General features: G+C 38.0%; 2 protein-coding genes, 1 non-coding gene and 1 pseudogene across 4 annotated transcripts; 2 read left to right on the top strand and 2 right to left on the bottom strand.

Moving 5' to 3' along the window:
* Positions 1 to 25,454: 25,454 nt before the first annotated feature.
* On the bottom strand, positions 25,455 to 27,311 carry LOC122818549 (28S ribosomal protein S5, mitochondrial-like; annotated as a pseudogene).
* Positions 27,312 to 28,115: 804 nt separating this feature from the next.
* LOC108022847 (28S ribosomal protein S5, mitochondrial) lies at positions 28,116 to 29,080 on the top strand. The gene is given in 4 exon segments (XM_044092764.2): positions 28,116 to 28,125; positions 28,183 to 28,232; positions 28,234 to 28,926; positions 28,928 to 29,080. Coding segments are annotated over 4 exon segments (906 nt in total).
* A 9,976-nt stretch (positions 29,081 to 39,056) lies between these two features.
* Positions 39,057 to 52,021, bottom strand: LOC108026744 (28S ribosomal protein S5, mitochondrial). The gene is made up of 2 exons (XM_044092749.2): positions 51,810 to 52,021; positions 39,057 to 40,163 (listed from the first exon to the last, which is right to left on the bottom strand). Exons 1-2 carry the CDS (start codon positions 51,949 to 51,951, stop codon positions 39,082 to 39,084), a joined length of 1,224 nt encoding a protein of 407 aa, XP_043948684.1. The 5' UTR covers positions 51,952 to 52,021; the 3' UTR covers positions 39,057 to 39,081.
* Positions 42,680 to 50,730, top strand: LOC108022798 (uncharacterized). Of its 2 annotated transcripts, none has more exons than XR_007765511.1 (4): positions 42,680 to 42,950; positions 43,010 to 43,069; positions 49,523 to 50,304; positions 50,362 to 50,730. It is a non-coding gene; the product is annotated as an uncharacterized LOC108022798 (transcript). The 2 variants fall into 2 exon arrangements; XR_006368031.2 differs by having other exon boundaries at positions 42,682 to 42,950; positions 49,523 to 50,296; positions 50,362 to 50,721.
* Positions 52,022 to 72,089: the final 20,068 nt, after the last annotated feature.

Here is a 72,089-nt window from a genome sequence, read left to right as displayed (position 1 = left end):
AATATAAAGTTGGCTAAGGCAGATGTAATAATTTTACTTGACAATTATTTTTATTAGCGGAGAGTATCGAATTTACCACCGGTGAGGTGCACACATCAGCAAAACGCTGACCATTCACGACTACAGTTGTACATACGACTATAAGGCTGATACTCGTCGCCAAATAGTTAATAACAGTCTATAAAAGAACTGTTTGGACTGCACGAATATTTATATATGTATGCTTTAAGAAAGGAACCGGGTTCCCACAAACTTATCACCTTTTAAATCCTGTGCGATGAGATCTCGACGCTCCGGATCCTGGGACTTTCAAAATATTATATTTTATATAATATAGAAATAGACGTGCGCTAAACGACTGCTGCTCTTAAGAATATTAATTTACTTAAACACAAAATATATATATGCCTGAGGCATGCGTCGTCCGTAACGCTGGTGGTGAGATTCGTCTTCGCTAATTGTTTATCAGGATCAGCACTATCGATTCACTTGATTAAAATATATTGTAATGCATTCTTGAATGCTTTCAATGTTTTTTATTATCACTTGTGTTTTGGTTGTATTATATGAGGCTATTTGCCTTTCGATATGCATAAATTTACTTTAGCTTTTTTTCGATGTATGCTGTTGGTCGCGGGCACAATGTTGAATGTCGTTCTTGTGGTTAATATTTCCTCCTTCTTTGATTATAATGGCGGCGATGGTCCGACACATGAAACATCTTTTGAGCTATTGGTGTCCTCATCAAGGGCTGCTGGATTATGGGGGCTGATCCTGGAGGAGAGGACTCCGTGGACGAGAGCCCCTGGAAAAGTCGCCTTTCTTCGGAGCCGGCGGCTTCCGTTAGCAAGACAGCAGAATGGATTCTGCCCCCCTTTTCTAATCGTCTAAGGTCTTTTATACCCTAGTAGAACTTATACTTAGCTTCCAGTTTGAAGCGGATAAACTAGGTGTTCCCACCTAGGGTTACTATATCTCGGTATGCGATATCTTTGGAGTCAACGGCCGGCTTTTGCATTTTGCCAGCTACCGGGGTATTGTTACCAGTAGGTCGATCGTGGCCACGAGACACCAGTAACTTGCCGAATTGCAATTTCATTTGACATTATTAGCCTAAGTGTGGTTAGTCAAATGCACCCCTCCGACTTAATATTCGTCGTTGAATCATTCTATATGGAGGGCGTACGTAACACCTGTTCTTCGATTATGCCTTGCACAGCCGTTAGGACTTCTCTCTGGAGATAGTCAATTTCATCGACTATATCCCGCCCTTTTTTCTGCGGAAAATACGTCTTTAGTCTCATGACCGCTATTCCCCCGACTGGGAAATTCACCGGTACTGCAGGAAGTTTGGGCCTTTACCCGCAATATCCTGCTGTTCTGTGATCAGACTGCTATTTTTGCTCAATTATATAATATAAAAAGAATAAAACTTAGTGATAAGGTTTCCTTACATGCTACGGCACGCTCTTATGTGCTTGGCCTGGATTCCAGGGTTGTTCCCAGATGTCGTCCACGGCCTCCTGACCAGCAGCTGATATCCAGGTGCGTGTCCAGCTTCTCCACGCCGGATGGCCGGCTGCACTGTTGATTTTTTGCTAAATATTGAGCAAATAGACGGATCGATTTTAAAACGTGACCGCACTCTCTGCTTTCATCATTCTCTTACCTCACGTGAAGCGGTATGAATCATTGCTTTGGTACATTATCCTTCAATCTCAGTTTTTGTTTATAAAAAATATTTGTAGTTATCGACTCGGCTTATAATCTGGATATATCGCTTTATTGTCTTCATAATGTTGTTAGTTGTGTAAGAAATAATGGCGCGTAATTTTGAGAAAATTGTTTGAGATTTGTTTTAATTTTTAACTTAACTTAATAATATCGCATGTTGAATGTGGGACATATTTTAAGTTGTTTATGCTGAGTGCTTGATTTGTTGAGGTAATACTTTGTATTAGGGTTCTCACCACCGAAATTCGCGAAAAAATTATCCTCGGTGGTCAACCATGGTTCTCTAGTAATTTAATTCTAGAGTTCATAGTTTAGCTATAAAAAACAAGGCAATTTGAAATTACAACAGAACCATGGCTGACCGCCAAGTTATTATTGGACGTAAACTCTTAAGAAATCGCGCTCCATCGAGGACAATTTTTTGAATTTTACTTATAATATTTTTATAGTTTATTACCTCAACAATTAAGTTAAGTTTAAAGATTTAAGCCCTATTAAATATTTAAAGACGAATCTGTATAGGGCAGCTGGACTGTTCCGGTAATGTATCACAGCAGGAATTGTCGCTTAATTCAAATTCTTCATCTTCCGTTAAGCCTATTTCTGCCTGTTCTGTTGATTTTTGATCTTTTGCCAAAGGGGTATTTCAGATTGTCGGTATCGATATATCTAAATTATACTTCTCTTTTACGCCTATTAAATAATGCCAAATCTTATAATTAAAGCCGCCGTGCGTACGCTCACATGAAGATTTTAGTTGCAACTAAATTAAAAGGAGAATACAATTATCATAAATTGTCGTTGCTCCATCTTCGTAGGGGCGAGATGGCACTAAAGTACATGCCAACATTGACAGACTTCTACAAACGCATTTTATTTTCTGGATCAATAACATTGATGATTCTGACCAGTTTTCAAAATGTATTATTCAAGTATCCCCCGGGGGGATTATTATGTACGTTTTTTTATACCCGTTAATCGTAGAGTATATATTATATACTAGATTCGTCTAGTGATACCGACCCCATAAGTAAGTATATATTCTTAATCAGGATCACTGTCGATCTGGCCCGTCTGTCTGTCCGTATGAACGCTGAGATCTCGGAAACTATAAGAGCTAGGGCAGGCAGACTCGCAGCGCAAGTTTGTTTCAGCGGGTTGTAGCGCCTACAGTTATTATGATAGGTTCCAAATTTTAAATGAATTATGTTTATCTCATCAATAAATATCGGCTGGTCAGTGCAGCTCAAATTTCTTCGCGAGGCATTGGTTCTACTTCACTTGCATTGGAAATGCATGCACTTGCAGTTGTACTTCTAGACCAGTGCCAGGGAGATTAGTAAAGCTTCTTTCTCTCTTCTCAATTAGGTGAGTTCTTTTCTTTACCGGACTAGAGCTATCGCTAGCCCCATTTAGGGATAATGTTCCTATATTACCCCTATCTTAGGAGTCACTGGACGTCTGGTGCACTTTGCCACGTGTCGGAATACTTAGGCATTAGTGGCCCCTACCCTTAATTTGAGACAGTAATGAATGGCATGAATCTTTGTATGGGCCCTCCCCATACGTCACAAAATCGAAAAAGATTACATATTTTTTTTATTTATTTTAATTATTTTCAATAGAATAAAAAAATTGAATCGCATTTCTATGAATAATATAACTGAACAATAAAAAAATTTTGTTTACAAAAAAAAATCAGTTATTCACCGTTTTTTCTAGAAAAATTGGTCTTATTGGTCATTTTTTTTCAAAACGGAATCGGTGCATCGACCGTAATTAATGTGATCGAAGTTCACATGGATTTTTTCCCAGTTCTACCACTCGCGATAAAACCATTGTTATTCAGTGTAAATTGAACATTTATCAATATTGAAACAATATACATACGACAAAAAGAACCAATAGTTTACATTACTCAGTTTTAAATGTGCAAGGGTCCAATTTTTGTTTTTGGATTTTCTTGGCTTCATGGGGCTGAATCGGAAAATGTTAAATGCAAAATTGTTTGCAATGAGAATATCTTTCGGTCTACATAGTTTGTAGTTTTGTTTGCAAGCATATCCCACTTCAAAAAATATATTCAAAATCTGTTTAAAAAATGGGGTCCCACAATTTTGTTTTTTTTTTTGCACTCCTAACCGAGGTTGTACCTACATGTACCGAAATGCAAACCTGGTTATTGGGCGTTAATTCAAGCTTCTGATCAGAAATTATCATTAAGCTAAAGCCGTCAGTTTTTGAAAATCGCTTAATAGTGAATGCTCCTCGGATTTTCCCTATTAAAAAAGGGGCAAATGTTAAATTTCACTCTCAGACGTTGTACCAACATGCACGGTAAATTGGCAGATTGGGGATCGCCTTAAGCAATATAGATAGACTCTTTTAAACGAAAACATGAAAATATCCGTTTTTTAAATCAATTTTTGAAAACATAATTTTTCATCAATTAAGCGCAATGGATAATTAACCTTAATGGTAATTGTTTTCAACTTCCGGTAATCAATATGTAACCGTCCGGCTCGTCCGGCTTATTTACATAATCAGAATTGTCTTCCAGTAATTCAATGAACAGTTTTTTTTATATTGTACCCTACTTTGCCACATATATTGTGTTCCGATTCTCCTATTTCTACACAATATATCTCAAACATTTCTGTTTCAAAATTTTCTTCTGAAGATGATTTCCTTTCTAACTATTTCATTGCTATTTTTCTTTCGATTTTTTTCATTGCTTTTTTTTTGCTAACTGTTTTATTGCATTTTCCTTTCTAACTGTTTTCTTATTTTCTTCATTTCTAACTATTTCTTCTTCCTAGCACCTTTATTTATTTTTTCTACTCTTTCCACTGTTCCCATTTTTAAAGCTTTTTAATCAATATTTTAATTACATGAATCCATTATGTGTCGTCCTAACACAACATCAAAGCCCATAGACTTATTATCCACCACACTTAAATAAAAATAAACATTTATTGAGTTATTTTTAAGATACACTAAAGTTTTTCCAAAACAATTTAATAAACTCTTGCTTAAACCACAATACCCCTTGTTCATTGGTTCTAACTTTACTTCATTGTGAACTTCTTTTGATTTAATGAACGAACGACTTCCTGTCTACGCTTTCTGTAATAATGTATTTTACATTCTGAGTTTGAAAATATATTCAAAATAATCTTACATATTTGTTGTTGTCTTCACTTTTCTACATTTCTCCGCACGCGTAGTATGATACTGGTACACGCTTTGGCTTTCAGCAATCCTTGGCCCAATGCCCTTGGCCAAGCACGCATATTTCACTCTACGGTTGGTATAACCGGATCACGTGCCCCTTTTCCAAACAAGCGGTCAGCGACGTAAACGACGTCTTCTCCTTTTCAATTGAAAGCTGCTCATCACTTTCTTTTTTTTTTATACATTGTCACTTGTGCTGGCTTATGCAAGCACGCAAATTTCACTCTACGTTTTGTATAACCGGATCACGTGCCTCTTTTCCAAACAAGCGGTCAGCGACGTAAACGATGAATAAGTCGACAATAATAATGTGTATATACTGGGGGTGCTGCTCTCTGCTCCGCAAGTCTCTCTTCAGTCAAGAACCATCCGATATTTAAGCCCCAAAAGCAAAACAAAACAAGTATCCCTAACCTGGGGGTGTTAGCCGCTTCTGCACAACTGGGTTCCGCTAAGCTAAGCGCAAATGTTCCAAACGGAAACAGGCTGCATATAGACAAGGAATCTGTCCAAAAACCCACTCCCGCTAGTCGTTGGAAATCCGATTGATTGACCGATCATTCTAGGGCTCCACAACCGCCTTCCTATTTCTCTGGACTCGAACCAAGTAAAAGACCTGACAAACTAGCTTAATACCTTGTAGGGCGTCGGGCAGAGAAACTAAAGATCGTCCCCCGCTCATTTATGTTAAGACTGAAAAGACTCGAACCAAGCAAACGACGACTGTCCTGGATTGACAAACGAACAGTAAATCCGCCCCGCAAGTGCTAAATGCGTTACCGTAATGTCCTGCTATTCTGGACTCGAACCTATCAAACGACCTGGCCAATGCCTAAAACGTCATGGTGCGTCGGCCAGAAAGAACATCTAAGTTATATTTACGTTAATTTCAACAAATGGTCTGTCAGCACATACTTGTAAGTGTCGAGTTATTAAAAGATAGCTCATAACTCTTGACTTAAGGAAATTCTGGTAAATTTGGCCATGCACAAACAGGGCATTTTTACAGTTAAAAACTTTTCAAAGTCAGACCTCTACTCTGCGACAAAGTGCTGGTCAAAGGCCTCTTAGTACTGACAGTCACAGAAGTTGGGGGCGTTAAAGGTTTTAAATTAAAAACAAATAGGTCAGATGATTGACCCTGATAAAATTCCTTAAGGAATATGAAAATTCTGTGTTGTGCGCAAATTCTGTTACGTGGGCATATTAGTACCTGAGTCCTGAAAAGGACTCGGGCCGAGGGATAGGCGTCCGATGTTCAGACACCATTTTTGCCGGCATATACTACGTCTTATTCGGGTCGTGGGATCTTGGTAAGCCTCTCTCCTATCCAACGTAACAAGAATAAATATTTAAAGTGCCCGGAAAATAATAATGGTGTGTAAAGTTCGTCAGTCGTCAGTCCACAATGCCCTACAAGCTTAGCTGTCGCTCAATCGCAATACGGTCGGGCTGTGTTTTGGCCTTATTCCCTTCCCTTCACACATTCGTGTGCCAATAGATCGTCGCGGGCCGCGAAATACGATGCCCTATTGGCAAGGTTGTCCGTGGATCTTCATTGTTCTTGACCTACTCCACTTCTCGCATCTCGCTGTATAGATATGTATGCATCGTACTGTAGTTCTTCAGCGGGACACATCAGTTTCAATGCTCGAGCTTGGGCTGGTCAGTGCAGCTCAAATTTCTTCGCGAGGCATTGGTTCTACTTCACTTGCATTGGAAATGCATGCACTTGCAGTTGTACTTCTAGACCAGTGCCAGGGAGATCAGTAAAACTTCTTTCTCTCTTCTCAATTAGGTGAGGTCTTTTTTTACCGGACTAGAGCTATCGCTAGCCCCATTTAGGGATAATGTTCCTATATTACCCCTATCTTAGGAGTCACTGGACGTCTGGTGCACTTTGCCACGTGTCGGAATACTTAGGCATTAGTGGCCCCTACCCTTAACTTGAGACAGTAATGAATGGCATGAATCTTTGTATGAGCCCTCCCCATACGTCACAAAATCTAAAAAGATTACATATTTTTTTTATTTATTCTAATCATTCTCAATAGAATAAAAAAATTGAATCGCATTTCTATGAATAATATAACTGAACAATAATAAATTTTGTTTAAAAAAAAAAATCAGTTATTCACCGTTTTTTTCTAGAAAAATTGGTCTTATTGGTCATTTTTTTTCAAAACAGAATCGGTGCATCGGCCGTAATTAATGTGATCGAAGTTCACATGGATTTTTTCCCAGCTCTACCACTTGCGATACAACCATTGTTATTCAGTGTAAATTGAACATTTACCAATATTGAAACAATATACATACGACAAAAAGAACCAATAGTTTACATTACTCAGTTTTAAATGTGCAAGGGTCCAATTTTTGTTTTTGGATTTTCTTGGCTTCATGGGGCTGAATCGGAAAATGTTAAATGCAAAATTGTTTGCAATGAGAATATCTTTCGGTCTACATAGTTTGTAGTTTTGTTTGCAAGCATATCCCACTTCAAAAAATATATTCAAAATCTGTTTAAAAAATGGGGTCCCACAATTTTGTTTTTTTTTCACCCCTCACCGAGGTTGTACCTACATGTACCGAAATGCAAACCTTGTTATTGGGCGTTAATTCAAGCTTCTGATCAGAAATTATCATTAAGCTAAAGCCCTCAGTTTTTGAGAAAATCGCTTAACAGTGAATGCTCCTCGGATTTTCCCCATTAAAAAAGGGGCAAATATTAAATTTCACAGGGCTCCACTCTCAGACGTTGTACCAACATGCACGGTAAATTGGCAGATTGTAAATCGCCTAAAGCAATATAGATAGACTCTTTTAAACGAAAACATGAAAATATCCGTTTTTTAAATCAAGTTTTGAAAACATAATTTTTCATCAATTAAGCGCAATGGATAATTAACCTTAATGGTAATTTTTTTCAAACTTCCGGTAATCAATATGTAACCGTCCGGCTCGTCCGGCTTATTTACATAATCAGAATTGTCTTCCAGTATTCAATGAACAGTTTTTTTTATATTGTACCCTACTTTGCCACATATATTGTGTTCCGATTCTCCTATTTCTACACAATATATCTCAAACATTTCAAAATTTTCTTCTGAAGATGATTTCCTTTCTAACTATTTCATTGCTATTTTTCTTTCGATTTTTTTAATTGCTTTTTTTTTTTGTTAACTGTTTTATTGTATTTTCCTTTCTAACTGTTTTCTTATTTTCTTCATTTCTAACTTTCTGCTTCTAAATTTCTGCTTCCTAACACCTTTATTTATTTTTTCAACTCTTTCCACTGTTCCCATTATTAAAGCTTTTAAATCAATATTTTAATTACATGAATCCATTATGTGTCGTCCTAACACAACATCAAAGCCCATAGACTTATTATCCACCACACTTAAATAAAAATAAACATTTATTGAGTTATTTTTAAGATACACTAAAGTTTTTCCAAAACAATTTAATAAACTCTTGCTTAAACCACAATACCCCTTGTTCATTGGTTCTAACTTTACTTCATTGTGAACTTCTTTAGATTTAATGAACGAACGACTTCCTGTCTACGCTTTCTGTAATAATGTATTTTACATTCTGAGTTTGAAAATATATTCAAAATAATCTTACATATTTGTTGCTGTCTTCACTTTTCTACATTTCTCCGCACGCGTAGTATGATACTGGTACACGCTTTGGCTTTCAGCAATCCTTGGCCCAATGCCCCTTAGAGTAACAGTTGCGAACTCGCGAATCCTTGAATACCGCAAACGACGTCTTCTCCTCAATTGAACGCTGCTCATCACTTTCTTTTTTTTTATAGATTTTCACTTGTGCTGGCTAATGCAAGCACGCATATTTCACTCTGCGGTTGGTATAACCGGATCACGTGCCTCTTTTCCAAACAAGCGGTCAGCGACTTAAACGATGAATAAGTCGACAATAATAATGTGTATATACTGGGGGTGCTGCTCTCTGCTCCGCAAGTCTCTCTTCAGTCAAGAACCATCCGATATTTAAGCCCCAAAAGCAAAACAAAACAAGTATCCCTAACCTGGGGGTGTTAGCCGCTTCTGCACAACTGGGTTCCGCTAAGCTAAGCGCAAATGTTCCAAACGGAAAAAGGCTGCATATAGACAAGGAATCTGTCCAAAAACCCCCTCCCGCTAGTCGTTGGAAATCCAATTGTTTGACCGATCATTCTAAGGCTCCACAACCGCCTTCCTATTTCTCTGGACTCGAACCAAGCAAAAGACCTGACTAACTAGCCTAATACGTTGTAGGGCGTCGGCCAGAGAAACTAAAGATCGTCCCCCGCTCATTTATGTTAAAAGAAACTGAAAAGACTCGAACCAAGCAAACGACGACTGTCCTGGATTGACAAACGAACAGTAAATCCGCCCCGCAAGTGCTAAATGCGTTACCGTAATGTCCTGCTATTCTGGACTCGAACCAATCAAACGACCTGGCCAATGCCTAAAACGTCATGGTGCGTCGGCCAGAAAGAACATCTAAGTTATATTTACGTTAATTTCAACAAATGGTCTGTCAGCACATACTTGTAAGTGTCGAGTTATTAAAAGATAGCTCATAACTCTTGACTTAAGGAAATTCTGGTAAATTTGGCCATGCACAAACAGGGCATTTTTACAGTTAAAAACTTTTCAAAGTCAGACCTCTACTCTGCGACAAAGTGCTGGTCAAAGGCCTCTTAATACTGACAGTCACAGAAGTTGGGGGCGTTAAAGGTTTTAAATTAAAAACAAATAGGTCAGATGATTGACCCTGATAAAATTCCTTAAGGAATATGAAAATTCTGTGTTGTGCGCAAATTCTGTTACGTGGGCATATTAGTACCTGAGTCCTGAAAAGGACTCGGGCCGAGGGATAGGCGTCCGATGTTCAGACACCATTTTTGCCGGCATATACTACGTCTTATTCGGGTCGTGGGATCTTGGTAAGCCTCTCTCCTATCCAACGTAACAAGAATAAATATTTAAAGTGCCCGGAAAATAATAATGGTGTGTAAAGTTCGTCAGTCGTCAGTCCACAATGCCCTACAAGCTTAGCTGTCGCTCAATCGCAATACGGTCGGGCTGTGTTTTGGCCTTATTCCCTTCCCTTCACACATTCGTGTGCCAATAGATCGTCGCGGGCCGCGAAATACGATGCCCTATTGGCAAGGTTGTCCGTGGATCTTCATTGTTCTTGACCTACTCCACTTCTCGCATCTCGCTGTATAGATATGTATGCATCGTACTGTAGTTCTTCAGCGGGACACATCAGTTTCAATGCTCGAGCTTGGGCTGGTCAGTGCAGCTCAAATTTCTTCGCGAGGCATTGGTTCTACTTCACTTGCATTGGAAATGCATGCACTTGCAGTTGTACTTCTAGACCAGTGCCAGGGAGATCAGTAAAACTTCTTTCTCTCTTCTCAATTAGGTGAGGTCTTTTTTTACCGGACTAGAGCTATCGCTAGCCCCATTTAGGGATAATGTTCCTATATTACCCCTATCTTAGGAGTCACTGGACGTCTGGTGCACTTTGCCACGTGTCGGAATACTTAGGCATTAGTGGCCCCTACCCTTAACTTGAGACAGTAATGAATGGCATGAATCTTTGTATGAGCCCTCCCCATACGTCACAAAATCTAAAAAGATTACATATTTTTTTTATTTATTCTAATCATTCTCAATAGAATAAAAAAATTGAATCGCATTTCTATGAATAATATAACTGAACAATAATAAATTTTGTTTAAAAAAAAAAATCAGTTATTCACCGTTTTTTCTAGAAAAATTGGTCTTATTGGTCATTTTTTTTCAAAACGGAATCGGTGCATCGGCCGTAATTAATGTGATCGAAGTTCACATGGATTTTTTCCCAGCTCTACCACTCGCGATACAACCATTGTTATTCAGTGTAAATTGAACATTTACCAATATTGAAACAATATACATACGACAAAAAGAACCAATAGTTTACATTACTCAGTTTTAAATGTGCAAGGGTCCAATTTTTGTTTTTGGATTTTCTTCGCTTCATGGGGCTGAATCGGAAAATGTTAAATGCAAAATTGTTTGCAATGAGAATATCTTTCGGTCTACATAGTTTGTAGTTTTGTTTGCAAGCATATCCCACTTCAAAAAATATATTCAAAATCTGTTTAAAAAATGGGGTCCCACAATTTTGTTTTTTTTGCACCCCTCACCGAGGTTGTACCTACATGTACCGAAATGCAAACCTTGTTATTGGGCGTTAATTCAAGCTTCTGATCAGAAATTATCATTAAGCTAAAGCCCTCAGTTTTTGAGAAAATCGCTTAACAGTGAATGCTCCTCGGATTTTCCCCATTAAAAAAGGGGCAAATATTAAATTTCACAGGGCTCCACTCTCAGACGTTGTACCAACATGCACGGTAAATTGGCAGATTGGAAATCGCCTAAAGCAATATAGATAGACTCTTTTAAACGAAAACATGAAAATATCCGTTTTTTAAATCAAGTTTTGAAAACATAATTTTTCATCAATTAAGCGCAATGGATAATTAACCTTAATGGTAATTTTTTTCAACTTCCGGTAATCAATATGTAACCGTCCGGCTCGTCCGGCTTATTTACATAATCAGAATTGTCTTCCAGTAATTCAATGAACAGTTTTTTTTATATTGTACCCTACTTTGCCACATATATTGTGTTCCGATTCTCCTATTTCTACACAATATATCTCAAACATTTCCGTTTCAAAATTTTCTTCTGAAGATGATTTCCTTTCTAACTATTTCATTGCTATTTTTCTTTCGATTTTTTTAATTGCTTTTTTTTTTGTTAACTGTTTTATTGTATTTTCCTTTCTAACTGTTTTCTTATTTTCTTCATTTCTAACTTTCTGCTTCTAAATTTCTGCTTCCTAACACCTTTATTTATTTTTTCAACTCTTTCCACTCTTCCCATTATTAAAGCTTTTAAATCAATATTTTAATTACATGAATCCATTATGTGTCGTCCTAACACAACATCAAAGCCCATAGACTTATTATCCACCACACTTAAATAAAAATAAACATTTATTGAGTTATTTTTAAGATACACTAAAGTTTTTCCAAAACAATTTAATAAACTCTTGCTTAAACCACAATACCCCTTGTTCATTGGTTCTAACTTTACTTCATTGTGAACTTCTTTTGATTTAATGAACGAACGACTTCCTGTCTACGCTTTCTGTAATAATGTATTTTACATTCTGAGTTTGAAAATATATTCAAAATAATCTTACATATTTGTTGTTGTCTTCACTTTTCTACATTTCTCCGCACGCGTAGTATGATACTGGTACACGCTTTGGCTTTCAGCAATCCTTGGCCCAATGCCCCTTAGAGTAACAGTTGTGAACTCGCGAATCCTTGAATACCGCAAACGACGTCTTCTCCTTTTCAATTGAACGCTGCTCATCACTTTCTTATTTTTATAGATTTTCACTTGTGCTGGCTATTGCAAGCACGCATATTTCACTCTACGGTTGGTATAACCGGATCACGTGCCCCTTTTCCAAACAAGCGGTCAGCGACGTAAACGACGTCTTCTCCTTTTCAATTGAAAGCTGCTCATCACTTTCTTTTTTTTTTATACATTGTCACTTGTGCTGGCTTATGCAAGCACGCAAATTTCACTCTACGTTTTGTATAACCGGATCACGTGCCTCTTTTCCAAACAAGCGGTCAGCGACGTAAACGATGAATAAGTCGACAATAATAATGTGTATATACTGGGGGTGCTGCTCTCTGCTCCGCAAGTCTCTCTTCAGTCAAGAACCATCCGATATTTAAGCCCCAAAAGCAAAACAAAACAAGTATCCCTAACCTGGGGGTGTTAGCCGCTTCTGCACAACTGGGTTCCGCTAAGCTAAGCGCAAATGTTCCAAACGGAAACAGGCTGCATATAGACAAGGAATCTGTCCAAAAACCCACTCCCGCTAGTCGTTGGAAATCCGATTGATTGACCGATCATTCTAGGGCTCCACAACCGCCTTCCTATTTCTCTGGACTCGAACCAAGTAAAAGACCTGACAAACTAGCCTAATACCTTGTAGGGCGTCGGGCAGAGAAACTAAAGATCGTCCCCCGCTCATTTATGTTAAGACTGAAAAGACTCGAACCAAGCAAATGACGACTGTCCTGGATTGACAAACGAACAGTAAATCCGCCCCGCAAGTGCTAAATGCGTTACCGTAATGTCCGCCATTCTGGACTCGAACCTATCAAACGACCTGGCCAATGCCTAAAACGTCATGGTGCGTCGGCCAGAAAGCACATCTAAGTTATATTTAAGTTAATTTCAACAAATGGTCTGTCAGCACATACTTGTAAGTGTCGAGTTATTAAAAGATAGCTCATAACTCTTGACTTAAGGAAATTCTGGTAAATTTGGCCATGCACAAACAGGGCATTTTTACAGTTAAAAACTTTTCAAAGTCAGACCTCTACATACTCTGCGACAAAGTGCTGGTCGAAGGCCTCTTAATACTGACAGTCACAGAAGTTGGGGGCGTTAAAGGTTTGAAATTAAAAACAAATAGGTAAGCACGTGCATATTAAAAACACTTAATTCACCCTGCTCTTTAAAACACTCAAATTACTCATGGCAAATAAAGATGGAAGCTATGCCATACTCAGGTCAGATGATTGACCCTGATAAAATTCCTTAAGGAATATGAAAATTCTGTGTTGGGCGCAAATTCTGTTACGTGGGCATATTAGTACCTGAGTCCTGAAAAGGACTCGGGCCGAGGGATAGGCGTCCGATGTTCAGACACCATTTTTGCCGGCATATACTACGTCTTATTCGGGTCGTGGGATCTTGGTAAGCCTCTCTCCTATCCAACGTAACAAGAATAAATATTTATGTGTAAAGTTCGTCAGTCATCAGTCCACAATGCCCTACAAGCTTAGCTGACGCTCAATCGCAATACGGTCGGGCTGAGTTTTGGCCTTATTCCCTTCCATTCACACATTCTTGTGCCAATGGATCGTCGAGGGCCGCGCAATACGATCCCCTATTATTATGGTTGTCCGTTGAAAGTTATGTCATTGTTCTTGACCTACTCCACATCTTACATCAGCACACCCTCATGTTACAATTCTAGCACATCATTGTTTTGAATTCGTTTTCACATTATGAATTTATTGATTAATAAATAGGTATGTCGGCACATGCCTTCGATAAGCAATATAAAGTTGGCTAAGGCAGATGTAATAATTTTACTTGACAATTATTTTTATTAGCGGAGAGTATCGAATTTACCACCGGTGAGGTGCACACATCAGCAAAACGCTGACCATTCACGACTACAGTTGTACATACGACTATAAGGCTGATACTCGTCGCCAAATAGTTAATAACAGTCTATAAAAGAACTGTTTGGACTGCACGAATATTTATATATGTATGCTTTAAGAAAGGAACCGGGTTCCCACAAACTTATCACCTTTTAAATCCTGTGCGATGAGATCTCGACGCTCCGGATCCTGGGACTTTCAAAATATTATATTTTATATAATATAGAAATAGACGTGCGCTAAACGACTGCTGCTCTTAAGAATATTAATTTACTTAAACACAAAATATATATATGCCTGAGGCATGCGTCGTCCGTAACGCTGGTGGTGAGATTCGTCTTCGCTAATTGTTTATCAGGATCAGCACTATCGATTCACTTGATTAAAATATATTGTAATGCATTCTTGAATGCTTTCAATGTTTTTTATTATCACTTGTGTTTTGGTTGTATTATATGAGGCTATTTGCCTTTCGATATGCATAAATTTACTTTAGCTTTTTTTCGATGTATGCTGTTGGTCGCGGGCACAATGTTGAATGTCGTTCTTGTGGTTAATATTTCCTCCTTCTTTGATTATAATGGCGGCGATGGTCCGACACATGAAACATCTTTTGAGCTATTGGTGTCCTCATCAAGGGCTGCTGGATTATGGGGGCTGATCCTGGAGGAGAGGACTCCGTGGACGAGAGCCCCTGGAAAAGTCGCCTTTCTTCGGAGCCGGCGGCTTCCGTTAGCAAGACAGCAGAATGGATTCTGCCCCCCTTTTCTAATCGTCTAAGGTCTTTTATACCCTAGTAGAACTTATACTTAGCTTCCAGTTTGAAGCGGATAAACTAGGTGTTCCCACCTAGGGTTACTATATCTCGGTATGCGATATCTTTGGAGTCAACGGCCGGCTTTTGCATTTTGCCAGCTACCGGGGTATTGTTACCAGTAGGTCGATCGTGGCCACGAGACACCAGTAACTTGCCGAATTGCAATTTCATTTGACATTATTAGCCTAAGTGTGGTTAGTCAAATGCACCCCTCCGACTTAATATTCGTCGTTGAATCATTCTATATGGAGGGCGTACGTAACACCTGTTCTTCGATTATGCCTTGCACAGCCGTTAGGACTTCTCTCTGGAGATAGTCAATTTCATCGACTATATCCCGCCCTTTTTTCTGCGGAAAATACGTCTTTAGTCTCATGACCGCTATTCCCCCGACTGGGAAATTCACCGGTACTGCAGGAAGTTTGGGCCTTTACCCGCAATATCCTGCTGTTCTGTGATCAGACTGCTATTTTTGCTCAATTATATAATATAAAAAGAATAAAACTTAGTGATAAGGTTTCCCTACATGCTACGGCACGCTCTTATGTGCTTGGCCTGGATTCCAGGGTTGTTCCCAGATGTCGTCCACGGCCTCCTGACCAGCAGCTGATATCCAGGTGCGTGTCCAGCTTCTCCACGCCGGATGGCCGGCTGCACTGTTGATTTTTTGCTAAATATTGAGCAAATAGACGGATCGATTTTAAAACGTGACCGCACTCTCTGCTTTCATCATTCTCTTACCTCACGTCAAGCGGTATGAATCATTGCTTTGGTACATTATCCTTCAATCTCAGTTTTTGTTTATAAAAAATATTTGTAGTTATCGACTCGGCTTATAATCTGGATATATCGCTTTATTGTCTTCATAATGTTGTTAGTTGTGTAAGAAATAATGGCGCGTAATTTTGAGAAAATTGTTTGAGATTTGTTTTAATTTTTAACTTAACTTAATAATATCGCATGTTGAATGTGGGACATATTTTAAGTTGTTTATGCTGAGTGCTTGATTTGTTGAGGTAATACTTTGTATTAGGGTTCTCACCACCGAAATTCGCGAAAAAATTATCCTCGGTGGTCAACCATGGTTCTCTAGTAATTTAATTCTAGAGTTCATAGTTTAGCTATAAAAAACAAGGCAATTTGAAATTACAACAGAACCATGGCTGACCGCCAAGTTATTATTGGACGTAAACTCTTAAGAAATCGCGCTCCATCGAGGACAATTTTTTGAATTTTACTTATAATATTTTTATAGTTTATTACCTCAACAATTAAGTTAAGTTTAAAGATTTAAGCCCTATTAAATATTTAAAGACGAATCTGTATAGGGCAGCTGGACTGTTCCGGTAATGTATCACAGCAGGAATTGTCGCTTAATTCAAATTCTTCATCTTCCGTTAAGCCTATTTCTGCCTGTTCTGTTGATTTTTGATCTTTTGCCAAAGGGGTATTTCAGATTGTCGGTATCGATATATCTAAATTATACTTCTCTTTTACGCCTATTAAATAATGCCAAATCTTATAATTAAAGCCGCCGTGCGTACGCTCACATGAAGATTTTAGTTGCAACTAAATTAAAAGGAGAATACAATTATCATAAATTGTCGTTGCTCCATCTTCGTAGGGGCGAGATGGCACTAAAGTACATGCCAACATTGACAGACTTCTACAAACGCATTTTATTTTCTGGATCAATAACATTGATGATTCTGACCAGTTTTCAAAATGTATTATTCAAGTATCCCCCGGGGGGATTATTATGTACGTTTTTTTATACCCGTTAATCGTAGAGTATATATTATATACTAGATTCGTCTAGTGATACCGACCCCATAAGTAAGTATATATTCTTAATCAGGATCACTGTCGATCTGGCCCGTCTGTCTGTCCGTATGAACGCTGAGATCTCGGAAACTATAAGAGCTAGGGCAGGCAGACTCGCAGCGCAAGTTTGTTTCAGCGGGTTGTAGCGCCTACAGTTATTATGATAGGTTCCAAATTTTAAATGAATTATGTTTATCTCATCAATAAATATCGGCTGGTCAGTGCAGCTCAAATTTCTTCGCGAGGCATTGGTTCTACTTCACTTGCATTGGAAATGCATGCACTTGCAGTTGTACTTCTAGACCAGTGCCAGGGAGATTAGTAAAGCTTCTTTCTCTCTTCTCAATTAGGCGAGTTCTTTTCTTTACCGGACTAGAGCTATCGCTAGCCCCATTTAGGGATAATGTTCCTATATTACCCCTATCTTAGGAGTCACTGGACGTCTGGTGCACTTTGCCACGTGTCGGAATACTTAGGCATTAGTGGCCCCTACCCTTAACTTGAGACAGTAATGAATGGCATGAATCTTTGTATGGGCCCTCCCCATACGTCACAAAATCGAAAAAGATTACATATTTTTTTTATTTATTTTAATTATTTTCAATAGAATAAAAAAATTGAATCGCATTTCTATGAATAATATAACTGAACAATAAAAAAATTTTGTTTACAAAAAAAAATCAGTTATTCACCGTTTTTTCTAGAAAAATTGGTCTTATTGGTCATTTTTTTTCAAAACGGAATCGGTGCATCGACCGTAATTAATGTGATCGAAGTTCACATGGATTTTTTCCCAGTTCTACCACTCGCGATAAAACCATTGTTATTCAGTGTAAATTGAACATTTATCAATATTGAAACAATATACATACGACAAAAAGAACCAATAGTTTACATTACTCAGTTTTAAATGTGCAAGGGTCCAATTTTTGTTTTTGGATTTTCTTGGCTTCATGGGGCTGAATCGGAAAATGTTAAATGCAAAATTGTTTGCAATGAGAATATCTTTCGGTCTACATAGTTTGTAGTTTTGTTTGCAAGCATATCCCACTTCAAAAAATATATTCAAAATCTGTTTAAAAAATGGGGTCCCACAATTTTGTTTTTTTTTTTGCACTCCTAACCGAGGTTGTACCTACATGTACCGAAATGCAAACCTGGTTATTGGGCGTTAATTCAAGCTTCTGATCAGAAATTATCATTAAGCTAAAGCCGTCAGTTTTTGAGAAAATCGCTTAACGGTGAATGCTCCTCGGATTTTCCCCATTAAAAAAGGGGCAAATGTTAAATTTCACAGGGCTCCACTCTCAGACGTTGTACCAGCATGCACGGAAAATTGGCAGATTGGGGATCCCCTAAAGCAATATAGATAGACTCTTTTAAACGAAAACATGAAAATATCCGTTTTTTAAATCAAGTTTTGAAAACATAATTTTTCATCAATTAAGCGCAATGGATAATTAACCTTAATGGTAATTTTTTTCAACTTCCGGTAATCAATATGTAACCGTCCGGCTATTCCGGCTTATTTACATAATTAGAATTGTCTTCCAGTAATTCAATGAACAGTTTTTTTATATTGTACCCTACTTTGCCACATATATTGCGTTCCGATTCTCCTATTTCTACACAATATTTCTCAAACATTTCTGTTTCAAAATTTTCTTCTGAAGATGATTTCCTTTCTAACTATTTCATTGCTATTTTTCTGATACTGGTAATGATACTGGTACACGCTTTGGCTTTCAGCAATCCTTGGCCCAATGCCCCTTAGAGTAACAGTTCTGAACTCGCGAATCCTTGAATACCGCAAACGACGTCTTCTCCTTTTCCAATTGAACGCTGCTCATCACTTTCTTTTTTTTATAGATTGTCACTTGTGCTGGCTAATGCAAGCATGCATATTTCACTCTACGTTTGGTATAACCGTTTCACGTGCCTCTTTTCCAAACAAGCGGTCAGCGACGTAAACGATAAATAAGTCGACAATAATAATGTGTATATACGAGGGGTGCTGCACTCTATTCCGCAAGTCTCTCTTCAGTCAAGAACCATCCGATATTTAAGCCCCAAAAGCAAAACAAAACAAGTATCCCTAACCTGGGGGTGTTAGCCGCTTCTGCACAACTGGGTTCCGCTAAGCTAAGCGCAAATGTTCCAAACGGAAACAGGCTGCATATAGACAAGGAATCTGTCCAAAAACCCCCTCCCGCTAGTCGTTGGAAATCCGATTGATTGACCGATCATTCTAGGGCTCCACAACCGCCTTCCTATTTCTCTGGACTCAAACCAAGCAAAAGACCTGACAAACTAGCCTAATACCTTGTAGGGCGTCGGCCAGAGAAACTAAAGATCGTCCCCCGCTCATTTATGTTAAGAGAAACTGGAAAGACTCGAACCAAGCAAACGACGACTGTCCTGGATTGACAAACGAACAGTACATCCGCCCCGCAAGTGCTAAATGCGTTACCGTAATGTCCTGCTATTCTGGACTCGAACCTATCAAACGACCTGGCCAATGCCTAAAACGTCATGGTGCGTCGGCCAGAAAGCACATCTAAGTTATATTTACGTTAATTTCAACAAATGGTCTGTCAGCACATACTTGTAAGTGTCGAGCTATTAAAAGATAGCTCATAACTCTTGACTTAAGGAAATTCTGGTAAATTTGGCCATGCACAAACAGGGCATTTTTTTTACAGTTAAAAACTTTTCAAAGTCAGACCTCTACTCTGCGACAAAGTGCTGGTCGAAGGCCTCTTAATACTGACAGTCACAGAAGTTGGGGGCGTTAAAGGTTTGAAATTAAAAACAAATAGGTCAGATGATTGACCCTGATAAAATTCCTTAAGGAAAATTCCTTATGAAAATTCTGTGTTGGGCGCAAATTCTGTTACGTGGGCATATTAGTACCTGAGTCCTGAAAAGGACTCGGGCCGAGGGATAGGCGTCCGATGTTCAGACACCATTTTTGCCGGCATATACTACGTCTTATTCGGGTCGTGGGATCTTGGTAAGCCTCTCTCCTATCCAACGTAACAAGAATAAATATTTAAAGTGCCCGGAAAATAATTATGGTGTGTAAAGTTCGTCAGTCGTCAGTCCACAATGCCCTACAAGCTTAGCTGTCGCTACGGTCGGGCTGTGTTTCGGCCTTATTCCCTTCCCTTCACACATTCTTGTGCCAATGGATCGTCGCGGGCCGCGCAATACGATCCCCTATTATTATGGTTGTCCGTTGAAAGTTATGTCATTGTTCTTGACCTACTCCACATCTTACATCAGCACACCCTCATGTTACAATTCTAGCACATCATTGTTTTGAATTCGTTTTCACATTATGAATTTATTGATTAATAAATAGGTATGTCGGCACATGCCGTCGATAAGCAATATAAAGTCGGCTAAGGCAGATGTAATAATTTTACTTGACAATTATTTTTATTAGCGGAGAGTATCGAATTTACGACCGGTGAGGTGCACACATCAGCACGCTGACCATTCACGACTACAAACGTCGCTCACAGGGCTCTTGGAGTTGTACATACGACTATAAGGCTGATACTCGTCGCCAAATAGTTAATAACAGTCTATAAAAGAACTGTTTGGACTGCACAAATATTTATATATGTATGCTTTAAGAAAGGAACCGGGTTCCCACAAACTTATCACCTTTTAAATCCTGTGCGATGAGATCTCGACGCTCCGGATCCTGGGACTTTCAAAATATTATACTGCTGCTCTTAAGAATATTAATTTACTTAAACACAAAATATATATATGCCTGAGGCATGCGTCGTCCGTAACGCTGGTGGTGAGATTCGTCTTCGCTAATTGTTTATCAGGATCAGCACTATCGATTCACTTGATTAAAATATATTGTAATGCATTCTTGAATGCTTTCAATGTTTTTTATTTTCACTTGTGTTTTGGTTGTATTATATGAGGCTATTTGCCTTTCGATATGCATAATTTTACTTTAGCTTTTTTTCGATGTATGCTGTTGGTCGCTTGGCTCCTCCAGCTGAACAATCTTCGGAAGTATTAGGATTTCGAGTACTGCGGGCACAATGTTGAATGTCGTTCTTGTGGTTAATATTTCCTCCTTCTTTGATTATAATGGCGGCGATGGTCCGACACATGAAACATCTTTTGAGCTATTGGTGTCCTCATCAAGGGCTGCTGGATTCTGGGGGCTGATCCTGGAGGAGAGGACTCCGTGGACGAGAGCCCCTGGAAAAGTCGCCTTTCTTCGGAGCCGGCGGCTTCCGTTAGCAAGACAGCAGAATGGATTCTGCCCCCCTTTTCTAATCGTCTAAGGTCTTTTATACCCTAGTAGAGCTTATACTTAGCTTCCAGTTTGAAGCGGATAAACTAGGTGTTCCCACCTAGGGTTACTATATCTCGGTATGCGATATCTTTGGAGTCAACGGCCGGCTTTTGCATTTTGCCAGCTACCGGGGTATTGTTACCAGTAGGTCGATCGTGGCCACGAGACACCAGTAACTTGCCGAATTGTAATTTCATTTGACATTATTAGCCTAAGTGTGGTTAGTCAAATGTACCCCTCATTCTATATGGAGGGCGTACGTAACACCTGTTCTTCGATTATGCCTTGCACAGCCGTTAGGACTTCTCTCTGGAGATAGTCAATTTCATCGACTATATCCCGCCCTTTTTTCTGCGGAAAATACGTCTTTAGTCTCATGACCGCTATTCCCCCGACTGGGAAATTCACCGGTACTGCAGGAAGTTTGGGCCTTTACCCGCAATATCCTGCTGTTCTGTGATCAGACTGCTATTTTTGCTCAATTATATAATATAAAAAGAATAAAACTTAGTGATAAGGTTTCCCTACATGCTACGGCACGCTCTTATGTGCTTGGCCTGGATTCCAGGGTTGTTCCCAGATGTCGTCCACGGCCTCCTGACCAGCAGCTGATATCCAGGTGCGTGTCCAGCTTCTCCACGCCGGATGGCCGGCTGCACTATTGAGCAAATAGACGGATCGATTTTAAAACGAGACCGCACTCTCTGCTTTCATCATTCTCTTACCTCACGTGAAGCGGTATGAATCATTGCTTTGGTACATTATCCTTCAATCTCAGTTTTTGTTTATAAAAAATATTTGTAGTTATCGACTCGGTTTATAATCTGGATATATCGCTTTATTGTCTTCATAATGTTGTTAGTTGTGTAAGAAATGATGGCGCGTAATTTTGAGAAAATTGTTTGATATCTGTTTTAATTATTAACTTAACTTAATAATATCGCATGTTGAATGTGGGACATATTTTAAGTTGTTTATGCTGAGTGCTTGATTTGTTGAGGTAATACTTTGTATTAGGGGTCTCACCACCGAAATTCGCGAAAAAATTATCCTCGGTGGTCAACCATGGTTCTCTAGTAATTTAATTCTAAAGTTCATAGTTTAGCTATAAAAAACAAGGAAATTTGAAATTATAACAGAACCATGGCTGACCGCCAAGTTATTATAAGAAATCGCGCTCCATCGAGGACAATTTTTTGAATTTTACTTTTAATATTTTTATAGTTTATTACCTCAACAATAAAGTTAAGTTTAAAGATTTAAGCCGTATTAAATATTTAAAGACGAATCTGTATAGGGCAGCTGGACTGTTCCGGTAATGTATCACAGCAGGAATTGTCGCTTAATTCAAATTCTTCATCTTCCGTTAAGTCTATTTCTGCCTGTTCTGTTGATTTTTGATCTTTTGCCAAAGGGGTATTTCAGATTGTCGGTATCGATATATCTAAATTATATTTCTCTTTTACGCCTATTAAATAATGCCAAATCTTATAATTAAAGCCGCCGTGCGTACGCTCACATGAAGATGTTAGTTGCAACTAAATTAAAAGGAGAATACAATTATCATAAATTGTCGTTGCTCCATCTTCGTAAGGGCGAGATGGCACTAAAGTACATGCCAACATTGATAGACTTCTACCAACGCATTTTATTTTCTGGATCAATAACATTGATGATTCTGACCAGTTTTCAAAATGTATTATTCAAGTTTCCCCCGGGGGGATTATTATGTACTTTTTTTTATACCCGTTAATCGTAAGTATATATTATATACTAGATTCGTCTGAAAGTATGTAACAAGTAGATGAAGGAAGTGATACCGACCCCATAAGTAAGTATATATTCTTAATCAGGATCACTGTCGATTTGGCCCGTCTGTCTGTCCGTATGAACGCTGAGATCTTGGAAACTATAAGAGCTAGGGCAGGCAGACTCGCAGCGCAAGTTTGTTTCAGCGGGTTGTAGCGCCTACAGTTATTATGATAGGATCCAAATTTTAAATGAATTATGTTTATCTCATCAATAAATATCGATTGACCCAAAAAAATGTGACACGTGCACTCTAACGCCCACAAACGGTTTAAATGCTAAAATCTGTCTGCCGCCCACATAACATCTACTGAAATATCCGGTAGGTGGCGCCCTAAAATATAGCTTTGATGGCTAAATATCTCCATTTAAGCTGAGTAACGGGGATCTGATAGTCGAGGCACTCTACTATAGCGTTCTTCCTTGTTTTATTTGTTGCACGATTAGCCATAATTTTATCTCACTCACTCAATTTGTCCAGTGTCAGTTGCCGTTCAGCAGCCTCCACTTGCTTTTAAATTTGTTTAGCTTTTTCTTGTTGTGGATCTCATGATCCTGATTCCTCGTGTCATGTCACTGTCGCCATGTATAAGTGTGTAGTCTAAAATAACATGGAAGCCTTTAAATACACTACCCAACTTTTTGTTTAGTTTTTTTTTTATTGAATCATTCAATATTCTTGTATAATTCTTTCTACAGCTAGAGACCGCGCAGCTGCCAAGGACGCCGCAGGCTGCGCTTATGAAGCTGTGAACAGGTAAAATGATCACCTGGTGACAGAGCATATCAGATATGCCGACTCAGCACTTTCCAGTTCTCTTGCGGTGGTTTAATAACCAGTCCCTTGAAGACCTACTTGGAACTTGGATTTCTTTATTGTGTCGAATTGGTACACTGGATTTGTAATAATATTAAAACATAGCACTGAGTACAGTATGCAATCGATATGTGAGCAATTCTAGGAGGCTTAAAATGATACTTCGTATATAATGGCAGATCCAAAGACATTAAAAACAAGAAAGGAAGTTATCTTCGAAAAGCAGAGGTTTGTATACCCTTGCAGTTTAAAAAAAAATCAATAATTTTATTAAATTGAATTCGAAATTCTTAAAAATATAAAAATTTATATTCCCAATATTATAAAATAATATGTCAAAAAGCCCCAAAGCTATAATTTGTTTTAAATTTCCTACCAATTATCGGATCGTTCCTATGACAGCTATATGATATAGTCGTCCGATTTTGATCAAATTTAATTTAAATTCAAAACCAAATAAAAAATGTTATTTCCAAGCGAATGAGTTATGTTATGAGAATATGTTAAAAAACACCGAAGATATAATTTTTCAATATTTTTTACCACCAATTTTCCGATTGTTCCAATGCGAGCTATATGATATATTCGTCCGATTTTGATAAAATTTAATTCGAAATTCAGAACTAATTTAAAAATGTTATATCCAAGCTTAGAAAGGGTTATGTTAAAAAACACGAAAGAAATATTTTTTTTTAGTTTTTTCCCCGATAGTACCTATGGGAGCTATAAAATATAGTTGTCCGATCCGGCTGGTTTCGACTTATATACTACCTGCAATAGAAAGAAGACTTTTGGAAAAGTTTCAGAACGATAGCTTTAAAACTGAGAGACTAGTTTGGGTAGAAACGGACGGACATGGCTAGATCGACTCGTCTTGTGACGCTGATCAAGAATATATATACTTTATGTGGTCGGAAAAGTTTCCTTCTCTGCATTGCAAACTTCTGACTGAAATCATTATACCCTCTGCAAGGGTATAAAAAGTTGGATTTTATCATTATATAAACATTAACTAAGCAAAGACAGAAGAAACAATTAAAATAATAAAAATTAATTAAATAAAATAAGTAAAAATAGAAACACGACTATTAATGTATTAAATAATATTTTACCTTAAAAATTTAAATTAACTTGGAAAAATAACGGTACGGATTTAACAACTCCTATCATCGATTTCGCACACCCTACCACCATTTTCTATCTCGGCTCTAAGGTATTATTTAATTACTTCTAAAAAAAGGATGAAAACCATCGCCAGCGCCTAGTCATTTCTGTAAATGTCGCAGTGGCTCATTTCATCTTGACACCAAAGTTCAAGAAGTTTCGCGATATCGCATTACTAAACATTACCTTCCTTGCAAGGTTAACAGTGGCTATAAAGCTCATGTTCGCTGCAGTGGATAAGCTTTAATACGTATATAAACTTCGCAAAATTGTTTTAAATCGGACCATCATATAAGTAACAATAATTTTTTTAAGCATTTTGTTTTCTATATTATCATATATAGTATATCTGCAAACCCTTTAAAATTGTGAAACTAGAAAAAAAACATATACATTTATTATTATATTTATTTATTCATGTATATGAATTTATTAACTTGTTTAGTCGAACCTTGGGCTGGTTTCGAAATCGCTCAGCCTTAATTCGACGCAGCTCGTATCTCTTCGAATTAACATAAAATGGTACAACCCCACTTTTCTTTAGAACTATTTTATTTCCTAACGTAAAATGCATATAGTCAATTTCTTGATTATTTTGCGTTTAAATTGAATTTAAGAACGGCATTCCTTTACCTTCAGTGAATCTATTTCTTGCATTTTGCTGTTGAACAATGTTGAAATTGGTTTCATTAGCAATATTTTGATAAGACCTTTGTGTCATTAAACCAATAAAAAATGCTTTTACAATATGCTGTAGGTTTGTGGAACCATCAATTTTGGCATACAAATCTTTTATACCTATAACTTTACAAATTGTTTGTATGGCCCGATGGCAAACTAAGCCATATCCATCAGGCTTTTGAAAACAATAAATTTTCGTTTTTCCAAAATCAGAACGAAAATCATGATAAATAGTCCTATTTTCACAAAGGCTTACATTGATTAGTTTTTGTCCTGCCCGATTTTTCGACTTTCGAAGAGCCGTTCGAGCTTCTGGAGCTTTAGCAGTAGCAAATCCGGCTAAGCCATTACCATTTCCTGTGACCGATAAGACAGAATATCTACGTTTCCTCCCATATTTCCTTTCATAATAAACACAATTTTGTTTTCTAAGACTCGAGTATCAAATGATTTAAACTCTTCCTCTCCAACTGAATCAGGCTGTCCAATACTTCGTCCAGGCATTTTACTTCCAGACCAACCTCGATCTATCGGATTTAACTTTGTCAACCTAAAATTTCCCATTGAATCACGTAATTTCATTATTCCGTTTTCTCTATCTAAGTTTTCGACAAGTTTCTGCTGATGAATGAGATCATTTCCACGCATTATAGGTGAATTTAATCCAGGCCATATCCGACAGTTTTTTCCAAGTCCAATAGTTTGCCCTTTGTTGAGATCCTTCGCAACTTTTTTTCCACTTCCTTTCCCACGACCTCTTTTTTTCCAGCATTGCTAACCGCAGTAACTCCACGCCAAATGTCTTCAGCAGGAACTAAAATGAAAGAAAAAATAATTAATTTAAAGAACTGGTAGATAGACGTGCCTCGACTATCAGACATCCATTTTTCAGCTAAACGGAGCAAAAGGACGATGAAGATATACAAATAGAAATACAAATTTACTACCCTCGACTTTAATATATGGTATTGTGAGCGGTACGGATTTAAGCGTTATTGGCGTGGCAACATTTTTAGGTCAATCGCTATGTATTAACAAGAGGAATACAATTCAGGTAAACTTTTTTCTATAACTTTAACTGTATGAACAACAGTTTGGAGAAGCTGGTGGGCATTAGATTGGCAATACGCTATGTCTGTTTTATAATATTTAACAGGGATCACCAGTCATTGGGAACAAGAAAAAGTCACATGGGGCCAAATCCGGTGAATATGGTGGCTGAGGCATTATTGTGGTGTTGTTTTTGGTCAAAAAATCTCTCACAAGCAAAGATGAGTGAGCAGGGGCATTATCGTGATGCAAAAGCCATGAATTGTTATTCCACAAATCTGGACGTTTCTTTCGTATTGCTTCTCGCAAACGGCGCATAACTTCCAGATAATACTGTTTATTGACCGTACGACCATATGGTAAGAACTCCTGATGCACCACGCCATGGTAATCGAAGAATACAGTGATCAAAACTTTGACATATGATCGAACTTGGCGTGCTTTTTTCGGTCTTGGCTCACCTGGGCTCTTCCATTGTGACGATTGGGCTTTGGTTTCGATATTATAACCATATACCCATAATTCGTCACCAATTATAACCCTTTTGAAAAAATCTGGGTCGTCGTTGACGTCATCCAACAGCTCTTGAGCGATGCTCATGCGACGGTTCATTTGGTCAAAATTCAGCAATTTTGGAACAAACTTCGCTGACACTACTCATGGCCAAAACGTTTGAAAAAATTTTACGGCACAAGCCAAGCGATATACCGACATTTTTAGCAACTTCTCTGATAGTGATTCGACGATTTTTCAAAACAATTTTCTTCACTGCTTGAACGTTTTCATCAGTTGTTGACGTGCTTGGGCGTCCAGAGCGATCCTACCTTGATCTTCATATAAATGTTAAAAGAAAGTGGCATTCAATTTGTATTTTTAACTCGTATAGTACAAGTTAAAGAGTGAAACTGTTTGTCATTTTTCTTATTTTGTAAAAAAAAGGTTTTTTAAGCTTTGGCATTGCCAAAGAAAAACACCTAATACGTATTTTTACCATTTCTTTTTCCTTTATTGGTCTCAATTTTTTTAAACTCACCACCTATTTGCAGTCCCTGTTTAATATTATAAAACAGTCATAGCGTATTGCCAATCTAATGCCCACCAGCTTCTCCAAACTGTTGTTCATACAGTTAAAGTTATAGGAAAAAGTTTACCTGAATTGTATTCCTCTTCTTAATACATAGCGATTGACCTAAAAATGTTGCCACGCCAATAACGCTTAAATCCGTACCGCTCACAATACCATATATTAAAGTCGAGGGTAGTAAATTTGTATTTCTATTTGTATATCTTCATCGTCCTTTTGCTCCGTTTAGCTGAAAAATGGATGTCTGATAGTCGAGGCACGTCTATCTACCAGTTCTTTAAATTAATTATTTTTTCTTTCCTTTTAGTTCCTGCTGAAGACATTTGGCGTGGAGATACGGCGGTTAGCAATGCTGGAAAAAAAAAGAGGTCGTGGGAAAGGAAGTGGAAAAAAAGTTGCGAAGGATCTCAACAAAGGGCAAACTATTGGATTTGGAAAAAACTGTCGGATATGGCCTGGATTAAATTCACCTATAATGCGTGGAAATGATCTCATTCATCAGCAGAAACCTGTCGAAAACTTAGATAGAGAAAACGGAATAATGAAATTACGTGATTCAATGGGAAATTTTAGGTTGACAAAGTTAAATCCGATAGATCGAGGTTGGTCTGGAAGTAAAATGCCTGGACGAAGTATTGGACAGCCTGATTCAGTTGGAGAGGAAGAGTTTAAATCATTTGATACTCGAGTCTTAGAAAACAAAATTGTGTTTATTATGAAAGGAAATATGGGAAGGAAACGTAGATATTCTGTCTTATCGGTCACAGGAAATGGTAATGGCTTAGCCGGATTTGCTACTGCTAAAGCTCCAGAAGCTCGAACGGCTCTTCGAAAGTCGAAAAATCGGGCAGGACAAAAACTAATCAATGTAAGCCTTTGTGAAAATAGGACTATTTATCATGATTTTCGTTCTGATTTTGGAAAAACGAAAATTTATTGTTTTTAAAAGCCTGATGGATATGGCTTAGTTTGCCATCGGGCCATACAAACAATTTGTAAAGTTATAGGTATAAAAGATTTGTATGCCAAAATTGAGGGTTCCACAAACCTACAGAATTATTGTAAAAGCATTTTTTATTGGTTTAATGACACAAAGGCCTTATCAAAATATTGCTAATGAAACCAATTTCAACATTGTTCAACAGCAAAATGCAAGAAATAGATTCACTGAAGTTAAAGGAATGCCGTTCTTAAATTCAATTTAAACGCAAAATAATCAAGAAATTGACTATATGCATTTTACGTTAGGAAATAAAATAGTTCTAAAGAAAAGTGGGGTTGTACCATTTTATGTTAATTCGAAGAGATACGAGCTGCGTCGAATTAAGGCTGAGCGATTTCGAAACCAGCCCAAGGTTCGACTACACAAGTTAATAAATTCATATACATGAATAAATAAATATAATAATAAATGTATATGTTTTATTTCTAGTTTCACAATTTTAAAGGGTTTGCAGATATACTATATATGATAATATAGAAAACAAAATGCTTAAAAAAATTATTGTTACTTATATGATGGTCCGATTTAAAACAATTTTGCCAAGTTTATATACGTATTAAAGCTTATCCACTGCAGCGAACAGCTTTATAGCCACTGTTAACCTTGCAAGGAAGGTAATGTTTAGTAATGCGATATCGCGAAACTTCTTGAACTTTGGTGTCAAGATGAAATGAGCTACTGCGACATTTACAGAAATGACTAGGCGCTGGCGATGGTTTTCATCCTTTTTTTAGAAGTAATTAAATAATACCTTAGATCCGAGATAGAAAATGGTGGTAGGGTGTGCGAAATCGATGATAGGAGTTGTTAAATCCGTACCGTTATTTTTCCAAGTTAATTTAAATTTTTAAGGTAAAATATTATTTAATACATTAATAGTCGTGTTTCTATTTTTACTTATTTTATTTAATTAATTTTTATTATTTTAATTGTTTCTTCTGTCTTTGCTTAGTTAATGTTTATATAATGATAAAATCCAACTTTTTATACCCTTGCAGAGGGTATAATGATTTCAGTCAGAAGTTTGCAATGCAGAGAAGGAAACTTTTCCGACCACATAAAGTATATATATTCTTGATCAGCGTCACAAGACGAGTCGATCTAGCCATGTCCGTCTCAGTTTTAAAGTCTCTCAGTTTTAAAGCTATCGTTCTGAAACTTTTCCAAAAGTCTTCTTTCTATTGCAGGTAGTATATAAGTCGAAACCAGCCGGATCGGACAACTATATTTTATAGCTCCCATAGGTACTATCGGGGAAAAAACTAAAAAAAAATATTTCTTTCGTGTTTTTTAACATAACCCTTTCTAAGCTTGGATATAACATTTTTAAATTAGTTCTGAATTTCGAATTAAATTTTATCAAAATCGGACGAATATATCATATAGCTCCCATTGGAACAATCGGAAAATTGGTGGTAAAAAATATTGAAAAATTATATCTTCGGTGTTTTTTAACATATTCTCATAACATAACTCATTCGCTTGGAAATAACATTTTTTATTTGGTTTTGAATTTAAATTAAATTTGATCAAAATCGGGCGACTATATCATATAGCTGTCATAGGAACGATCCGATAATTGGTAGGAAATTTAAAACAAATTATAGCTTTGGGGCTTTTTGACATATTATTTTATAATATTGGGAATATAAATTTTTATATTTTTAAGAATTTCGAATTCAATTTAATAAAATTATTGATTTTTTTTTAAACTGCAAGGGTATACAAACCTCTGCTTGCCGAAGATAACTTCCTTTCTTGTTTTTAATGTCTTTGGATCTGCCATTATATACGAAGTATCATTTTAAGCCTCCTAGAATTGCTCACATATCGATTGCATACTGTACTCAGTGCTATGTTTTAATATTATTACAAATCCAGTGTACCAATTCGACACAATAAAGAAATCCAAGTTCCAAGTAGGTCTTCAAGGGACTGGTTATTAAACCACCGCAAGAGAACTGGAAAATGCTGAGTCGGCATATCTGATATGCTCTGTCACCAGGTGATCATTTTACCTGTTCACAGCTTCATAAGCGCAGCCTGCGGCGTCCTTGGCAGCTGCGCGGTCTCTAGCTGTAGAAAGAATTATACAAGAATATTGAATGATTCAATAAAAAAAAAAAATAAACAAAAAGTTGGGTAGTGTATTTAAAGGCTTCCATGTTATTTTAGACTACACACTTATACATGGCGACAGTGACATGACACGAGGAATCAGGATCATGAGATCCACAACAAGAAAAAGCTAAACAAATTTAAAAGCAAGTGGAGGCTGCTGAACGGCAACTGACACTGGACAAATTGAGTGAGTGAGATGAAATTATGGCTAATCGTGCAACAAATAAAACAAGGAAGAACGCTATAGTAGAGTGCCTCGACTATCAGATCCCCGTTACTCAGCTTAAATGGAGATATTTAGCCATCAAAGCTATATTTTAGGGCGCCACCTACCGGATATTTCAGTAGATGTTATGTGGGCGGCAGACAGATTTTAGCATTTAAACCGTTTGTGGGCGTTAGAGTGCGCGTGTCACATTTTTTTTGGGTCAATCGATATTTATTGATGAGATAAACATAATTCATTTAAAATTTGGATCCTATCATAATAACTGTAGGCGCTACAACCCGCTGAAACAAACTTGCGCTGCGAGTCTGCCTGCCCTAGCTCTTATAGTTTCCAAGATCTCAGCGTTCATACGGACAGACAGACGGGCCAAATCGACAGTGATCCTGATTAAGAATATATACTTACTTATGGGGTCGGTATCACTTCCTTCATCTACTTGTTACATACTTTCAGACGAATCTAGTATATAATATATACTTACGATTAACGGGTATAAAAAAAAGTACATAATAATCCCCCCGGGGGATACTTGAATAATACATTTTGAAAACTGGTCAGAATCATCAATGTTATTGATCCAGAAAATAAAATGCGTTGGTAGAAGTCTATCAATGTTGGCATGTACTTTAGTGCCATCTCGCCCTTACGAAGATGGAGCAACGACAATTTATGATAATTGTATTCTCCTCTTAATTTAGTTGCAACTAACATCTTCATGTGAGCGTACGCACGGCGGCTTTAATTATAAGATTTGGCATTATTTAATAGGCGTAAAAGAGAAATATAATTTAGATATATCGATACCGACAATCTGAAATACCCCTTTGGCAAAAGATCAAAAATCAACAGAACAGGCAGAAATAGACTTAACGGAAGATGAAGAATTTGAATTAAGCGACAATTCCTGCTGTGATACATTACCGGAACAGTCCAGCTGCCCTATACAGATTCGTCTTTAAATATTTAATACGGCTTAAATCTTTAAACTTAACTTTATTGTTGAGGTAATAAACTATAAAAATATTAAAAGTAAAATTCAAAAAATTGTCCTCGATGGAGCGCGATTTCTTATAATAAATTGGCGGTCAGCCATGGTTCTGTTATAATTTCAAATTTCCTTGTTTTTTATAGCTAAACTATGAACTTTAGAATTAAATTACTAGAGAACCATGGTTGACCACCGAGGATAATTTTTTCGCGAATTTCGGTGGTGAGACCCCTAATACAAAGTATTACCTCAACAAATCAAGCACTCAGCATAAACAACTTAAAATATGTCCCACATTCAACATGCTATATTATTAAGTTAAGTTAATAATTAAAACAGATATCAAACAATTTTCTCAAAATTACGCGCCATCATTTCTTACACAACTAACAACATTATGAAGACAATAAAGCGATATATCCAGATTATAAACCGAGTCGATAACTACAAATATTTTTTATAAACAAAAACTGAGATTGAAGGATAATGTACCAAAGCAATGATTCATACCGCTTCACGTGAGGTAAGAGAATGATGAAAGCAGAGAGTGCGGTCTCGTTTTAAAATCGATCCGTCTATTTGCTCAATATTTAGCAAAAAATCAACAGTGCAGCCGGCCATCCGGCGTGGAGAAGCTGGACACGCACCTGGATATCAGCTGCTGGTCAGAACGCCGTGGACTACATCTGGGAACAACCCTGGAATCCAGGCCAAGCACATAAGAGCGTGCCGTAGCATGTAGGGAAACCTTATCACTAAGTTTTATTCTTTTTATATTATATAATTGAGCAAAAATAGCAGTCCCTGTTATGATATTAAACCCCCTCCCGCTAGTCGTTGGAAATCCGGTTGTTTGACCGATCATTCTAGGGCTCCACAACCTCCTTCCTATTTCTCTGGACTCAAACCAAGCAAAAGACCTGACAAACTAGCCTAATACGTTGTAGGGCGTCGGCCAGAGAAACTAAAGATCGTCCCACGCTCATTTATGTTAAGAGAAACTGAAAAGACTCGAACCAAGCAAACGACGACTGTCCTGGATTGACAAACGAACAGTAAATCCGCCCCGCAAGTGCTAAATGCGTTACCGTAATGTCCTGCTATTCTGGACTCGAACCTATCAAACGACCTGGCCAATGCCTAAAACGTCATGGTGCGTCGGCCAGAAAGCACATCTAAGTTATATTTACGTTAATCTCAACAAATGGTCTGTCAGCACATACTTGTAAGTGTCGAGCTATTAAAAGATAGCTCATAACTCTTGACTTAAGGAAATTCTGGTAAATTTGGCCATGCACAAACAGGGCATTTTTACAGTTAAAAACTTTTCAAAGTCAGACCTCTACTCTGCGACAAAGTGCTGGTCAAAGGCCTCTTAATACTGACAGTCACAGAAGTTGGGGGCGTTAAAGGTTTTAAATTAAAAACAAATAGGTCAGATGATTGACCCTGATAAAATTCTTTAAGGAATATGAAAATTCTGTGTTGGGCGCAAATTCTGTTACGTGGGCATATTAGTACCTGAGTCCTGAAAAGGACTCGGGCCGAGGGATAGGCGTCCGATGTTCAGACACCATTTTTGCCGGCATATACTACGTCTTATTCGGGTCGTGGGATCTTGGTAAGCCTCTCTCCTATCCAACGTAACAAGAATAAATATTTATGTGTAAAGTTCGTCAGTCGTCAGTCCACAATGCCCTACAAGCTTAGCTGTCGCTCAATCGCAATACGGTCGGGCTGTGTTTTGGCCTTATTCCCTTCCCTTCACACTTTCTTGTGCCAATGGATCGTCGAGGGCCGCGCAATACGATCCCCTATTATTATGGTTGTCCGTTGAAAGTTATGTCATTGTTCTTGACCTACTCCACATCTTACATCAGCACACCCTCATGTTACAATTCTAGCACATCATTGTTTTGAATTCGTTTTCACATTATGAATTTATTGATTAATAAATAGGTATGTCGGCACATGCCGTCGATAAGCAATATAAAGTTGGCTAAGGCAGATGTAATAATTTTACTTGACAATTATTTTTATTAGCGGAGAGTATCGAATTTACCACCGGTGAGGTGCACACATCAGCAAAACGCTGACCATTAACGACTACAAACGTCGCTCAGAGGGCTCTTGGAGTTGTACATACGACTATAAGGCTGATACTCGTCGCCAAATAGTTAATAACAGTCTATAAAAGAACTGTTTGGACTGCACGAATATTTATATATGTATGCTTTAAGAAAGGAACCGGGTTCCCACAAACTAATTACCTTTTAAATCCTGTGCGATGAGATCTCGACGCTCCGGATCCTGGGACTTTCAAAATATTATATTGTATATAATATAGAAATAGAGGTGCGCTAAACGACTGCTGCTCTTAAGAATATTAATTTACTTAAACACAAAATATATATATCCTGAGGCATGCGTCGTCCGTAACGCTGGTGGTGAGATTCGTCTTCGCTAATTGTTTATCAGGATCAGCACTATCGATTCACTTGATTAAAATATGCATTCTTCAATGCTTTCAATGTTTTTTATTTTCACTTGTGTTTTGGTTGTATTATATGAGGCTATTTGCCTTTCGATATGCATAAATTTACTTTAGCTTTTTTTCGATGTATGCTGTTGGTCGCTTGGCTCCTCCAGCTGAACAATCTTCGGAAGTATTAGGATTTCGAGTACTGCGGGCACAATGTTGAATGTCGTTCTTGTGGTTAATATTTCCTCCTTCTTTGATTATAATGGCGGCGATGGTCCGACACATGAAACATCTTTTGAGCTATTGGTGTCCTCATCAAGGGCTGCTGGATTCTGGAAAAGTCGCCTTTCTTCGGAGCCGGCGGCTTCCGTTAGCAAGACAGCAGAATGGATTCTGCCCCCCTTTTCTAATCGTCTAAGGTCTTTTATACCCTAGTAGAGCTTATACTTAGCTTCCAGTTTGAAGCGGATAAACTAGGTGTTCCCACCTAGGGTTACTATATCTCGGTATGCGATATCTTTGGAGTCAACGGCCGGCTTTTGCATTTTGCCAGCTACCGGGGTATTGTTACCAGTAGGTCGATCGTGGCCACGAGACACCAGTAACTTGCCGAATTGTAATTTCATTTGACATTATTAGCCTAAGTGTGGTTAGTCAAATGTACCCCTCATTCTATATGGAGGGCGTACGTAACACCTGTTCTTCGATTATGCCTTGCACAGCCGTTAGGACTTCTCTCTGGAGATAGTCAATTTCATCGACTATATCCCGCCCTTTTTTCTGCGGAAAATACGTCCGACTGGGAAATTCACCGGTACTGCAGGAAGTTTGGGCCTTTACCCGCAATATCCTGCTGTTCTGTGATCAGACTGCTATTTTTGCTCAATTATATAATATAAAAAGAATAAAACTTAGTGATAAGGTTTCCCTACATGCTACGGCACGCTCTTATGTGCTTGGCCTGGATTCCAGGGTTGTTCCCAGATGTAGTCCACGGCGTTCTGACCAGCAGCTGATATCCAGGTGCGTGTCCAGCTTCTCCACGCCGGATGGCCGGCTGCACTGTTGATTTTTTGCTAAATATTGAGCAAATAGACGGATCGATTTTAAAACGAGACCGCACTCTCTGCTTTCATCATTCTCTTACCTCACGTGAAGCGGTATGAATCATTGCTTTGGTACATTATCCTTCAATCTCAGTTTTTGTTTATAAAAAATATTTGTAGTTATCGACTCGGTTTATATCCGGATATATCGCTTTATTGTCTTCATAATGTTGTTAGTTGTGTAAGAAATAATGGCGCGTAATTTTGAGAAAATTGTTTGAGATCTGTTTTAATTTTTAACTTAACTTAATAATATCGCATGTTGAATGTGGGACATATTTTAAGTTGTTTATGCTGAGTGCTTGATTTGTTGAGGTAATACTTTGTATTAGGGTTCTCACCACCGAAATTCGCGAAAAAATTATCCTCGGTGGTCAACCATGGTTCTCTAGTAATTTAATTCTAGAGTTCATAGTTTAGCTATAAAAAACAAGGCAATTTGAAATTACAACAGAACCATGGCTGACCGCCAAGTTATTATTGGACATAAACTCTTAAGAAATCGCGCTCCATCGAGGACAATTTTTTGAATTTTACTTATAATATTTTTATAGTTTATTACCTCAACAATTAAGTTAAGTTTAAAGATTTAAGCCGTATTAAATATTTAAGGACGAATCTGTATAGGGCAGCTGGACTGTTCCGGTAATGTATCACAGCAGGAATTGTCGCTTAATTCGAATTCTTCATCTTCCGTTAAGTCTATTTCTGCCTGTTCTGTTGATTTTTGATCTTTTGCCAAAGGGGTATTTCAGATTGTCGGTATCGATATATCTAAATTATATTTCTCTTTTACGCCTATTAAATAATGCCAAATCTTATAATCAAAGCCGCCGTGCGTACGCTCACATGAAGATGTTAGTTGCAACTAAATTAAAAGGAGAATACAATTATCATAAATTGTCGTTGCTCCATCTTCGTAAGGGCGAGATGGCACTATAGTACATGCCAACATTGACAGACTTCTAGCAACGCATTTTATTTTCTGGATCAATAACATTGATGATTCTGACCAGTTTTCAAAATGTATTATTCAAGTATCCCCCGGGGGGATTTTTATGTACGTTTTTTTATGAACGCTGAGATCTCGGAAACTATAAGAGCTAGGGCAGGCAGACTCGCAGCGCAAGTTTGTTTCAGCGGGTTGTAGCGCCTACAGTTATTATGATAGGATCCAAATTTTAAATGAATTATGTTTATCTCATCAATAAATATCGATTGACCCAAAAAAAATGTGACACGCGCACTCTAACGCCCACAAACGGTTTAAATGCTAAAATCTGTCTGCCGCCCTCATAACATCTACTGAAATATCCGGTAGGTGGCGCCCTAAAATATAGCTTTGATGGCTAAATATCTCCATTTAAGCTGAGTAACGGGGATCTGATAGTCGAGGCACTCCACTATAGCGTTCTTCCTTGTTTTATTTGTTGCACGATTAGCCATAATTTCATCTCACTCACTCAATTTGTCCAGTGTCAGTTGCCGTTCAGTAGCCTCCACTTGCTTTTAAATTTGTTTAGCTTTTTCTTGTTGTGGATCTCATGATCCTGATTCCTCGTGTCATGTCACTGTCGCCATGTATAAGTGTGTAGTCTAAAATAACATGGAAGCATTTAAAATAAATACACTACCCAACTTTTTGTTTAGTTTTTTTTTTTATTGAATCATTCAATATTCTTGTATAATTCTTTCTATAGCTAGAGACCGCGCAGCTGCACCGCCAAGGACGCCGCAGGCTGCGCTTATGAAGCTGTGAACAGGTAAAATGATCACCTGGTGACAGAGCATATCAGATATGCCGACTCAGCACTTTCCAGTTCTCTTGCGGTGGTTTAATAACCAGTCCCTTGAAGACCTACTTGGAACTTGGATTTCTTTATTGTGTCGAAGTGGTACACTGGATTTGTAATAATATTAAAACATAGCACTGAGTACAGTATGCAATCGATATGTGAGCAATTCTAGGAGGCTTAAAATGATACTTCGTATATAATTGCAGATCCAAAGACATTAAAAACAAGAAAGGAAGTTATCTTCGGCAAGCAGAGGTTTGTATACCCTTGCAGTTAAAAAAAAATTCAATAATTTTATTAAATTGAATTCGAAATTCTTAAAAATATATAAAAATTTATATTCCCAATATTATAAAATAATATGTCAATATAAAAATGTTATTTCCAAGCGAATGAGGTTATATGTTAAAAAACACCGAAGATATAATTTTTCAATATTTTTTACCACCAATTTTCCGATTGTTCCAAAGGGAGCTATATGATATATTCGTCCGATTTTGATAAAATTTAATTCGAAATCCAGAACTAATTTAAAAATGTTATATCCAAGCTTAGAAATGTTTATGTTAAAAAACACGAAAGAAATATTTTTTTTTAGTTTTTTCCCCGATAGTACCTATGGGAGCTATAAAATATAGTTGTCCGATCCGGCTGGTTTCGACTTATATACTACCTGCAATAGAAAGAAGACTTTTGGGAAAGTTTCAGAACGATAGCTTTAAAACTGAGAGTCTAGTTTGCGTAGAAACGGACGGACATGGCTAGATCGACTCGTCTTGTGACGCTGATCAAGAATATATATACTTTATGTGTTTGGAAAAGTTTTCTTCTCTGCATTGCAAACTTCTGACTGAAATCATTATACCCTCTGCAAGGGTATAAAAAGTTGGATTTTATCATTATATAAACATTAACTAAGCAAAGACAGAAGAAACAATTAAAATAATAAAAATTAATTAAATAAAATAAGTAAAAATAGAAACACGACTATTAATGTATTAAATAATATTTTACCTTAAAAATTTAAATTAACTTGGAAAAATAACGGTACGGATTTAACAACTCCTATCATCGATTTCGCACACCCTACCACCATTTTCTATCTCGGCTCTAAGGTATTATTTAATTACTTCTAAAAAAAGGATGAAAACCATCGCCAGCGCCTAGTCATTTCTGTAAATGTCGCAGTGGCTCATTTCATCTTGACACCAAAGTTCAAGAAGTTTCGCGATATCGCATTACTAAACATTACCTTCCTTGCAAGGTTAACAGTGGCTATAAAGCTCATGTTCGCTGCAGTGGATAAGCTTTAATACGTATATAAACTTCGCAAAATTGTTTTAAATCGGACCATCATATAAGTAACAATAATTTTTTTAAGCATTTTGTTTCCTATATTATCATATATAGTATATCTGCAAACCCTTTAAAATTGTGAAACTAGAAATAAAACATATACATTTATTATTATATTTATTTATTCATGTATATGAATTTATTAACTTGTGTAGTCGAACCTTGGGCTGGTTTCGAAATCGCTCAGCCTTAATTCGACGCAGCTCGTATCCCTTCGAATTAACATAAAATGGTACAACCCCACTTTTCTTTAGAACTATTTTATTTCCTAACGTAAAATGCATATAGTCAATTTCTTGATTATTTTGCGTGTGAATTGAATTTAAGAACGGCATTCCTTTAACTTCAGTGAATCTATTTCTTGCATTTTGCTGTTGAACAATGTTGAAATTGGTTTCATTAGCAATATTTTGATAAGACCTTTGAGTCATTAAACCAATAAAAAATGCTTTTACAATATGCTGTAGGTTTGTGGAACCCTCAATTTTGGCATACAAGTCTTTTATACCTATAACTTTACAAATTGTTTGTATGGCCCGATGGCAAACTAAGCCATATCCATCAGGCTTTTGAAAACAATAAATTTTCGTTTTTCCAAAATCAGAACGAAAATCATGATAAATAGTCCTATTTTCACAAAGGCTTACATTGATTAGTTTTTGTCCTGCCCGATTTTTCGACTTTCGAAGAGCCGTTCGAGCTTCTGGAGCTTTAGCAGTAGCAAATCCGGCTAAGCCATTACCATTTCCTGTGACCGATAAGACAGAATATCTACGTTTCCTTCCCATATTTCCTTTCATAATAAACACAATTTTGTTTTCTAAGACTCGAGTATCAAATGATTTAAACTCTTCCTCTCCAACTGAATCAGGCTGTCCAATACTTCGTCCAGGCATTTTACTTCCAGACCAACCTCGATCTATCGGATTTAACTTTGTCAACCTAAAATTTCCCATTGAATCACGTAATTTCATTATTCCGTTTTCTCTATCTAAGTTTTCGACAAGTTTCTGCTGATGAATGAGATCATTTCCACGCATTATAGGTGAATTTAATCCAGGCCATATCCGACAGTTTTTTCCAAATCCAATAGTTTGCCCTTTGTTGAGATCCTTCGCAACTTTTTTTCCACTTCCTTTCCCACGACCTCTTTTTTTTCCAGCATTGCTAACCGCCGTAACTCCACGCCAAATGTCTTCAGCAGGAACTAAAAGGAAAGAAAAAATAATTAATTTAAAGAACTGGTAGATAGACGTGCCTCGACTATCAGACATCCATTTTTCAGCTAAACGGAGCAAAAGGACGATGAAGATATACAAATAGAAATACAAATTTACTACCCTCGACTTTAATATATGGTATTGTGAGCGGTACGGATTTAAGCGTTATTGGCGTGGCAACATTTTTAGGTCAATCGCTATGTATTAACAAGAGGAATACAATTCAGGTAAACTTTTTTCTATAACTTTAACTGTATAAACAACAGTTTGGAGAAGTTGGTGGGCATTAGATTGGCAATACGCTATGACTGTTTTATAATATTAAACAGGGACTGCAAAAAGGTGGTGAGTTTAAAAAAATTGAGACCAATAAAGGAAAAAGAAATGGTAAAAATACGTATTAGGTGTTTTTCTTTGGCAATGCCAAAACTTAAAAAACCTTTTTTTTACAAAATAAGAAAAATGACAAACAGTTTCACTCTTTAACTTGTACTATACGAGTTAAAAATACAAATTGAATGCCACTTTCTTTTAACATTTATATGAAGATCAAGGTAGGATCGCTCTGGACGCCCAAGCACGTCAACAACTGATGAAAACGTTCAAGCAGTGAAGAAAATGGTTTTGAAAAATCGTCGAATCACTATCAGAGAAGTTGCTAAAAATGTCGGTATATCGCTTGGCTTGTGCCAACGACGACCCAGATTTACTCAAAAGGGTTATAATTGGTGACGAATCATGGGTATATGGTTATGATATCGAAACCAAAGCCCAATCGTCACAATGGAAGAGCCCAGGTGAGCCAAGACCGAAAAAAGCACGCCAAGTTCGATCATATGTCAAAGTTTTGATCACTGTATTCTTCGATTACCATGGCGTGGTGCATCAGTAGTTCTTACCATATGGTCATACGGTCAATAAACAGTATTATCTGGAACAGTATTAAACAGTATTATACGAAAGAAACGTCCAGATTTGTGGAAAAACAATTCATGGCTTTTGCATCACGATAATGCCCCTGCTCACTCATCTTTGCTTGTGAGAGATTTTTTGACCAAAAACAACACCACAATAATGCCTCAGCCACCATATTCACCGGATTTGGCCCCATGTGACTTTTTCTTGTTCCCAAAACTAAAGAGACCTATGAAATGACGGAGATTTGCAACGATTGAAGAGATAAAGACTGCATCGCTGGAAGAGCTCAAGGCTATACCGAAAAGTGCTAATGGGAAGTGCTTTGTATTGTGTATTGTGTTTTGTATCTGAGGGGGATTACTTTGAAAGGGACAACATTAATATTGATAAATAAATTAATAGTTTTTCTTAAAAATACAAAGTCACCTTACTTTTTGAACACACCTCGTACATTCCCAGAAAAATTGACCAGAAAAATAAACGTAGCACGCGCACTTGCGTGTGCATCTCGTTTTGAGTAAAAAAAAAACTATTATACGACATTAATTAAAAACAGTCACTTTTTTATTAATTCAACAATTCCGGTGATAAAAGTTTCATCTCTCACAAACTTAAATTTGTCGACCTTAACTTTCCACTTTTGATAGTAAAAATCCATTGAGAAAAGCGTTCTCTCTTGTTTACTTTTTAAATCAATATAACCTAAAAACAAAAACTTACAAAACAATCAAATAAAAGACTATTTAATACACGTCACACAGGTAAAAGTAGTGCTAGAGCGATTGAGATATGCTTGCAGCAAAAACGGTATCACAAACACAAACTTCCCATATAGCCTAAATCTTAATTAAAATTAGGAAAATATAAATTAATAATGATTAATTTTTTTTATAACTTTTTTATAAATGGTCAGATTTTAAAAATTTTTGACATAAAAAAAGTTATTGATAATGAAAACATAATCTTATTTACATAGAATAATAAATAAGGCCGCCAAAAAAATCGTGCTAGATTTTCTCTATTTGTCGCTGCAAGCAAATAGTTTTAGTTTTGAAAAGCTCTTTTCAAGCACTAACACGTACTTGATTGAATGTTGTTTTTTTAAGTCGTTCGTGAGATATAGCGTAAGAAACATGGATAAAATAAAAAGTAAATACGGCATATTTAAAAGTACTACTATGATAAAGACAATAATGGATCTCAAGCCGCCAACAAAAATTGTGCTGTTTATGGACCCGCCATTTCCTTCACTGTCATTTCTTTGACAGAAGTTTATTTTGAAAATTTAAAAAATACAAAAAGAAATAATATTCTCAATACCCGTAGAGTAAAAGGGGTAATATTCTTTATCAGGATCAGAAGCCGAGTCGACTTAGCCATGTCCGTCTGTCCGTCCGTCCGTATGAACGCTGAGATCTCGGAAAGTATAAAGCTAAAAGAGTCAGACTTGGTACCACGTCCACAGTTTTTATGATAGAAAACAAATTGTAGCTAAAATGAGCTTGTCTCATCAGTACCTATTGACCTAAAAAAAATGTGCCACCCCCACTCTAACGCCCACAAACGGTTTAAACGCTTAAAATTGTCTGCGGCCACATATCATCTACTGAAATAGCCTGTAGGTGGCACCCTAAATATCGCTTTGCTGCTTAGATATTTCCATTTCCCTATTGCTCCCTTTTACCTTGTTTCATATCATTTTCATAAAAAATTTTCGATCGTTTCTATGTTAGTAGAGGTGGAGAAACATCGATGTCATCGATGTCTTCGAAACATCGGTGACATCGATGTTTTACCAGGCAACATCGATGTTTTTCCATCTCTAACGCGCATCAAGAAGGGAAGACGTGAAAATTGTAAGTAGATTTAAATTAAGTTATTTCTGATAAATTACTTATGTTATGTTGCAAACTAGTGTTCTGTTGGTGGTGTTGGCTGAGGTAGTGGAGTGGAGGCATGGAGAGATATCTGAAACGTAAGTATTATTAACATAAAAGCTGACAAATCTTTGCATTTGCGCGCATGGCATGTGTGTGTGCATATGTAAGTTAACTGAAGTTAACCAAGCAGCGGCAATGTCCGATTATTTAAGAGTTCGCTCTGGCCAAACTGCTGACATAGCGTCTGGCCGGAAGCCCATGCATAGCGGCAAGCACTGCACATTTGCGTGGCCGCTATGAAATACTTTTTGTTAGCTTTAAGTTTCAGTTTGTGTCAGAGTCTCATACAATAAAGAGCATAAAACCAATCTCCGGCACTGCCGTTAATTTGTAAATTCATTTGTTGAATTGGTCACCGCGCCTCAAGGGCCGTGACAACGGGGCAAGTGCTCCCATCATAACTCCTGTTACAGGAAGGATCCCCCCCGGCAACCGCCAGGGAACTCAACCACTGCCTATAAGGAGTGGCAACACCCCCCCTGCAACCGCAAGGGGAAATCATCTCACAAATACCTCCGGCGTCTGCAGCATCATCGACTGCAGCGAGGGATAACTAACCACCATTACATTAACTACCAATCAATTTATATTTACTGGCGCCCATCGTAAAAGAACCATGTAAGTGAGCACTTTTATTTACACCATTTTTCTATGTCTGCATGAATTTTTTTTTGTGTGTATAAAAAAAAAGAAAGAAGGGCAAGAATAGTAAAATATTGTGCCTTACGCTAACAAAAAAACTGCAGCCCCATAAAATTTTAAAAAAAAAAAAAATTTTTTTAAATAATCTTTGTTAGTTGGCTGACGGTTTGGCATTAACATTGTTTACCTATTATAAAATATCTAAACCAATTATTGTCCCAATATTGTTTGCATTTCTATTTTTGTGAATAAATAAATGAATATTTCTACATAACACAAAAAGTGCGGAATAAAAATTCCTAACCAAAACCAAAAAATCGCTGGCAAAAAATTTTAAATTTCAATCGGAAATAATTCATATAATCGCGTGTATTTAATTCAGCTTTCATATGTCTTTTTTGTTACACAAGAATTCTTGGTATTAGCCGCGCAGTTTTGGTTATTTATTTTTCTTTTCCGTTTTGTTTCCCCACTCCACTTTCGAGAACACGATACGGCCGCGCATGCAGTGTGGCACTTTGTTGTTTTTGTTTTTTTTTTTCTCTGTTTGCATAAGCGGCGGCTCAGTCCCCGCGCACCCCTCGCCTTACCGCTACTTGACACAGCAGTAGCGCGACTTGACGAGCCCGCTCACATAACTGAAGCGGTAGCTCAGCCCCCGCGGCCCCTTAACCATTCCAATCGCCTCCATCGGCACATAATTCATACATAAATATTTTTTCTTTCGGGCGACTTTATAGCCGCAGCTCCACATGAGCAATCCGTTTCAACAATATAGAAACATAAGACAACTCTCTAGCGATTCTGAGTCGGAGACCGAAGGGCCGGCCAGATCTTCCACCCCTAAAAGCGTTAACGCTAGCGCTCCCATACTCGCGAACATGGCTTTCAGCATGGAACAGATGACGGCCACCATACAGGCGGCCGTTCAACATGCTGTTCAAGAAGCCAATATCGAACACCAGCGCAGAGAAAACGAAATGCGCCTGGCTATACACCGTCTGACCGAACTGGTCAACGAAAGACAAATCGCTCCCGCCCAAGCGGAGGCTCCCCAAATAAAAAAATATGAGCCTATAGAAATTAGGAACGACATCAAGTGTGACGAGCCCCTAGACGCCGTCAAGTCCCTCCCCGAATTTTCGGGAGCACAGGAAGCATACGTCTCCTGGAGACAAGCGGCAGTAGCCGCATATTACATTTTCAGAAATTACGAACATAGCTCGCGCCATTATCAGGCGGTTATTATTATTAGGAATAAAATAAGGGGCCCTGCCGATGCCGTACTGTCTTCGTTTGGCACTGTACTAAATTTCGACGCGATTATAAATCGACTCGATTTTACGTACAATGATAAGCGGCAGATGCACGTTATCGAGCAGGAAATGGGTACTCTTAGGCAGGGAAATATGACCCTTCTCCAATACTACGACGAGGTCGAGAGAAAACTCATCTTGCTCACCAACAAAGCTACCATGTCGTACGAAGCCTCGGCGGCAAAAGTTTTGTGTGACAAATTCCGGGATGACGCACTCCGAGTATTTATCTCGGGTCTTAAGCGCAGCCTCACGGATGTCCTTTTCTCGGCAAAACCGAAAGATATGCCTTCAGCTCTCGCTTTGGCACAAGAAGTGGAATCCAACCACGAAAGATACTCCTTCGCGGCTTCTTTCGCCAAAAGCCAAGAGGATAAAGATAGGAAACAGCACCCGAAAGCGCAAGAGTACCGACAGGCCTCTGCGCAGACAAATGCACAAACAAATGCTGGAAAAAATCCGTACTACGTCAAACAACACAAGGCGCAAGTACACTCCGCCCCATACAGTGGAGGCGCTCCTGAACCCATGGACATCGACCCATCGCTGTCCAAAATGCTTCGGCCATCCCAGGCCCCGGCGTACCAAAACAGGAAGCCGGCTGAGTCCGATCGATCTGCCCCACACAAAAGGCAGAGGGTTAATCACGTCGCGCAGAGCGCGAGCGATGCTGGGAACAAATATTCCGCCGCAGCTTCAAGCGCGGCCCAGGAAATTGACGACGACGCTATTAATGATTACGATTCGGACGTCATAAATTTTTTAGAGGAAAGTCCCTGCTACCCGTCATCAGACGAAGAGTAGCAGGTGTAGAAATGAAGCTTTTAATAGACACGGGCGCGTCAAAAAATTTCATCCGTCCATACGAGGGGTTGAAAGGCGTCCGCCCAGTAGATTCGCCATTCTCAGTACATTCCATCCATGGCGTCACCACAATAACGAAAAAATGCTTTGTTTCCATGTTTAACTTGAAGGCTACGTTCTTCATTCTACCAGATTTGTCCTCCTTTGATGCCATCATCGGACTTGACCTGCTAAAACAAGCAGGGGCATCACTTAACCTAGCTTCCGGGCACCTCAGATGGGGCACCGAGACGGAAAAGCTAGAGTTCCAATCATGTCCCAACGTAAATTTCACTGAGGTGGACTGCTCTAGCGCACCACCTTTGGTCAGAAAAGCATTTTCAAAAATGCTAAGCGACAGGAAAAACGCCTTCGCAAGCCCAAATGAGGCGTTACCTTACAACACATCTGTGGTAGCCACCATCAGGACGGTTGATGAGGAGCCCATTTATGCCAGACCCTATCCGTATCCGATGGGAGCGGCAGATTTCGTCAATGGCGAAATCCAAGACCTTCTAAAAAACGGCATAATCCAGAAGTCGAGATCCCCCTACAATAACCCAATATGGGTAGTAGACAAAAAGGGCACCGACGAGGCTGGAAACCGTAAAATGCGGCTAGTATTAGACTTTCGAAAATTGAACGAGAGGACAATACCGGATCGCTACCCTATGCCAATTATCCCTATGATACTAGGGAATTTAGGCAAAGCCAAATACTTTACAACGCTCGATTTAAAGGCCGGCTACCACCAAATTATTCTGGCAGAACGTGACCGTGAGAAAACTTCCTTTTCCGTAAACGGGGGAAAATACGAGTTCCGTCGACTGCCATTCGGGTTAAGAAATGCTGCCAGCATCTTCCAAAGAACCATCGACGACGTACTGCGAGAACAGATTGGCAAATTTTGCTGCGTCTATGTCGATGATGTCATCGTCTTCTCAGAGGACGAAAACGCCCACATACAACACGTGGACTGGGTTCTAAAGAGCCTACACGACGCTAACATGAGAGTGTCGGCGGAAAAATCGGTCTTCTTCAAAAAAAGCGTAAAATTTTTGGGGTTTGTAGTCACCAACGAGGGGACCACGACAGACCCAGAAAAGGTCAGGGCCATTAAAGAATTCCCTGAGCCCAAAAACGTTTTCGAAGTAAGATCGTTCATGGGCTTGGCTGGCTATTATAGATGCTTTATTAAAGATTTTGCATCAATAGCTAAGCCCATTTCGAGCATTATAAAAGGGGAGCTCGGAAATGTCAGCAGACACAGATCCAGAAGCATCCAGGTACAATTTACCGAGCAGCAACGGCAAGCTTTTGAAAAGCTACGTAGCATCCTGGCCTCTGAGGATGTCATCCTCAGATACCCCGACTATAAAAAGGCGTTTGATCTAACGACAGATGCCTCAGCATATGGCATTGGCGCGGTGCTTTCACAAGAGGGACGCCCCATCACTATGATCTCTAGGACCTTAAAGGACAGAGAAATTAACTACGCTACCAACGAAAGGGAGGGTGGTCCACAAAGACAACCTTAGGTAGGCCGAGCGCGACCATGTTATCTCCCGCCTGATAATCAAACTTTTCTTTATCTTTTTTCTAGCCACTAGGCATAAGTTTGCACCCTTTATTATTTTAATCATGCTTTGATGGTGGGCTACCCAACTTCAACAAAATTCATAACACATCAAAATTACAGGTTTTCAACCATATCCCTGATTCTCCTTTTGGCCACAACTTCGGCACGCGTCACGGACTATTCCAAAGCCAAATATATCCCCATCGTTGATGGGCGAATCCTGATATGGGAGGAATTTGCCTTTATAAAGCACTCGGCAAATCTCTCGGAATATAGGCGCGTCATCGAAGAAACTAATGGGATGACCGTCATGTTCCCGCAATCCCACATGCAGAAACTCTTGGTTGTTGACGTCGCCCACTTACGCGACATGCTCGACTCTTTGAGCGTCCATCATAGAGTGGCAAGAAGTTTAGACTTCTTAGGGACTGCGCTAAAGGTGGTGGCAGGAACGCCGGACGCAGAAGATTTTGAAAAAATTAAATTTAATCAATTCCAATTAACAAATGCAAACAATAGGCAGATTAATATTAACAACAAAGTACAAATTCAAATTAATAAAATTTCCGCTACCGTCAACCAACTTCTGAGGTCGGCAAAAAAGTCCCAAATTGATACTGGGCACCTATTCGAGATGCTTTTAACTCGAAATAGGATGATAGCAATGGAGCTACAGGGTTTGATGCTAGCAGTGGCACTTGCCAAAGTTAATATTGTTAGCCCCAGCATCCTAGATCATGCAGACTTGGAAGGTGTGTGGATGGAAGAGCCCACCGAGACCGCGATTAGGGATGTTTTGTCCGTATCGTCCGTTAAGATCTTACAGTCCGATAACATATTACATTTTATTATTAAGTTTCCAAAGATAAAGTCGGCCTGCAGCAAGATTACCGTTTTCCCAGTGTCACATCACGACACCATGCTCAGGCTGGAGGATAACGTCATTGCCGAATGCAACAGTGAGATCCACACCGTGGAAAAGTGCTCCCCGACATCAGGAGCTACATTTTGCCGATTGGCTCGCAGAAGATCATGCGCCCAAGAGCTTCACGCTGGAGGCACGGCGCATTGCGAGACCCAGCAAAGCGATTTACATCCCATCACTTATGTTGATGAAGGAATAGTAATTGTGAATGATCGCTCGGCTCACGTGTGTGTGGACAATGGCACCTGTGCCCATATAAAAGGCACATATCTCATCACGTTTGAAAAGAGTGCCATGGTCAATGAAACCCGATTGGTCAATCATGACACGGCCCAAAAGAGGGCTCCAGGAGTGGCCAGCTCTCCTTCCCTGAACATCACCATGGAACGTAACGTTCTTAGCCTTCCATACCTTCACCGACTGAGTGAACGTAATCTGGAGCACATCAAAGAGTTCGGGAAGGAAATTAATCACCAGCGACTACATCAGTTGGTGTTCATAGCGGGAGCAATATGCTGCGCTCTAATTTGCATCGGCTTGACCTATCGGCGAGTCACTCAGGCCCGAAAAACCGCGGCCCAGCTGAAGGAGATGATTGCCCAAATAGGGTCGGCCGAGGGCGGCCTCATTCCTGAGGGGGGAGTAGTTAACTGAAGTTAACCAAGCAGCGGCAATGTCCGATTATTTAAGAGTTCGCTCTGGCCAAACTGCTGACATAGCGTCTGGCCGGAAGCCCATGCATAGCGGCAAGCACTGCACATTTGCGTGGCCGCTATGAAATACTTTTTGTTAGCTTTAAGTTTCAGTTTGTGTCAGAGTCTCATACAATAAAGAGCATAAAACCAATCTCCGGCACTGCCGTTAATTTGTAAATTCATTTGTTGAATTGGTCACCGCGCCTCAAGGGCCGTGACAACGGGGCAAGTGCTCCCATCATAACTCCTGTTACAGGAAGGATCCCCCCCGGCAACCGCCAGGGAACTCAACCACTGCCTATAAGGAGTGGCAACACCCCCCCTGCAACCGCAAGGGGAAATCATCTCACAAATACCTCCGGCGTCTGCAGCATCATCGACTGCAGCGAGGGATAACTAACCACCATTACATTAACTACCAATCAATTTATATTTACTTGTACACTTGTACGTTTACATGGTTTTTGAATTAAAATTTTACTTTTAAGGAACATTAAAATCAGATGAGAATGTGGAGGAACAAGCGCCAGCCCCAAAAACAAAACGGGAAGCTTCTGTTGCCTGGGATCACTTTAAAAAAGGCGTTGGAAAGGCACACGGAGTTTGCATATACTGTGGCAAAACTATAAAAACGAACCATCTAAAGCACATGCACCCAGATCGCCTTAAAGTTGGAAAAGGCCAAAATGACAATACAACTGCTTTGGATGTGTTCGTGGGAAGGACAACGTTTTATAGTAACGATTCTGCCAGGAAACGGAAACTCGACGAAATGGTGATAAACATGATAGCTGTAGACGTTCAACCATTCAGCTGTGTTGAGGATGAAGGTCTCATTAATCTTTTAAGAGAAATGGACCCGCGCTACAAGCTGCCAAGCAGGACCCACTTGCGTGACACAGTTCTTCCAAATCAATATGACCGTTTAAAGCTCATCCTGGTTTCTGTATTCATTCTGTATAGGGTCGAACAATTCCACGTATAGCTACCATTCTTGACCCTCGTTTTAAAAAACACGGTTTTCTTAGCCAAACCAACTCCGAAGAAGCGGCCAAAGCATTGCAGGAAGAGCTAAACTCCTTGTGTCCATTCCTCGAGAGCAGCCAGCACCACCAACAGAAGAACCTACACGATTTTCCTTTATGAAATCAAAATTGGATGCAAAAGTACAATCATTCCGGGCCGATGGAATTGTCCTCTTGCGTCAACATATGGAAAAGGAAACCCATCCCGAAAAGTGCGATCCACTTGCATATTGGGAAGTAAGAATGTATTAATTAAGACCTTTTTTTTTCTTCAAATATAACAAAAATTTATCTTATTTCAGATGTCTACCGAAGAAACTTTCAAAAAGTTATCCACAAAGTTTTTTTGCGTTCCCGCTTCATCGTGCGAATCAGAACGAGTGTTTAGTAGAGCTGGACAACTTATATCCGACCGTCGCACTAGACTTTCATCTTTCGTTGTTGACAAACTTTTGTTTTTAAACAAAAACCAACATCTAAATAAAATTTAAGTGATTAAAAAAACGTGTTTTCTTTTAAATATCGATGAAACATCCCCGAACATCGATGTTTCTCCACCTCTATATGTCACCTATTTAATACGATCGTCCGATTTTGATAAAATTAATTTAAAATTCAGAACTAATAAAAAAATGTTATTTCCAAGCGTAAAAAGTAATATGCTTAAAAACACGAAAGATTTAATTTGTTTCATATTATTTTCCCACCAATTTTCACGAAAGATTTAATTTGTTTCATATTATTTTCCCACCAATTTTCCGATCGTTTCCTTATAGCACCTATATGATATAGTAATCCGATTTTGATTAAATTAAATTTGAAATTCAGAACTAAATAAAAAATGTTTCCAAGCGTTATATGTTAAAAAAAACACCAAAAATATATTTTTTCTACATTTTATTCCTATGGAAGTAGTCCGATCCGGCTGGTTCCGACTTATATATGTACTACCTGCAACAGAAAGATTTGTTCAAAGCCCGAGAACTTTAAAACTAAGAGTTTGCGTATAAGCGGACGGACAGACGAACACGGCTAGATCGACTCGTCTAGTGATGCTGATCAAGAATATACATATATATGGGGTTGGAAAGGCCTCCATCACTGCGTTTCAAACTTCTGACTACAATCATTATACTCTCTGCAGGAGTATAATGAAGCGGCTAGATGGATTTAGTGTTATGGCCATCTAAGGGTCAAATTCTCGAGCACTTGACAAGGTTTGTGATAGCTTTCTGAGAGATAAAGTTTAACAAAATAAAGTTGTATAAACTAACAGTTTTTCTAAACCCTTTAAATAATCTGAGTATGAAACAATTACAGAGTGTTCTAAATTGAGTTGTTTGCAATTTCCAAATTAATCTTAATAGGCTATTCAAAATCAGCTGCCATTTTATTGAGCCAAATAACTAACAGGCAGTTAAGGTGCGCATACACTGACGCGGCGCCGCGCGGCATGAAAAAAGCACATTCAACCGAAGTCGTACGGTCGAAAAATGGAAGCAAACGCAGGTCAGTCCGATTTCGGCACTGGCAATTGTTGATAGCAGCAAAAACATCTTGAAAATAGCAAATGTCCCACTAAAGAACACGCCGCCCCCCGCCGCACCACTACAATGTGTGTTCACCTTAAGGTCTTATATACCAACCAAACCTCAGCATGAAATTTATCTGTCAGAGAAATGAAATTAGGAACCCATAAATTTTAAATTACGTTATGTACCAGTTACTCTTAAACATGTATTCTACTTACGTTTGTTAAAAAAACTTGTATTACGTAAGCTAAGGTAACTTGGTATAATAATTTGTTCAGAAAATAAACTGCTTGGACTGCAATTAAACATTTTTGATCTCCAGGCTTGGAAAAACACTCGTCCGATTGATGTTCGATTCATTTTACGAAATTTATTTAAATTATTATTTGTACGAATTGAACTGGCCTAACAAAAGAGAGCAAAAGCCAAAAATACATAGCCTCGAATGTGGAACAGTAAAAAAAGGAACATTTTTAGCAATACATTGTTATAACCAAATCCCACCAGCATAGGTCCTGAGAATTTTTAGTAATAGAGTATTCAGACAACGTTCTATCATGGTGAATTCCGCTACAACTTCGCTTCAATCTAATCTCACATCGACAAATACCGCGAGGCTAACGCATTTTGTCGGGTCTGTTTTTGAGATCTGTTTATTGAGATGAGCTAATGAAATACCAGAAAAATTAAACAGATTTAGCTAGTGAACTTCGATAGAAGCCGTTACTCGCACCCACAAAAAAAAATTCAACTTGTACCAAAATATATAAATGGAGATAGAATGGAAAGAAAACGAGGCCGCCAGCTTGGGGAACCATTTTAAAGCCATTTCCAGGAGGTTGCGCGACTTCCTGTGTTATTAACGGAACATTTTCGTTCCAATGCGTGAGCCAACTTCCCCAAGGCCCATGTTGGCATATTGGGAATCGGAATTGCACTGCAGATGGCATAGAGAAGATGGTAAAGCATCCGCATCAGTAGAAGGAAGTCTTTTTCTACTTATTAACATATACATAAACGCCATTTCGGCAACACACGAAAGTTGACTAAGATTTCGACCTCAAAGAGTGATAAGGTGACGGTCAAACTCTGGTAACTCAATATAATTATCGGGTAGTAGTGAACGAAAGAGTCGTATTATTAGGAACTTTATTTTTCATATAGTTGCAAGGAAATTGTATGTAATATTGGTTTAATGGGACACACCTTTTTTAATCGGTCCGCAATCTCTGCAAGCTGAGATGGAATAAAAGCATGAATTCAAATTTGAATTCAAGATATCATAAAGTCAATAGCATAAACATAGTAACAAATAAAAAGATTTCTTTAATAATTCCTATTTTTTTTACTATCAAAAATTATTTTTAAATTGCCTAATTTTTAGCGAATGAACATTAAAATCGTTGGTCATACAAAGAATACGATTTTTCGACTATTGAATAGCGGCTTTCATCGGAAAGTAATATCATATACATATGCAGTATTTCAAAAATTTTAATCAGTACTAACACGAGTTTAGGTTGTTTCTGGGTCGATGTCCTTACTAATTTTCAAAGATATTTCTCCTGCATACTGTGCAAAGTTCATTTGTTTAATTGTAGCATAGCTTAATTTTTTCAGACAAGGCCTCCTTTTTGTAGTTCTGTATACCATATGAATAATTTATAATATAAATATATCTATAATATAAATTGTTCCAAAAATGTTTAAAAACTATTTTTTACGTAAAATCGTTCTTAGTTGATCAAGAACAAAATAGGGAATATATATTGGTTAATAAAATGAATGTGCTACCATTACAATCGCCTATGGTATATGTTTCTTACAAATAAAAACTCTGTGGCGCTACCTTAAATGTTAAACTCAAAATTATACTGCAAAGGAACAACAATTTTAGTTTTTCCAAATTAGGAAGAAGCCGTTCGAAAGTGAAAAAGAGAAAACAAGAGTTCGTAAAAAGGAAAACAAAAAGTTATTCTGAAAACGCAAAACTCAAAAACAAAGAGAGGCTAGTTGTTACAATTTGCCGTCTTCTTCCAGAACATTTTTTTATTTCTTATTTCACCTCTGTGTGCATGGTCTATTAGAATTAAAATATTTTCCACAATAACCAAATGGAAGAATGTGTTAAAAGGGTCGAACCGAGTAAAAAATACGTTGCGAAAGGTCACAAAAATGCTATTCACACAGGGATGTTTTGCTTCAGCGACCAGAATCCGATTCAGTTACGGTGACGGTAGAAGGCGTCAGAAAAACAGCTCGCAGCAGCATAAAATGTACTGTAGCGTTCACATCACTTGCCGAGATAAAAATCCCATCCGTGATCAATTTGCATGAAATTATATAATGTACCAATGTAATGTAATGTAATGTGGATAATTTATTCAAACCTGTGACATCTGTGCCTTCCATTTTCTGTTTTAATTGTTTACGTTTTCATAGTGAGTGTTGCATACTTTAGAATGTTTAACTTATAGAAAAAAGATCGCCTAACATCAAATTTGGATGTGCAACTAACTGGGAAATTTTTGGAACGGCCAAACTTGCCAAGCCAATCGTGGACCATCCCTTTTACTGATGGAAGACGGATCTCTGTGGGAAGACGCTATGAACATTAGCTAATGTACTGAAAAACAAAGAAACGGTATTAAAATGTTTTAAATTATCAATTATTTTCCAACGTTTCCGGGAGCTTTGTATATTTTTTTGATTATTTTTTCAAACAATATACATTCATATTTAAAATTAATTTATAATTTAATACTTGTTGTCTTTTTATTCCTTAATAAATCATATAAAGGCTTTGCTTGCGTTAAGAAATCATTTATAGATCTACGAAAATAAGAATTTTATAACAGTCTGTGTTTTTCCCGCTAGCTGAAAATTTTTTGCCGCCTTAAATCCCTAATCGTCTGCTCTAACACCATCTTTTGAGATTAAAAACCCTAAATATTTAACGTTTGATTGCGAAATTTCAAACTTCTTCAGTCTTACCAGAGGTAATCTTTTTTTTTTCTTTAATCCTTACCAGTACTATTTTTAAAGTCTAAAAATGTTTCTCTCAGCATTTGCTTGCAATCAGGATTTTATCCATATAAATGATTACTGTATTATCAAAAACATAGTTCACAAATCTTTGGAATACATGATTCTTTAGGCCGCTAGGCAATATTAAAAACTTAAACTGACCTAATGGGGTTACAAATGTTGGATATTTGAAAGATTCTTTTAAACGAAAACATGAAAATATCCGTTTTTTAAATCAAGTTTTGAAAACATAATTTTTCATCAATTAAGCGCAATGGATAATTAACCTTAATGGTAATTTTTTCAACTTCCGGTAATCAATATGTAACCGTCCGGCTCGTCCGGCTTATTTACATAATCAGAATTGTCTTCCAGTAATTCAATGAACAGTTTTTTTTATATTGTACCCTACTTTGCCACATATATTGTGTTCCGATTCTCCTATTTCTACACAATATATCTCAAACATTTCTGTTTCAAAATTTTCTTCTGAAGATGATTTCCTTTCTAACTATTTCATTGCTATTTTTCTTTCGATTTTTTTCATTGCTTTTTTTTTGCTAACTGTTTTATTGCATTTTCCTTTCTAACTGTTTTCTTGTTTTCTTCATTTCTAACTATTTCTTCTTTCTAGCACCTTTATTTATTTTTTCTACTCTTTCCACTGTTCCCATTTTTAAAGCTTTTAAATCAATATTTTAATTACATTAATCCATTATGTGTCGTCCTAACACAACATCAAAGCCCATAGACTTATTATCCACCACACTTAAATAAAAATAAACATATATTGAGTTATTTTCAAGATACACTAAAGTTTTTCCAAAACAATTTAATAAACTCTTGCTTAAACCACAATACGCCTTGTTCATTGGTTCTAACTTTACTTCATTGGGAACTTCTTTAGATTTAATGAACGAACGACTTCCTGTCTACGCTTTCTGTAATAATGCATTTTACATTCTGAGTTTGAAAATATATTCAAAATAATCTTACATATTTGTTGTTGTCTTCACTTTTCTACATTTCTCCGCACGCGTAGAATGATACTGGTACACGCTTTGGCTTTCAGCAATCCTTGGCCCAATGCCCCTTAGAGTAACAGTTGTGAACTCGCGAATCCTTGAATACCGCAAACGACGTCTTCTCCTTTTCAATTGAACGCTGCTCATCACTTTCTTTTTTTTTATAGATTGTCACTTGTGCTGGCTAATGCAAGCACGCATATTTCACTCTACGTTTGGTATAACCGGATCACGTGCCTCTTTTCCAAACAAGCGGTCAGCGACGTAAACGATGAATAAGTCGACAATAATAATGTGTATATCCTGGGGGTGCTGACCTGACAAACTAGCCTAATACGTTGTAGGGCGTCGGCCAGAGAAACTAAAGATCGTCCCCCGCTCATTTATGTTAAGAGAAACTGAAAAGACTCGAACCAAGCAAACGACGACTGTCCTGGATTGACAAACGAACAGTAAATCCGCCCCGCAAGTGCTAAATGCGTTACCGTAATGTCCGCTATTCTGGACTCGAACCTATCAAACGACCTGGCCAATGCCTAAAACGTCATGGTGCGTCGGCCAGAAAGCACATCTAAGTTATATTTACGTTAATTTCAACAAATGGTCTGTCAGCACATACTTGTAAGTGTCGAGTTATTAAAAGATAACTCATAACTCTTGACTTAAGGAAATTCTGGTAAATTTGGCCATACACAAACAGGGCATTTTTTTTAGTTGGGGGCGTTAAAGGTTTGAAATTAAAAACAAATAGGTCAGATGATTGACCCTGATAAAATTCCTTAAGGAATATGAAAATTCTGTGTTGGGCGCAAATTCTGTTACGTGGGCATATTAGTACCTGAGTCCTGAAAAGGACTCAGGCCGAGGGATAGGCGTCCGATGTTCAGACAACGTCTTATTCGGGTCGTGGGATCTTGGTAAGCCTCTCTCCTATCCAACGTAACAAGAATAAATATTTAAAGTGCCTGGAAAATAATATTAGTGTGTAAAGTTCGTCAGTCGTCAGTCCACACTGCCCTACAAGCTTAGCTGTCGCTCAATCGCAATACGATCGGGCTGTGTTTCGGCTGTATTTCCTCCCTTCACACATTCGTGTGCCAATAGATCGTCGCGGGCCGCGCAATACGATGCCCTATTGGCAAGGTTGTCCGTGGATCTTCATTGTTCTTGACCTACTCCACTTCTCGCATCTCGCTGTATAGATATGTATGCATCGTACGGTAGTTCTTTAGCGGGACACATCAGTTTCAATGCTCGAGCTTGGGCTGGTCAGTGCAGCTCAAATTTCTTCGCGAGGCATTGGTTCTACTTCACTTGCATTGGAAAATCATGCACTTGCAGTTGTACTTCTAGACCAGTGCCAGGGCGATCAGTAAAACTTCTTTCTCTCTTCTCAATTAGGTGAGGTCTTTTTTTTTTACCGGACTAGAGCTATCGCTAGCCCCATTTAGGGATAATGTTCCTATATTACCCCTATCTTAGGAGTCACTGGACGTCTGGTGCACTTTGCCACATGTCGGAATACTTAGGCATTAGTGGCCCCTACCCTTAACTTGAGACAGTAATGAATGGCATGAATCTTTGTATGGGCCCTCCCCATACGTCACAAAATCTAAAAAGATTACATATTTTTTTTATTTATTTTAATCATTCTCAATAGAATAAAAAAATTTCTATAAAGAATATAACTGAGCAATAAAAAATTTTGTTTACAAAAAAAAAATCAGGTTTTCACCGTTTTTTCTAGAAAAATTGGTCTTATTGGTCATTTTTTTTCAAAACGAAATCGGTGCATCGACCGTAATTAATGTAATCGAAGTTCACATGGATTTTTTTCAGCTCTACCACTCGCGATAAAACCATTGTTATTCAGTGTAAATTGAACATTTATCAATATTGAAACAATATACATACGACAAAAAGAACCAATAGTTTACATTACTCAATTTTAAATGTGCAAGGGTCCAATTTTTGTTTTTGGATTTTCTTGTCTTCACGGGGCTGAATCGGAAAATTTTAAATGCAAAATTGTTTGCAATGAGAATATTTTTCGGTCTACATAGTTTGTAGTTTTGTTTGCAAGCATATCCCACTTCACAAAATATATTCAAAATCTGTTTAAAAAATGGGGTCCCACAATTTTGTTTTTTTTGCACCCCTCACCGAGGTTGTACCTACATGTACCGAAATGCAAACCTTGTTATTGGGCGTTAATTCAAGCTTCTGATCAGAAATTATCATTAAGATAAAGCCCTCAGTTTTTGAGAAAATCGCTTAACAGTGAATGCTCCTCGGATTTTCCCCATTAAAAAAGGGGCAAATGTTAAATTTCACAGGGCTCCACTCTCAGACGTTGTACCAACATGCACGGTAAATTGGCAGATTGTGGATCGCCTAAAGCAATATAGATAGACTCTTTTAAACGAAAACATGAAAATATCCGTTTTTTAAATCAAGTTTTGAAAACATAATTTTTCATCAATTAAGCGAAATGGATAATTAATGGTAATTTTTTTCAACTTCCGGTAATCAATATGTAACCGTCCGGCTCGTCCGGCTTATTTACATAATCAGAATTGTCTTCCAGTAATTCAATGAACAGTTTTTTTTATATTGTACCCTACTTTGCCACATATATTGTGTTCCGATTCTCCTATTTCTACACAATATATCTCAAACATTTCTGTTTCAAAATTTTCTTCTGAAGATGATTTCCTTTCTAACTATTTCATTGCTATTTTTCTGATACTGGTAATGATACTGGTACACGCTTTGGCTTTCAGCAATCCTTGGCCCAATGCCCCTTAGAGTAACAGTTCTGAACTCGCGAATCCTTGAATACCGCAAACAACGTCTTCTCCTTTTTCCAATTGAACGCTGCTCATCACTTTCTTTTTTTTATAGATTGTCACTTGTGCTGGCTAATGCAAGCATGCATATTTCACTCTACGTTTGGTATAACCGGATCACGTGCCTCTTTTCCAAACAAGCGGTCAGCGACGTAAACGATAAATAAGTCGACAATAATAATGTGTATATCCTGGGGGTGCTGCTCTCTGCTCCGCAAGTCTCTCTTCAGTCAAGAACCATCCGATATTTAAGCCCCAAAAGCAAAACAAAACAAGTATTCCTAACCTGGGGGTGTTAGCCGCTTCTGCACAACTGGGTTCCGCTAAGCTAAGCGCAAATGTTCCAAACGGAAAAAGGCTGCATATAGACAAGGAATCTGTCCAAAAACCCCCTTCCGCTAGTCGTTGGAAATCCAATTGTTTGACCGATCATTCTAAGGCTCCACAACCGCCTTTCTATTTCTCTGGACTCGAACCAAGCAAAAGACCTGACAAACTAGCCTAATACGTTGTAGGGCGTCGGCCAGAGAAACTAAAGATCGTCCCCCGCTCATTTATGTTAAGAGAAACTGGAAAGACTCGAACCAAGCAAACGACGACTGTCCTGGATTGACAAACGAACAGTACATCCGCCCCGCAAGTGCTAAATGCGTTACCGTAATGTCCTGCTATTCTGGACTCGAACCTATCAAACGACCTGGCCAATGCCTAAAACGTCATGGTGCGTCGGCCAGAAAGCACATCTAAGTTATATTTACGTTAATTTCAACAAATGGTCTGTCAGCACATACTTGTAAGTGTCGAGTTATTAAAAGATAGCTCATAACTCTTGACTTAAGGAAATTCTGGTAAATTTGGCCATGCATTTTTACAGTTAAAAACACGTGCATATAAAAAACACTTAATTCACCCTGCTCTTTAAAACACTCAAATTACTCATGGCAAATAAATATAGAAGCTATGCCGTACTCAGGTCAGATGATTAACCCTGATAAAATTCCTTAAGGAATATGAAAATTCTGTGTTGGGCGCAAATTCTGTTACGTGGGCATATTAGTACCTGAGTCCTGAAAAGGACTCGGGCCGAGGGATAGGCGTCCGATGTTCAGACACCATTTTTGCCGGCATATACTACGTCTTATTCGGGTCGTGGGATCTTGGTAAGCCTCTCTCCTATCCAACGTAACAAGACTAAATATTTAAAGTGCCTGGAAAATAATATTAGTGTGTAAAGTTCGTCAGTCGTCAGTCCACACTGCCCTACAAGCTTAGCTGTCGCTCAATCGCAATACGATCGGGCTGTGTTTCGGCTGTATTTCCTCCCTTCACACATTCGTGTGCCAATAGATCGTCGCGGGCCGCGCAATACGATGCCCTATTGGCAAGGTTGTCCGTGGATCTTCATTGTTCTTGACCTACTCCACTTCTCGCATCTCGCTGTATAGATATGTATGCATCGTACGGTAATTCTTCAGCGGGACACATCAGTTTCAATGCTCGAGCTTGGGCTGGTCAATGCAGCTCAAATTTCTTCGCGAGGCATTGGTTCTACTTCCCTTGCATTGGAAATGCATGCACTTGCAGTTGTACTGCTAGACCAGTGCCAGGGAGATCAGTAAAACGTCTTTCTCTCTTCTCAATTAGGTGAGGTCTTTTTTTACCGGACTAGAGCTATCGCTAGCCCCATTTAGGGATAATGTTCCTATATTACCCCTATCTTAGGAGTCACTGGACGTCTGGTGCACTTTGCCACGTGTCGGAATCTTTGTATGGGCCCTCCCCATACGTCACAAAATCTAAAAAGATTACATATTTTTTTTATTTATTTTAATCATTCTCAATAGAATAAAAAAATTTCTATGAATAATATAACTGAACAATAAAAAATTTTGTTTACAAAAAAAAAAAACAGGTATTCACCGTTTTTTCTAGAAAAATTGGTCTTATTGGTCATTTTTTTTCAAAACGGAATCGGTGCATCGACGTAATTAATGTAATCGAAGTTCACATGGATTTTTCCCAGCTCTACCACTCGCGATAAAACCATTGTTATTCAGTGTAAATTGAACATTTATCAATATTGAAACAATATACATACGACAAAAAGAACCAATAGTTTACATTACTCAATTTTAAATGTGCAAGGGTCAAATTTTTGTTTTTGGATTTTCTTGTCTTCATGGGGCTGAATCGGAAAATTTTAAATGCAAAATTGTTTGCAATGAGAATACCTTTCGGTCTACATAGCTTGTAGTTTTGTTTGCAAGCATATCCCACTTCAAAAAATATATTCAAAATCTGTTTAAAAAATGGGGTCCCACAATTTTGTTTTTTTGCACCCCTCACCGAGGTTGTAACTACATGTACCGAAATGCAAACCTGGTTATTGGGCGTTAATTCAAGCTTCTGATCAGAAATTATCATTAAGCTAAAGCCGTCAGTTTTTGAAAATCGCTTAATAGTGAATACTCCTCGGATTTTCCCTATTAAAAAAGGGGCAAATGTTAAATTTCACAGGGCTCCACTCTCAGACGTTGTACCAACATGCACGGTAAATTGGCAGATTGTGGATCGCCTAAAGCAATATAGATAGACTCTTTTAAACGAAAACATGAAAATATACGTTTTTTAAATCAAGTTTTGAAAACATAATTTTTCATCAATTAAGCGAAATGGATAATTAATGGTAATTTTTTTCAACTTCCGGTAATCAATATGTAACCGTCCGGCTCGTCCGGCTTATTTACATAATCAGAATTGTCTTCCAGTAATTCAATGAACAGTTTTTTTTTATATTGTACCCTACTTTGCCACATATATTGTGTTCCGATTCTCCTATTTCTACACAATATATCTCAAACATTTCTGTTTTAAAATTTTCTTCTGAAGATGATTTCCTTTCTAACTATTTCATTGCTATTTTTCTTTCGATTTTTTTCATTGCTTTTTTTTTGCTAACTGTTTTATTGCATTTTCCTTTCTAACTGTTTTCTTATTTTCTTCATTTCTAACTATTTCTTCTTCCTAGCACCTTTATTTATTTTTTCTACTCTTTCCACTGTTCCCATTTTAAAGCTTTTTTTATTTTAATTACATGAATCCATTATGTGTCGTCCTAACACAACATCAAAGCTCATAGACTTATTATCCACCACACTTAAATAAAAATAAACATATATTGAGTTATTTTTAAGATACACTAAAGTTTTTCCAAAACAATTTAATAAACTCTTGCTTAAACCACAATACGCCTTGTTCATTGGTTCTAACTTTACTTCATTGGGAACTTCTTTAGATTTAATGAACGAACGACTTCCTGTCTACGCTTTCTGTAATAATGCATTTTACATTCTGAGTTTGAAAATATATTCAAAATAATCTTACATATTTGTTGTTGTCTTCACTTTTCTACATTTCTCCGCACGCGTAGAATGATACTGGTACACGCTTTGGCTTTCAGCAATCCTTGGCCCAATGCCCCTTAGAGTAACAGTTGTGAACTCGCGAATCCTTGAATACCGCAAACGACGTCTTCTCCTTTTCCAATTGAACGCTGGTCATCACTTTCTTTTTTTTATAGATTGTCACTTGTGCTGGCTAATGCAAGCACGCATATTTCACTCTACGTTTGGTATAACCGGATCACGTGCCTCTTTTCCAAACAAGCGGTCAGCGACGTAAACGATGAATAAGTCGACAATAATAATGTGTATATCCTGGGGGTGCTGCTCTCTGCTCCGCAAGTCTCTCTTCAGTCAAGAACCATCCGATATTTAAGCCCCAAAAGCAAAACAAAACAAGTATCCCTAACCTGGGGGTGTTAGCCGCTACTGCACAACTGGGTTCCGCTAAGCTAAGCGCAAATGTTCCAAACGGAAACAGGCGGCATATAGACAAGGAATCTGTCCAAAAACCCCCTCCCGCTAGTCGTTGGAAATCCGATTGCTTGACCGATCATTCTAGGGCTCCACAACCGCCTTCCTATTTCTCTGGACTCGAACCAAGCAAAAGACCTGACAAACTAGCCTAATACGTTGTAGGGCGTCGGCCAGAGAAACTAAAGATCGTCCCCCGCTCATTTATGTTAAGAGAAACTGGAAAGACTCGAACCAAGCAAACGACGACTGTCCTGGATTGACAAACGAACAGTACATCCGCCCCGCAAGTGCTAAATGCGTTACCGTAATGTCCTGCTATTCTGGACTCGAACCTATCAAACGACCTGGCCAATGCCTAAAACGTCATGGTGCGTCGGCCAGAAAGCACATCTAAGTTATATTTACGTTAATTTCAACAAATGGTCTGTCAGCACATACTTGTAAGTGTCGAGTTATTAAAAGATAGCTCATAACTCTTGACTTAAGGAAATTCTGGTAAATTTGGCCATGCATTTTTACAGTTAAAAACACGTGCATATAAAAAACACTTAATTCACCCTGCTCTTTAAAACACTCAAATTACTCATGGCAAATAAAGATGGAAGCTATGCCGTACTCAGGTCAGATGATTAACCCTGATAAAATTCCTTAAGGAATATGAAAATTCTGTGTTGGGCGCAAATTCTGTTACGTGGGCATATTAGTACCTGAGTCCTGAAAAGGACTCGGGCCGAGGGATAGGCGTCCGATGTTCAGACAACGTCTTATTCGGGTCGTGGGATCTTGGTAAGCCTCTCTCCTATCCAACGTAACAAGAATAAATATTTAAAGTGCCTGGAAAATAATATTAGTGTGTAAAGTTCGTCAGTCGTCAGTCCACACTGCCCTACAAGCTTAGCTGTCGCTCAATCGCAATACGATCGGGCTGTGTTTCGGCTGTATTTCCTCCCTTCACACATTCGTGTGCCAATAGATCGTCGCGGGCCGCGCAATACGATGCCCTATTGGCAAGGTTGTCCGTGGATCTTCATTGTTCTTGACCTACTCCACTTCTCGCATCTCGCTGTATAGATATGTATGTATAGATATGTATGGACTAGAGCTATCGCTAGCCCCATTTAGGGAGAATGTTCCTATATTACCCCTATCTTAGGAGTCACTGGACGTCTGGTGCACTTTGCCACATGTCGGAATACTTAGGCATTAGTGGCCCCTACCCTTAACTTGAGACAGTAATGAATGGCATGAATCTTTGTATGGGCCCTCCCCATACGTCACAAAATCTAAAAAGATTACATATTTTTTTTATTTATTTTAATCATTCTCAATAGAATAAAAAAATTTCTATAAAGAATATAACTGAGCAATAAAAAATTTTGTTTACAAAAAAAAAAAATCAGGTTTTCACCGTTTTTTCTAGAAAAATTGGTCTTATTGGTCATTTTTTTTCAAAACGAAATCGGTGCATCGACCGTAATTAATGTAATCGAAGTTCACATGGATTTTTCCCAGCTCTACCACTCGCGATAAAACCATTGTTATTCAGTGTAAATTGAACATTTATCAATATTGAAACAATATACATACGACAAAAAGAACCAATAGTTTACATTACTCAATTTTAAATGTGCAAGGGTCCAATTTTTGTTTTTGGATTTTCTTGTCTTCACGGGGCTGAATCGGAAAATTTTAAATGCAAAATTGTTTGCAATGAGAATATTTTTCGGTCTACATAGTTTGTAGTTTTGTTTGCAAGCATATCCCACTTCAAAAAATATATTCAAAATCTGTTTAAAAAATGGGGTCTCACAATTTTGTTTTTTTTGCACCCCTCACCGAGGTTGTACCTACATGTACCGAAATGCAAACCTTGTTATTGGGCGTTAATTCAAGCTTCTGATCAGAAATTATCATTAAGATAAAGTCCTCAGTTTTTGAGAAAATCGCTTAACAGTGAATGCTCCTCGGATTTTCACCATTAAAAAAGGGGCAAATGTTAAATTTCACAGGGCTCCACTCTCAGACGTTGTACCAACATGCACGGTAAATTGGCAGATTGTGGATCGCCTAAAGCAATATAGATAGACTCTTTTAAACGAAAACATGAAAATATCCGTTTTTTAAATCAAGTTTTGAAAACATAATTTTTCATCAATTAAGCGAAATGGATAATTAATGGTAATTTTTTTCAACTTCCGGTAATCAATATGTAACCGTCCGGCTCGTCCGGCTTATTTACATAATCAGAATTGTCTTCCAGTAATTCAATGAACAGTTTTTTTTATATTGTACCCTACTTTGCCACATATATTGTGTTCCGATTCTCCTATTTCTACACAATATTTCTCAAACATTTCTGTTTCAAAATTTTCTTCTGAAGATGATTTCCTTTCTAACTATTTCATTGCTATTTTTCTTTCGATTTTTTTCATTGCTTTTTTTTTGCTAACTGTTTTATTGCATTTTCCTTTCTAACTGTTTTCTTATTTTCTTCATTTCTAACTATTTCTTCTTCCTAGCACCTTTATTTATTTTTTCTACTCTTTCCACTGTTCCCATTTTAAAGCTTTTTTATTTTAATTACATGAATCCATTATGTGTCGTCCTAACACAACATCAAAGCTCATAGACTTATTATCCACCGCACTTAAATAAAAATAAACATATATTGAGTTATTTTTAAGATACACTAAAGTTTTTCCAAAACAATTTAATAAACTCTTGCTTAAACCACAATACGCCTTGTTCATTGGTTCTAACTTTACTTCATTGGGAACTTCTTTAGATTTAATGAACGAACGACTTCCTGTCTACGCTTTCTGTAATAATGCATTTTACATTCTGAGTTTGAAAATATATTCAAAATAATCTTACATATTTGTTGTTGTCTTCACTTTTCTACATTTCTCCGCACGCGTAGAATGATACTGGTACACGCTTTGGCTTTCAGCAATCCTTGGCCCAATGCCCCTTAGAGTAACAGTTGTGAACTCGCGAATCCTTGAATACCGCAAACGACGTCTTCTCCTTTTCCAATTGAACGCTGGTCATCACTTTCTTTTTTTTATAGATTGTCACTTGTGCTGGCTAATGCAAGCACGCATATTTCACTCTACGTTTGGTATAACCGGATCACGTGCCTCTTTTCCAAACAAGCGGTCAGCGACGTAAACGATGAATAAGTCGACAATAATAATGTGTATATCCTGGGGGTGCTGCTCTCTGCTCCGCAAGTCTCTCTTCAGTCAAGAACCATCCGATATTTAAGCCCCAAAAGCAAAACAAAACAAGTATCCCTAACCTGGGGGTGTTAGCCGCTACTGCACAACTGGGTTCCGCTAAGCTAAGCGCAAATGTTCCAAACGGAAACAGGCGGCATATAGACAAGGAATCTGTCCAAAAACCCCCTCCCGCTAGTCGTTGGAAATCCGATTGCTTGACCGATCATTCTAGGGCTCCACAACCGCCTTCCTATTTCTCTGGACTCGAACCAAGCAAAAGACCTGACAAACTAGCCTAATACGTTGTAGGGCGTCGGCCAGAGAAACTAAAGATCGTCCCCCGCTCATTTATGTTAAGAGAAACTGGAAAGACTCGAACCAAGCAAACGACGACTGTCCTGGATTGACAAACGAACAGTACATCCGCCCCGCAAGTGCTAAATGCGTTACCGTAATGTCCTGCTATTCTGGACTCGAACCTATCAAACGACCTGGCCAATGCCTAAAACGTCATGGTGCGTCGGCCAGAAAGCACATCTAAGTTATATTTACGTTAATTTCAACAAATGGTCTGTCAGCACATACTTGTAAGTGTCGAGTTATTAAAAGATAGCTCATAACTCTTGACTTAAGGAAATTCTGGTAAATTTGGCCATGCATTTTTACAGTTAAAAACACGTGCATATAAAAAACACTTAATTCACCCTGCTCTTTAAAACACTCAAATTACTCATGGCAAATAAAGATGGAAGCTATGCCGTACTCAGGTCAGATGATTAACCCTGATAAAATTCCTTAAGGAATATGAAAATTCTGTGTTGGGCGCAAATTCTGTTACGTGGGCATATTAGTACCTGAGTCCTGAAAAGGACTCGGGCCGAGGGATAGGCGTCCGATGTTCAGACAACGTCTTATTCGGGTCGTGGTATCTTGGTAAGCCTCTCTCCTATCCAACGTAACAAGACTAAATATTTAAAGTGCCTGGAAAATAATATTAGTGTGTAAAGTTCGTCAGTCGTCAGTCCACACTGCCCTACAAGCTTAGCTGTCGCTCAATCGCAATACGATCGGGCTGTGTTTCGGCTGTATTTCCTCCCTTCACACATTCGTGTGCCAATAGATCGTCGCGGGCCGCGCAATACGATGCCCTATTGGCAAGGTTGTCCGTGGATCTTCATTGTTCTTGACCTACTCCACTTCTCGCATCTCGCTGTATAGATATGTATGTATAGATATGTATGGACTAGAGCTATCGCTAGCCCCATTTAGGGATAATGTTCCTATATTACCCCTATCTTAGGAGTCACTGGACGTCTGGTGCACTTTGCCACATGTCGGAATACTTAGGCATTAGTGGCCCCTACCCTTAACTTGAGACAGTAATGAATGGCATGAATCTTTGTATGGGCCCTCCCCATACGTCACAAAATCTAAAAAGATTACATATTTTTTTTATTTATTTTAATCATTCTCAATAGAATAAAAAAATTTCTATAAAGAATATAACTGAGCAATAAAAAATTTTGTTTACAAAAAAAAAAATCAGGTTTTCACCGTTTTTTCTAGAAAAATTGGTCTTATTGGTCATTTTTTTTCAAAACGAAATCGGTGCATCGACCGTAATTAATGTAATCGAAGTTCACATGGATTTTACCCAGCTCTACCACTCGCGATAAAACCATTGTTATTCAGTGTAAATTGAACATTTATCAATATTGAAACAATATACATACGACAAAAAGAACCAATAGTTTACATTACTCAATTTTAAATGTGCAAGGGTCCAACTTTTGTTTTTGGATTTTCTTGTCTTCACGGGGCTGAATCGGAAAATTTTAAATGCAAAATGGTTTGCAATGAGAATATTTTTCGGTCTACATAGTTTGAAGTTTTGTTTGCAAGCATATCCCACTTCAAAAAATATATTCAAAATCTGTTTAAAAAATGGGGTCCCACAATTTTGTTTTTTTTGCACCCCTCACCGAGGTTGTACCTACATGTACCGAAATGCAAACCTTGTTATTGGGCGTTAATTCAAGCTTCTGATCAGAAATTATCATTAAGATAAAGCCCTCAGTTTTTGAGAAAATCGCTTAACAGTGAATGCTCCTCGGATTTTCCCCATTAAAAAAGGGGCAAATGTTAAATTTCACAGGGCTCCACTCTCAGACGTTGTACCAACATGCACGGTAAATTGGCAGATTGTGGATCACCTAAAGCAATATAGATAGACTCTTTTAAACGAAAACTAAAAATATCCGTTTTTTAAATCAAGTTTTGAAAACATAATTTTTCATCAAGTAAGCGAAATGGATAATTAATGGTAATTTTTTTCAACTTCCGGTAATCAATATGTAACCGTCCGGCTCGTCCGGCTTATTTACATAATCAGAATTGTCTTCCAGTAATTCAATGAACAGTTTTTTTTATATTGTACCCTACTTTGCCACATATATTGTGTTCCGATTCTCCTATTTCTACACAATATATCTCAAACATTTCTGTTTCAAAATTTTCTTCTGAAGATGATTTCCTTTCTAACTATTTCATTGCTATTTTTCTGATACTGGTAATGATACTGGTACACGCTTTGGCTTTCAGCAATCCTTGGCCAAATGCCCCTTAGAGTAACAGTTCTGAACTCGCGAATCCTTGAATACCGCAAACGACGTCTTCTCCTTTTCCAATTGAACGCTGCTCATCACTTTCTTTTTTTTATAGATTGTCACTTGTGCTGGCTAATGCAAGCATGCATATTTCACTCTACGTTTGGTATAACCGGATCACGTGCCTCTTTTCCAAACAAGCGGTCAGCGATGTAAACGATAAATAAGTCGACAATAATAATGTGTATATCCTGGGGGTGCTGCTCTCTGCTCCGCAAGTCTCTCTTCAGTCAAGAACCATCCGATATTTAAGCCCCAAAAGCAAAACAAAACAAGTATTCCTAACCTGGGGGTGTTAGCCGCTTCTGCACAACTGGGTTCCGCTAAGCTAAGCGCAAATGTTCCAAACGGAAAAAGGCTGCATATAGACAAGGAATCTGTCCAAAAACCGCCTTCCGCTAGTCGTTGGAAATGCAATTGTTTGACCGATCATTCTAAGGCTCCACAACCGCCTTTCTATTTCTCTGGACTCGAACCAAGCAAAAGACCTGACAAACTAGCCTAATACGTTGTAGGGCGTCGGCCAGAGAAACTAAAGATCGTCCCCCGCTCATTTATGTTAAGAGAAACTGAAAAGACTCGAACCAAGCAAACGACGACTGTCCTGGATTGACAAACGAACAGTACATCCGCCCCTCAAGTGCTAAATGCGTTACCGTAATGTCCTGCTATTCTGGACTCGAACCTATCAAACGACCTGGCCAATGCCTAAAACGTCATGGTGCGTCGGCCAGAAAGCACATCTAAGTTATATTTACGTTAATTTCAACAAATGGTCTGTCAGCACATACTTGTAAGTGTCGAGTTATTAAAAGATAGCTCATTACTCTTGACTTAAGGAAATTCTGGTAAACAAACAGGGCATTTTTACAGTTAAAAACTTTTCAAAGTCAGACCTCTACATACTCTGCGACAAAGTGCTGGTCGAAGGCCTCTTAATACTGACAGTCACAGAAGTTGGGGGCGTTAAAGGTTTGAAATTAAAAACAAATAGGTAAGCACGTGCATATAAAAAACACTTAATTCACCCTGCTCTTTAAAACACTCAAATTACTCATGGCAAATAAAGATGGAAGCTGATGTTTGACCCTGATAAAATTCCTTAAGGAATATGAAAATTCTGTGTTGGGCGCAAATTCTGTTACGTGGGCATATTAGTACCTGAGTCCTGAAAAGGACTCGGGCCGAGGGATAGGCGTCCGATGTTCAGACACCATTTTTGCCGGCATATACTACGTCTTATTCGGGTCGTGGGATCTTGGTAAGCCTCTCTCCTATCCAACGTAACAAGAATAAATATTTAAAGTGCCTGGAAAATAATATTAGTGTGTAAAGTTCGTCAGTCGTCAGTCCACACTGCCCTACAAGCTTAGCTGTCGCTCAATCGCAATACGATCGGGCTGTGTTTCGGCTGTATTTCCTCCCTTCACACATTCGTGTGCCAATAGATCGTCGCGGGCCGCGCAATACGATGCCATATTGGCAAGGTTGTCCGTGGATCTTCATTGTTCTTGACCTACTCCACTTCTCGCATCTCGCTGTATAGATATGTATGCATCGTACGGTAATTCTTCAGCGGGACACATCAGTTTCAATGCTCGAGCTTGGGCTGGTCAATGCAGCTCAAATTTCATCGCGAGGCATTGGTTCTACTTCCCTTGCATTGGAAATGCATGCACTTGCAGTTGTACTTCTAGACCAGTGCCAGGGAGATCAGTAAAACTTCTTTCTCTCTTCTCAATTAGGTGAGGTCTTTTTTTACCGGACTAGAGCTATCGCTAGCCCCATTTAGGGATAATGTTCCTATATTACCCCTATCTTAGGAGTCTCTGGACGTCTGGTGCACTTTGCCATGTGTCGGAATCTTTGTATGGGCCCTCCCCATACGTCACAAAATCTAAAAAGATTACATATTTTTTTTATTTATTTTAATCATTCTCAATAGAATAAAAAAATTTCTATGAATAATATAACTGAGCAATAAAAAATTTTGTTTACAAAAAAAAAAAAACAGTTGTTCACCGTTTTTTCTAGAAAAATTGGTCTTATTGGTCATTTTTTTTTCAAAACGGAATCGGTGCATCGACCGTAATTAATGTAATCGAAGTTCACATGGATTTTTCCCAGCTCTACCACTCGCGATAAAACCATTGTTATTCAGTGTAAATTGAACATTTATCAATATTGAAACAATATACATACGACAAAAAGAACCAATAGTTTACATTACTCAATTTTAAATGTGCAAGGATCAAATTTTTGTTTTTGGATTTTCTTGTCTTCATGGGGCTGAATCGGAAAATTTAAAATGCAAAATTGTTTGCAATGAGAATACCTTTCGGTCTACATAGCTTGTAGTTTTGTTTGCAAGCATATCCCACTTCAAAAAATATATTCAAAATCTGTTTAAAAAATGGGGTCCCACAATTTTGTTTTTTTGCACCCCTCACCGAGGTTGTAACTACATGTACCGAAATGCAAACCTGGTTATTGGGCGTTAATTCAAGCTTCTGATCAGAAATTATCATTAAGCTAAAGCCGTCAGTTTTTGAAAATCGCTTAATAGTGAATGCTCCTCGGATTTTCCCTATTAAAAAAGGGGCAAATGTTAAATATCACAGGGCTCCACTCTCAGACGTTGTACCAACATGCACGGTAAATTGGCAGATTGTGGATCGCCTAAAGCAATATAGATAGACTCTTTTAAACGAAAACATGAAAATATCCGTTTTTTAAATCAAGTTTTGAAAACATAATTTTTCATCAAGTAAGCGAAATGGATAATTAATGGTAATTTTTTTCAACTTCCGGTAATCAATATGTAACCGTCCGGCTCGTCCGGCTTATTTACATAATCAGAATTGTCTTCCAGTAATTCAATGAACAGTTTTTTTTTATATTGTACCCTACTTTGCCACATATATTGTGTTCCGATTCTCCTATTTCTACACAATATATCTCAAACATTTCTGTTTCAAAATTTTCTTCTGAAGATGATTTCCTTTCTAACTATTTCATTGCTATTTTTCTTTCGATTTTTTTCATTGCTTTTTTTTTGCTAACTGTTTTATTGCATTTTCCTTTCTAACTGTTTTCTTATTTTCTTCATTTCTAACTATTTCTTCTTCCTAGCACCTTTATTTATTTTTTCTACTCTTTCCACTGTTCCCATTTTAAAGCTTTTTTTATTTTAATTACATGAATCCATTATGTGTCGTCCTAACACAACATCAAAGCTCATAGACTTATTATCCACCACACTTAAATAAAAATAAACATATATTGAGTTATTTTTAAGATACACTAAAGTTTTTCCAAAACAATTTAATAAACTCTTGCTTAAACCACAATACGCCTTGTTCATTGGTTCTAACTTTACTTCATTGGGAACTTCTTTAGATTTAATGAACGAACGACTTCCTGTCTATGCTTTCTGTAATAATGCATTTTACATTCTGAGTTTGAAAATATATTCAAAATAATCTTACATATTTGTTGTTGTCTTCACTTTTCTACATTTCTCCGCACGCGTAGAATGATACTGGTACACGCTTTGGCTTTCAGCAATCCTTGGCCCAATGCCCCTTAGAGTAACAGTTGTGAACTAGCGAATCCTTGAATACCGCACACGACGTCTTCTCCTTTTCCAATTGAACGCTGCTCATCACTTTCTTTTTTTTTTATAGATTGTCACTTGTGCTGGCTAATGCAACCATGCATATTTCACTCTACGTTTGGTATAACCGGATCACGTGCCTCTTTTCCAAACAAGCGGTCAGCGACGTAAACGATGAATAAGTCGACAATAATAATGTGTATATCCTGGGGGTGC

The sequence above is a fragment of the Drosophila biarmipes genome, unplaced genomic scaffold (assembly GCF_025231255.1).
Source record: "Drosophila biarmipes strain raj3 unplaced genomic scaffold, RU_DBia_V1.1 ptg000017l, whole genome shotgun sequence".
In the NCBI taxonomy this organism is placed as follows: domain Eukaryota; kingdom Metazoa; phylum Arthropoda; class Insecta; order Diptera; family Drosophilidae; genus Drosophila; species Drosophila biarmipes.
The sequence above is the reverse complement of the archived record's forward strand: the minus strand, read 5'-3'. Positions and strand labels throughout refer to the sequence as shown.

Bases quoted from the DNA above. Each gene is read 5' to 3' on its own strand.
- LOC108026744 (XM_044092749.2), bottom strand. From the start codon at position 51,951: ATGAATCGAACATCAATCGGACGAGTGTTTTTCCAAGCCTGGAGATCA. The intron at 40,164-51,809 runs GTAAGTAGAATA...CTTTCCTTTTAG, and splicing joins TACAAGTTTTTTTAACAAAC to TTCCTGCTGAAGACATTTGG.